Below are 60,948 nucleotides of genomic sequence, written 5' to 3'. Positions count from 1 at the left end.
AGAAGCTTCACAGACAAAAAAAGGCTAAGAGAGTATATCACCACCAAGCCAGCAATGGAAGAAATGCTAAAGGGACTGGTGTAAAAAGAAGAAATAAAAAGCTCAGAAAGAAAACAGCCACAAAAAAATAGAAACAGCTACAAACAAGCACCTTTCAATAATAACTTTAAACGTAAATGGACTAAATGGTCCAATCAAAAGACATCGAGTGGCTGAATGGATAAAAAAACATGACCCATACATTTGCTGTCTAAAAGAGACCCACCTCAGAAGAAGGGACGCACACAGACTCAAAGTGAAGGGATGGAAAAATATCTTTCAGGCAAATGGAAATGAAAAAAAAGCTGGGGTAGCAATACTTATATCAGACAAAATAGACCTCAAAGTGAAGGCCATAACAAGAGATAAGGGAGGCCACTTCATAATACTAAAGGGATCAATACAACAAGAAGATATAACCCTGATAAACATATATGCACCCAATGCAGGAGCACCCAAATACATTAAAAAAAACTCCGGGAAGATATCAAGGGAGAGATCGATAACAATACAATCATAGTAGGGGACTTTAATGCACCACTGACATCACTGGATAAGTCCTCTAGACAAAAAATCAGCAAAGAAACAGCAATCCTGAATGACTCACTAGATCAGATGGACTTAATTGACATCTTCAGAACACTTCACCCGAAAGCCACGAAATATACGTTCTTCTCAAGTGCTCATGGAGCATATTCAAAAATAGACCACATATTGGGTCAAAATCGAAGTCTCCCCCAAATTCAAGAAGATTGAAATCATATCAAGCATCTTCTCAGATCACGATGACATAAAGCTGGAAATCAACTACAATAAAAAACAATCCAAAAAAATCAAACACATGGAGACTAAATAGCATGCTATTAAACAATGATTGGGTTACCAATGAGATCAAAGAAGAAATTAAAAACATCCTGGAAACTAATGACAATGAAAACACAATAATCCAAAACCTATGGGACACAATGAAAGCAGACCTGAGAGGGAAGTTTATAGCTCTACGGGCCTATCTCAAAAAAACAAGAAAAAATGGTAGTAAATCATCTAAATCTACATCTCAAAGAATTAGAAAGAGAGAAACAAGAAAACCCCAGAGTGAGCAAAAGGGAGGAGATAATAAAGATTAGAGCAGAAATAAATGACATAGAGACCAAAAAAACAATACATAAAATCAATGAAACCAAGAGCTGGTTCTTTGAAAGGATAAACAAGATTGACAAACCAGTCTGTGGCTTATCTTCTAACTAGAGGCCTATGCATGAAATTCGTGCAAGGGGCTCGGCCCTCGCAGCCTCAGCCGGTCCTCACAGTCCTGGCTTCGTCCGGAATGTCGTTTGGCTGTTCAGTCTAATTAGCATATTAGCTTTTTTTATATATATAGGATTCGATTGATATTGTTTTTTTGTAGAGCAAAAGTTTTTAATTTTATTTTTTTTGTTTTGTTTTTTGTGTGTTTTTTTAATTTTTTTTTAAATATATTTTATTGATTTTTTACAGAGAGGAAGGGAGAGAGATAGTTAGAAACATCGATGAGAGAGAAACATCAATCAGCCGCCTCCTGCACATCTCCTACTAGGGATGTGCCCGCAACCCAGGTACATGCCCTTGACCAGAATCGAACCTAGGACCCTTCAGTCCGCAGGCCGACGCTCTATCCACTGAGCCAAACCGGTTTCGGCAAGTTTTTAATTTTAATGAAATTCAGCTAATCAGTTATTTCTTTCATGAATCGAGTCTTTAGTGTTGTATCTATAAAGACATCACCATCAGCCTGGCCAGTGTGGCTCAGTTGGTTGAGCATTGTCCCATGCACCAGGAGGTCACTGGTTTGATTCCTGGTCAGGGCACATGCCCAGGGTTGCAGGCTTGATCTCAAATCAATAAACATATACTCAGGTGAAGATTCTTAAAAAAATTAAAAGGTGTCACCATACCCAAGGTCATCTAGGTTTCTCCTAGGAGTTTTGCATTGTGCATTTAGGTCTATGATCCATTTTGAGTTAATTAGACTAAGCTTTTGACAGTATTTATATATGGACAATTCAAAATTGATAAGGTTAATCAGGATCTCAGGCAGCTAACTGCACTCCTAAATTCACTGCAGCATTTGCACAACAGCCAAGATATGGAAACAACCTAAATGCCCACCAACAGATGAACAAAGAAAAAATGAGGTGAATACGTACAATCGAATACTATTCAGCCTTAAAAAGTAATGTTTGTCATATTTTGTCATACGCTGCAGCACAGATGGAACCTGAGGACACTGTGCTCAGGGGAGTAAGCCAGTCCCCAAGGACAGACACTTGGGGCCCCACTATCTGAGGACAGACACTTGGGGTCCCACTATCTGAGGAACCTAAAATAACCAAACTCTAAGGCGCAGAGAGCAGAGGGTGGCTGGCGGGAGGGGAGGAGCGAGGCGTTGCTGTTCAATCGTGTAAAGTTTCAGTTATGCAAGACAGACAGTCCCTGGAGCCCGCACCGCACCGGCAGTGCCTGTGGCGAGCAGCACGATGCCGTGTGCTGCAGCCTCAGTGCGCGCAGAGCTCCTGCGGAGTGTTCTGACCAGAGAGAAGGGGCACAGGCCCCTTTGGAGGAGCTGGCTGAGGTCCGACCTTGCCTGTGCTGACGGTCCCACAGTGTATGTGTATGTCCGGACTCACCAGGTTGTGTACATGCAATATGTGCATTTTTATGTGTCAATTGTACTTCAATAAAGCTGTTTAAAAATTTTTAATAAAGTGACTATAATACATTTATTCCAAGTCATTTTTAAATTTTTTGTTGTTAATCCTCACCCAAGGATATTTTTTCCATTGATTTTTAGAGAGAGGGAAAGACAGAGAGAAACATTGATGTGAGAGAAACACATCGACTGGTTGCCTCCTGCATGAGCCCCGACCAGGGCCCAGGCGGTAGAGGAGCCTGCAACCAGGGTACGTGCCCTTGACCGGACTCGAACCCGGGACCCTTTGGTCCGCAGGCTGACGCTCTATCCATGAGCCAAACCGGCTAGGGCTATTTTTTTTAACTTTTTATTTATTGATGAGAGAGAGAGAGAGAGAGAGAGAGAGAGAGAGAGAGAGAGAGAGGAAGGAAGAGAAAGAGAGGGGAAAAACCCACACCAGTTTGTTGTTCACTTACTTATGCATTTATTAGTTGATTCTTATATGTGCCCTGACGAGGGATCAAACTTCCAACCTTGGCGTATTGGGATGATGCTCCAACCACCTGAGCTCCCCAGCAGGGCCTCCAAGTAATTTTTGAAAAAGTGATCCTTATGCTTTGGATGTCAGCGTCCCTGCCTTGGCATTTAGGTAGCAAGGGCGAAGTTGTATCTTAAGTGCTTAGAGCCCTGATTTATATTCCTGTTCTCGCGGAGCACAGCTACATCTTCCCACGGAATAGGGCCGCACAGTCACCAAAGGCCACTGGAAGCTTATTAAGTCCCCAGCAAGTCCAAGGTATAGAGCCATCACTCTGCTCCCCTGGGGAGAGAACAGCTGGCATTTACTGGCGACGGGACCCAGCCCAGCACTGACCCCTCTCAGGCTTGAGAAGTGGTATCTCATGGAAAGAACTGAGTGAGGCTGCTGGACATGTGCATGGACGGGCCCCCCAAATAATCAAGTGAGTCAGTCCACCAAGTGAGTGTGCTTGGTGTTGTCCAGGCAGAGGCCAGCGTTCCTCTGACAGCTCTCTTAACGCTGGCCTGGCCCACAGCGTCCTGCTGTCCTCGGCATCCGCCGACCAGTGGATTTAGTTGTTTCTTAAGGCCTCCAGGAGCATCGCAATGGCTCTGCCTCTCAGGATGCAGAGGAACCTCCCACTTGCTTTTAGAGGCCTGGCCACCAGATGGGCTCCGAGCTGCTCCAAGGCCTTCGGATGGAGGGGCTGTGTACAACGGAGCCGTCTGCCCATGATTCCACAAGGAACTGGGGGTCAGAAGGCCCTCCCTGCCCACTCTGGGCTTCTCCATGACATTATGATAAAGGCAAAAGGTGCATTAAAAGCTTTGGATCTATATTGAGGTCATAAAATCTCGCCCAGGACAATTCCTGTCTAGGGTCCGTGTGCCAGAAATCGATCGATCAAGGCCATGAGAAGGTCTGCAGTATCCCCAGCCCCCGGCTCCATTAAGTACAAGTGAACGCTCGCTGGCCGGACCCTCAAGCATTCCTGTCACTCCAGCATTAAATACACAATTTACCCAAATAAAGTAATTTGATTTCTATTTATTTTCTTGGGAAAATTAATGGAGAAATATTAGACTTGTTTTGCAGGGTAAAGTCCTAACCATAACTACTGGTCTACAGATGCCTTCCCCACGCACCACAGGTGCTGGCGGCTTCCTGAGTCGCTGGGTGAAACTGGGTGGAGCCTGAGTGATGGCGCAGAGTTTGCAATCAGAGAAACGCCTTTTCATGGCAGAAGCCGGCTATTGCCAACCGGCCAGAGAGAAGACGAAATAGGCAACTGTGTCTCGGCATCGACGTTCACTCGACAAACTGCACCAAGTCGCTCTGAGTGACCCCCGTGCACAGGTTTCCCGGGTGCTCACCTGGGTGGCAGGAGGTGGACCAAACGGTGCCCACAGCGTCCCAGCGAGGGGCTTCCAGGGTCACGCCTCACCCCTGCCCCGGGAAGGACCACTTTTTCGGCAACAGGAAGATTCATCCTACATTTCACAAAGGAGGCATGACGTTCAGCAATAGGAGACCTGGATTTACAATGGCCTCCCGACTTATTGTTGTGTATTTTTCCTAGTAAACCACATTATTTAACACAGTTCATCTAAAGCTAGTGTTTGGGCACCGTTTGATTCTTGCTAAAGATTTGTCTATTGTCTACATCAGTGATGGGGAACCTTTAGAGCTCGGCGTGTCAGCATTTTGAAAAACCCTAACTTAACTCTGATGCCGTGTCGCATATTGAAATTTTTTGATATTTGCAACCGTAGTAAAACAAAGACTTATATTTTTGATATTTATTTTATATATTTAAATGCCATTTAACAAAGAAAAATCAACCAAAAAAATGAGTTCGCGTGTCACCTCTGACACACATGTCATAGGTTCGCTATCACTGGTCTACATTATCTCAGACCATGAATCAACTTCCAATAGATTGTTAAGATAGAGATATTGGTTTTCTTCTGAGTAGTTACTATTTGTCTTCCCCCCCCCCAGGGGAAAAATTAACATATATTTAATGTTTAACACATATTAAACGTTAGGAAAGCAACATGAGAAAGATAGTTTGTAGCTGGGTGCACACGAATGACAAGTATCTTAAATGAGCCCTTTCTGGGACTAAGCAAAATAACACCAAAAAAACCCTCACAGACACAGACAACAGTATAGTAAGGGAAAGCCGGGCGGGGGGTGGGGGGTGGGGGGGTGGTAGAGGGTCAAGGGAGGTAAACTGGATGCAAGGAGACTTGACGGGGGTGGTGAACACACAATAAATACACAGACGATTGTACACCTGAAATCTATATAATCTTATTAGCCAACTAGAGGCCCAGTGCACGAAATGCGGGCATGGTGCGGCCCTGGGCCTGGCCGAACATCGAAGCACAAGTGTCTGGCATGGGGGGGCAGGTCCCAGCTGACCTCTGGGCCCTGGGTAGCACCTGGGGCCCCAGGCCCCCTGGCGCCCGCCTCCGCCTGAGTCCTGGCGCTTGAGTCCCCATGCAGAGATGCGGTGAGTGCGGCCAGACACCACAGGCTAGGGCACAGCATGAGCCTCTGGGCCACCCAGCAGCACTGCAAGGAAGCCAGGCAGGCAGCGTGCTCTCTCCCGGCGGGCCTCACAGACCGGCTCCTGAGCGAACCCATGGGGAGCCCAACCGGCCCCTGCAGTCCTGGCAGCGGCGGCCCAGCTCGCCCGGGAAGAGGCCCCGTGGGTGTGGGGCGGACTCCTGGCACCTGAGCGTAGGGGCTTCCCTGGCACTGAGCCCTGGCATCCTGGGGGAGGGCAGCAAGGGGAGTGAGAGCGAGCTCGGTGGACACCCTGCGTTCTCACCACACCCCAGTTTCTGTCCCCCACCCCAAGGTGGCCGGCAAGAGGTTGCAGCGTGTTGCCAATGCCCGCCATGTTCCACGCCACCCCCTGGTGGTCAGCGCACGTCGCAGTGAGCAGTCAAACTCCCGCTCTCCTGGTCAAACTCTTGGTCGAATGACCACCCAAGAGGACAGTTTGCATATTAGGCTTTTATTATATAGGAGGTCACTCCAATAAACTCAATACATTTTTTAAAATTTAAATTAAATTTAAAAAAATAAAGGAGCCCTTTCCACCTGCAATGGCCCAATTAGGTTGTCGGGGGGCCAGCAAGGTAGATATGGCCACACCCTCCTTTGGTAAGTGATGAACAGACTGGCAGAGAGGCAAAGCGGGGGCCTCTCTGAAGCTCTGACCTCCCCCTCCCCCGCTGCCCTTCTCCCCTCCCCCCGCTGCCCTCCCCCCTCCCCCGCTGCCCTCCCCCCCTGCCCTTCTCCCCTCCCCCCGCTGCCCTACCCCCCTCCCCCGCTGCCCTACCCCCCTCCCCCGCTGCCCTCCCCCCTGCCCTTCTCCCCTCCCCCCGCTGCCCTTCTCCCCTCCCCCCGCTGCCCTACCCCCCTCCCCCGCTGCCCTTCTCCCCTCCCCCGCTGCCCTACTCCCTCCCCCGCTGCCCTTCTCCCCTCCCCCCGCTGCCCTACTCCCTCCCCCGCTGCCCTTCTCCCCTCCCCCCGCTGCCCTACCCCCCTCCCCCGCTGCCCTACCCCCTGCCCTTCTCCCCTCCCCCCGCTGCCCTACTCCCTCCCCCGCTGCCCTTCTCCCCTCCCCCCGCTGCCCTACTCCCTCCCCCGCTGCCCTTCTCCCCTCCCCCCGCTGCCCTACTCCCTCCCCCACTGCCCTTCTCCCCTCCCCCGCTGCCCTCCCCCTCCCCCTCTGCCCTACTCCCCTCCCCCGCTGCCCTACTCCCTCCCCCGCTGCCCTCCCCCTCTGCCCTACTCCCTCCCCCGCTGCCCTTCTCCCCTCCCCCCGCTGCCCTACTCCCTCCCCCACTGCCCTTCTCCCCTCCCCCGCTGCCCTCCCCCTCCCCCTCTGCCCTACTCCCCTCCCCCGCTGCCCTACTCCCTCCCCCGCTGCCCTCCCCCTCTGCCCTACCCCCCTCCACCGTTGCCCTACCCCCTCAAGCCACTGCCTAGGGCTTCAGGGGACATCAAATGAATCAATATTTTACAAAAAACTTAGAATAGGGCCTAGCTCACAGCAAGCACATAGTAAATGTTACCCATGCCTCTTGTGATTTACACAGAAAAACCAACTTCTGTCCAAGGCCATGGTGTTAAGTGTTGTTAGGACAGGACTTTAGTATAAGTCCAGCAACTACTTTTTAAAGGACCCTTAAACTCTCCGCTGTCCTGAAAAGGTTGCAGTGTGAGTCACTGAAATGATCAGAATGGTTTCCCAGAGCAGACTCCAGACCCAAGTGACAGAGCAGGGACGCCCAGCCCTGCGGAGAGGTCTCACACGTGTGCCCTGCAAGTGACCCAGGAGCAGTGCGTTTCATGGGCCTTCCTGCCAGGCCCTGCCTGAACACCCCCACCTGACAGCAAAGCCTTCCGCGGGGAGAGCAAAGACAAAGTCAGTGACAGCAAGTCACGAGAAAGCCTACAGAACTAATGAAATCGGCTTCACTTTTATCAGGAAGGTAAGGTGTACCTGTGTCAAAAATGTAACGACAGCCCGACCCGACCGGTGTGGCTCAGTGGTTGAGCTTCGACCTATGAACCAGGAGGTTATGGTTTGATTCCCCGTCAGGGCACATGTCCGAATTGTAGGCTCAATCCCGAGTTGGGGGCGAGCAGGAGGCAGCCAGTCAATGATTCTCATCATTGACGTTTCTATCTTTCTCTCTCTCCCTTCCTCTCTGAAATCAATAAGAATATATTTTTAAAAGAAATGGAACGAGCACGCCTCCTCGCTGCCGCTCCGCTGTCCGGCCACCCCGGCAGCACCTGGCAGGGCAGTCTTAGAGACAGTCTTCGATGAAGTCCTCCCGGCAGATGTTTGGACAGCGGCGATCCTGCTCCTCCGACCGTAATGAAGAGGCCTGAGTTGGGTGTTACCGTAACTAGCTCCACTGCTGGTCACTCACACAGTTTTCAAACTGTGCTCATGGCCGCAGGTCCCGGTCCTCGCAGATGCTGATGATCTTTTTGAGAGAGAGGAATTGTCGGCGGCTCCAGCCCCGGCTGGCCTGACTGTTTCCATCCCAGTCTTTGTGTGTCCGCCTTCAGTGTCAGCGTGCGGCCAGCTGCCCGGCTGCTTCCGAGCAGGGAGCTTTGATGGCGGGGACCAGGGTTTCCTGGACATGAGTTTTAGCAGCTGGGCAACAACAGCTACCGGACAGCACCTGCCATGTGTTTACAACCTAAGCAGCATTTCTGTGTGCTCCTACCGCCCAGCACTTAAAGCATTTGGTGCAAATGCCAAAGTTGTGCATTTCCTGGGACGAATCAAACCGTGGAATTATACCTATGATCCTAAAACAAAAAGTGTCAAAAGTGAGTCCCATGATCCCACCATGACTCACCCTGAGTCCCTCAGCCTGGGGGGGGGGGGCACCTTCACCACCAGCGCTCACCTCTGCCGCAGCCCCCGGTCTCGTCTCAGACCCCCACCCGCACCTCCGGGTGGAAGATGTCTCCGAGCCGTGTCACATTGTCCCCCGGGGAGACCCCGGCTACGGCACAGCCTTTTGTATCCCCAGAAAAACGGAAGGAGAGCTGGGAACAGGGCCAGGCTGATGACATGGGAGCAGATGCCTTTGCCAACATCAAGAGGAAACTTGCCGCTTACCTCCAAGAGAAACACTGCACTTTTCCATGGACACATCCCCTTCACAGGCACTTTTTCCTCATACTTATTATCTAGAGCTGGGTCTGTTACAGTTGCTAGAGCAGGAGTGGGCAAACTTTTTGACTGGAGGGCCACAGTGGGTTCTTAAACTGGACCGGAGGGCTGGAACAAAAGCATGGATGGAGTGTTTGTGTGAACTAATATAAATTCAAAGTAAACATCATTACATAAAAGGGTGAGGTCTTTTTTTGTTGTTGTTTTATTCATTTCAAACGGGCCGGATCTGGCCCGGGCCGTAGTTTGCCCACAGCTGTGCTAGAGGCTTTCACTACAATTCATCAGATAAGGGTTTTTTGTAGGACAAGCGATAACTGAGCAGAAGTGATGAGGTAGCAGTTGTTATAGGACAATGGCCTGTTTTTTTTGAACCTGGGCTTACTCAGCTGATGCTTCAGAAATTCTGTTATGCTGTTGCCAATGTCCGTGGTGAGGGAAACTCAAACTGTTCAGGTGGCTGTATTGGCTCTTAAAGTGGGCGGAGCCAGGGCCAGACCAGTCCCCTGCAGAGTGGGCCTGGTCTCTCTCTGGCTTGCGTTGCGCCTTCGCCTTCGTAGGCACGCATTTCAGAATTGTCCAGGGCTGCCCGCGTGGTCACAGTTCTGCTTGGAGGGGAAGACAGCCTGTGGCACTGCCGAGGGATTCGTCAACCCACCAACACACAGCATTAACCACCTTCTTCCCTCGCTTTAGTGTCTGAAGAAGCCCCAGTTTTCCGTGTACGGGAGGCAGCATGCTAAATGCTTCTGTTCAGTTCTGTATTTCTGAAAACAGCAGTAGCACCTTATATGAAAAATAGACTTTTTGCCATGAAAAAAGAAAAGGAAAGAAATGGAACGACATAACAAAGAGAGAGAGAGAGAGAGAGAGAGAGAGAGCGCCCTGGCCTGTGCTGCTAAGTGGTTAGAGCATCGACCTACACACTGAAGGGTCTTGGGTTCAATTCCCGGTCAAGGGCATGTACCTGGGTTGCAGGTTCGAACCCTGGTCCCCGTGGGGGCGTATGCAGGAGGCAACCAATCCATGTGTCTCTCACATTGATGCTCTCTCTCCCCCCTTTTCTCCCTCTTTTACTCTCTCTAAAAATCAGTGGAAAAAATATCCTTGGGTGAGGATTAACAAACAAACAAATGTAACAACTCACCCTTAGTTCATGGGTCTATAGGTGACACACACTGAAAATGGAGCTGGCATCTATATACTAGTATATAAAAGGCTAACATGCAAAGTGTCCCCTCAGGAGTTCGACCGGAAGACCAGGAGTTCAATCACTCGCTATGACGTGCATTGACCACCAGGGGGCGGCACAGAACATGGTGGGCAACCAGCAGCGGTGGCAGGGCGCTGAGGGAGCGAGGGAAAGAGGAGGCGGGGAGGTGGGGAGACAGGGAACCTGATTAGTCCTGATCACTGGCCAGACCTAGGGACCCTACCCATGTACGAATTTTGTGCACCAGGCATCTAGTCTCTACATAACAGACAAGTACTGAAAACAGGGAGAAAGAATGGAAAGGCTCATGAAAATCAATGCTGCCCTGAGCTGAGCCAGGAGGCGTGCCTTTACCTCACTCAGAAGCGGGAGCTGACCTGGGGCCACGCTGGAACAAAGGTTTGCAGGGGCTTTGGTAATCGAAAAAGAGATGGATAGCCATAACGAAAGCCACGCCATTAATTAAAAAAGGGATCAGTGACACAGACAAATATGCTTAGAGATCATTGCCTCAACTTGAGGCCCTAAGAGGCCAGACGCATCACTGCTTTCGCATTTATTTATAGGTCAGAGTCTTCATGTGATAAACAGTTGGTTTGTAAACTAAAAACACTGAAAAATCACAACATGTAACTATGACTTTCTGTCATGTGGCAGACAAGGTCAGGCGCTGAGCTGGCCCGACAGCTCCTGCCTAACAAACAACAGGCCTGGGCCCTGGGGCCCAGCTCAGCCAAGGGCGAGGGGCCCTGGAAGCCGCTCCCACGGAAACGTCCTTCCCGGGTCCCACCGGGCGGACGGACGGGCTGCAGCAGGTGAGCGCTGTCCCAGCTCCGCCGGGACCTTGCAGCTCTTGGCTCAGCTGCTCCGCAGATGATCACGTTCCGGAAGGAACAGACTGGGCGGTGGCTCTGAAGTTCATTGCTGCCCAACGTGATCTCAGTCATTTGCTCCCTTGTTCATCCACCCTTGGAATGCCCACAGTGAGCTGGGCCCTGGGTCCTGGGCCCTGGGCCCTGGGGCAGGAATGTGCTGCAGGACGCAGCAGGGACAGACCCGGGCTCCTCCCTTGGTGAGGCAGATGCAGGGTCTGGCTGGGAGCCGGCGATCCCAGACTGCCCAGCAGAGAAGCGTAACTGGGAGTAGGCTGACTGCCCGGACGCAGGGGACTGTCTCAGCAAAGGAGGGCTGGTCAAGCAGAAGAGGGGAGAGTGCTCCAGCCAGCGGGTGGGCAGAGGACAGCCCGGAGCATGAGGCTCGTCTCTCCTGCCCACCGGTCCTGCAGGGGGGACAGGCTGAAACTGTAGGAAACAGGCCTCTGTGGTCCATCCTCAGCATAGTTAACTTTTCATGGAGAAAACTAGCAGCATGCTGCCAGCCGGTTACCGATTTCCCCTGGGCAAACAGGATGTAGGAAGGAGGTGGGAGGGTATAAGAACAAAGAACTGTGTACATGACCAGCAGCACATCTTCCAGAAAGATCTGCCACAACTAGACAAAGGGAGGTGGAAGCAACTAGAAAAGGCCTCAGCCTATTTTTTAAAATAACCCAATAGGAGACAATAAGACCTAGGGGATGTCCTGGGGGGAGAGAGGGACTGTTAACCCTATAGTACTCAGCCAATGAGGACCCGGAGAGGGATTCTTGCACATTAGGAATAAATAGCCTGTGATAGCTGCTCCCTGTGCTGTGCAACTAGACACCGGATCTTGCAAGACCACACTCAAAGTCTCGTTTTCGCCACTTCGTGTCTCTCACAGAAATGAAGGCGAAGGGGTCTTGTGTCCCAGACAAGGCTGCATACTTGCCTCTGCAGGTACAGGGAGCCACAGAAGAGTCTCAAGCCGGGGAGTGGTGAGGAGAGGCCTGGGTTAGAGTGAGACCTCTGCTGGCGATGGGCTGGAGAGGACCCATGGGAGGGGCTGCCCAGGACTACGGTCAGAAGGGTGGGCCAAGAGACTGGGTAGCACCCAGGGTCTACCCAAATGTTCTCCATGAGGGTTGATGGGATGGATGTGTGGGAAGACACCTGGGTTGTGGCTCGGTGGCTGGCTGGTTGTGGGAACCACGCCAGAGTCGTCGGACAGTCAAGGGAACTCAGAGGGTAAAAGGCCTTGTTGATAGTACGCCAACAGCCAAGGCCACTCTGAACATGGGAATCTTAATCAGAATGTTCAAAGCTAAGATACCGTATGCAACTGCAAGGCCACAGCGACCTCACGGTGCACTGTGCTCTTCTATAATCCAAGTGATTGATGTCATTATTGAGTAGAGGCCTCCTTTGTCTCATGATATAATACATGGTACTGACCAGCTAGAGGAGTGTGCTGGAGAAGCTGAGGCAGGCTCAGAGGGGGTAGCTCCTATGTGTGCAGGAGAAGCTGGAGAGGCTGCAGAAGCTGCTGAGGCAGAGAGCTCAGGCGCCGCTACGATGGGAGGCGGTGCATCTAGGGCCTGCGTGGGCTGCTCAGATAATAACTGTGGGCGCAGAGACTCTGCTGCTGGGTGGTAAGGATATGTATTTAGGTGTGCGGCTGCCTAAATGGGACCGCTGTGAAGGACTGTGGTGTCTGATGGCTACATGTCCACTGGCTTCTGAACTAAAGACTCTCTTATACACCCACAACCTCTCATGGCTTCTCCATCTAAGACCCAGGATACAAGAAGGTTCAGTCCCTGGCAGAGGGGCTTGGACCCAACAGTTAGTGCAATGGGCAGGGTTTGAGAAGGAACCTGTTCACAATTGGCGTGGTCGAGCAGAATTCAGAAGAATCTATGGGCTCAGAGCAGCTGTAGCTGTTTTGACACTGCTGAAGGGGGCTGAGGAAGGGGGTTTAGGTGGCCTTGCAGCCTAGGGCCCCCCAACTCCATCCCCTATCACAGGGCATCTCCATGCTGACCTTTCACCTAGCAAATGGGCAGAGGTGAAAGCCCAGAGCCAAGTCTATGAAGAAGGGGGCGTGGGGAACAGGCTGTCACTCCCAATTTGAGTATGAGCTGGCACAGAAGTGGATTGGAAATTTGGAATTACCTGTTCATTAAAAATATAGATTTATATACTTTCCCTAAGCAATTTCTAGGATGATAGCCTTGTGAAACACTGGCACAGACCTGCAAACACACACACACACACACACACACACACACACAGAGGGATGCTGGCTATAGCATGTTTTAATAGTGCAAAAATACATGTATTTATTTTTATTTTTTTTTTGTTTTGTTAATTCTCACCTGAGGATATTTTTTTCATTGATTTTTAGACAGAATGGAAGGGAAGGAGGGAAAGAGAGAGAGACAGAAACATCAATGATGAGAGAGAATCACCGATTGGCTGCCTCCTGCATGCCTCCCACCAGGGATCAAGCCCACAACCTGATCATGGGCCCTGACCAGGAATCGAACCATGACCTCCTGGTTCAGAGGTTGATGCTCAACCACTGGCCACGATGGCCGGGCCATATGTTGAATCCTAATCCCCAAGGTGATGGTGTCAGGAGGTGGGGACTTTGGAAGGTGACTAGGTCATGGGGCGGCGCCATGGTGAAGGTGGTTAGTGCCCAGGTAAAGGAGCCCAGGAGGCTCGCCCCCCCTTCCACCGTGTGAGGACACAGTGAGGAAACACTGCCTATGAACTAGGATGGGGGTGCTCACCAGACGGGAATCTGCCCAGGCCTTGATCTCAGATTTCAGCCTCCAGAAAGTGAGAAGTGAATTCCGCTGTGTAAGCCACACAATTTGTGGTGCCTGTTACAGCAGCCAGAATGGACTAAGACACTGAGTAAAGGGGACACTTTGCACTGTATATTATATTACTCTTAACAGAGCATTCATGCTGTTATTTTTAAAGAGCCAGTAGGCAGAGAACCAAGATGGCGGCATAAGGTACAGACCTGTGCGTGCTGCCTCCCACAACATCGAAACTACCAACTATCAGACAAACAGATATCATTCAGAACCATGGGAAAGCTGGCCCAGTGGAAGTTCTACAACTGGAAGGAAAGAAAGAAGAGCACTGAGACTGAGTAGGAGATGCAGAGGCTCCAAGAAGAGAGGTACGGAGTCGCACGCCAGGCGGGCTGCAACTGGATGCGTGGTTTTTTTCAATCAGAAGGGGTTACAAACTCCCAAATCCACTGAGCTTGTTTGGGGCAGGATTCTGAGGTCCCAGACCCCTACAGTGAGAGGCGGGATGACCTTGCAGCAGGTTGGGGAGTGAGGGTGGCTTTCTCCTGGAGCGGCTAGCCTGCACTCGGGGGACGCGGAGATGCAGAGTCGTGGGGAGACACAGAGTCGTGGAGACGCCATTGCCCTTTGCTCCACCCTGGTGATTCCCAGAGACCCTGCCCAAGCTGTGCCAGTGGCACAAAAGGAACCACCTGCGCTATTGCAGCCCAACCCAACAAACTGCAGATTTCAACTCCTCGCATCCATAAGGGACACACTCAAGAAGCAGAATCAGGTTCGGAGGAAGCTGGAGCCGGACCCGGCTGGGCCGGCGACATGGAACCGCTGTACCAGCAAACGCACAAGCAGGCCCACCAGGTCCAGTCTCACATGGGACACTGGGAGACGGCAGACAAGCAGTCTGTGCACTTGGTAGAAAACGAAATCCAAGCAAGCATACCAGATATTCAGCCACCAGGAACGCCTGGAGATTTTGTCCAGGAAGGAGCCACCCAACAAAAGACAGAATGCCAAACTTTGTGTTGACCAGTTAAAGTATGATGTCCAGCACCTGCAGACGACTCTCAGAAACTTCCAGCACCGGTGATATGCAAGGGAGCAGCAGGAGAGACAGTGAGAAAAGCTTCTGACTCGCACCTTCACCCCCAATGTGGGATGCGGCGCCCCCTGCAAGGCTGTGATGGCCCCTGCGAAGCTGTGACGGCCCCTGCAAAGCTGCGACGGCCCCTGCGAGGCTGAGATGGCCGCTGTGACACTGAGACGGTCCCTGTGAGGCTGAGACGGTGCCTGCGAGGCTGAGACGGTCCCTGGGAGTCTGAGACGGTCCCTGTGAGGCTGAGACGGTCCCTGTGAGGCTGAGACGGCCACTGTGAGGCTGAGACGGCCCCTGCGAGGCTAAGACGGCCCCTGCGAGGCTGAGACGGTCCCTGCGAGGCTGAGACGGTCCCTGTGAGGCTGAGACGGTCCCTGTGAGGCTGAGACGGCCCCTGTGAGGCTGAGACGGTCCCTGTGAGGCTGAGACGGTCCCTGTGAGGCTGAGACGGCCCCTGCGAGCCTGAGACGGCCACTGTGAGGCTGAGACGGTCCCTGTGAGGCTGAGACGGCGCCTGTGAGGCTGAGACGGCGCCTGCGAGGCTGAGATGGTCCCTGTGAGGCTGAGACGGCCCCTGTGAGGCTGAGACGGCACCTGCGAGGCTGAGACGGTCCCTGTGAGGCTGAGACGGCCCCTGTGAGGCTGAGACGGTCCCTGTGAGGCTGAGACGGCCCCTGCGAGGCTGAGACGGCGCCTGCGAGGCTGAGACTGTCTCTGTGAGGCTGAGACGGCGCCTGCGAGGCTGAGACGGTCCCTGTGAGGCTGAGACGGTCCCTGTGAGGCTGAGACGGCGCCTGCGAGGCTGAGACGGTCCCTGTGAGGCTGAGACGGTCCCTGTGAGGCTGAGACGGTCCCTGTGAGGCTGAGACGGCACCTGCGAGGCTGAGACGGTCCCTGCGAGGCTGAGACGGCCCCTGTGAGGCTGAGACGGTCCCTGTGAGGCTGAGACGGCCCCTGTGAGGCTGAGACGGCGCCTGCGAGGCTGAGACAGTCTCTGTGAGGCTGAGACGGCGCCTGCGAGGCTGAGACGGTCCCTGTGAGGCTGAGACGGTCCCTGTGAGGCTGAGACGGTCCCTGTGAGGCTGAGACGGCGCCTGCGAGGCTGAGACGGCCCCTGTGAGGCTGAGACAGTCCCTGTGAGGCTGAGACGGTCCCTGTGAGGCTGAGACGGTCCCTGTGAGGCTGAGACGGTCCCTGTGAGGCTGAGACGGCGCCTGCGAGGCTGAGACGGCCCCTGTGAGGCTGAGACAGTCCCTGTGAGGCTGAGACGGTCCCTGTGAGGCTGAGACGGTCCCTGTGAGGCTGAGACGGCGCCTGCGAGGCTGAGACGGCCCCTGTGAGGCTGAGACAGTCCCTGTGAGGCTGAGACGGTCCCTGTGAGGCTGAGACAGTCCCTGTGAGGCTGAGACGGTCCCTGTGAGGCTGAGACGGCGCCTGCGAGGCTGAGACGGTCCCTGTGAGGCTGAGATGGCGCCTGCGAGGCTGAGACGGTCCCTGTGAGGCTGAGACGGTCCCTGTGAGGCTGAGACGGTCCCTGTGAGGCTGAGACGGTCCCTGTGAGGCTGAGACGGCGCCTGCGAGGCTGAGATGGCGCCTGCGAGGCTGAGACAGTCCCTGTGAGGCTGAGACGGCCCCTGTGAGGCTGAGACGGCCACTGTGAGGCTGAGACGGTCCCTGTGAGGCTGAGACGGTCCCTGTGAGGCTGAGACGGTCCCTGTGAGGCTGAGACGGCGCCTGCGAGGCTGAGACGGCGCCTGCGAGGCTGAGACAGTCCCTGTGACACTGAGACGGTCCCTGTGAGGCTGAGACGGTCCCTGTGAGGCTGAGACGGTCCCTGTGAGGCTGAGACGGCGCCTGCGAGGCTGAGACGGCGCCTGCGAGGCTGAGACAGTCCCTGTGACACTGAGACGGTCCCTGTGAGGCTGAGACGGTCCCTGTGAGGCTGAGACGGTCCCTGTGAGGCTGAGATGGCGCCTGCGAGGCTGAGACAGTCCCTGTGAGGCTGAGACGGCCCCTGTGAGGCTGAGACGGCCACTGTGAGGCTGAGACGGTCCCTGTGAGGCTGAGACGGTCCCTGTGAGGCTGAGACGGTCCCTGTGAGGCTGCAAAGGCCCCTGGGAAGCTGAGAAAAATACCACATGATCCCACTCATTTATGGGTAATAAAGACCATTATAAACTGATGAATAAAAATAGATACAGAGGCAGAGCAGCATTGAACAGACTGTCAAACTACAGTGGGAAGCCGGGAGAGGGTTGGGGGGTTGGTAAGAGATCAACCAAAGGACTTGTATGCATGCATATAAGAATAACCAATGGACACAAAACACTAGGGGGTAGAGAAGGCCGGGGGAATTTTGGGGGGTGGGGGTAGGGGGAGGAGACATATGTAATACTCTTTGTAATACTTTAAGAAATAAAACAAAATTAAATTTAAAAAATAAAATAAAATAAAGAGCCAGTAGTCAAAGCCCCAACCAACAGTTTTTTCCAGGCTGGGGAACAAGTGTCTGTCCATCATTCTGACCCACCTGGGTCAGTCCTGCACGCAGCAGGGCGATCTTTTCCAAATGCAGATCCATTTAGGCTGCTGCCCTCCACACTCTTACCCACTTGTCCACTTAAAACACTGAGGTTCCCAGTGCTCCCAGAATAAACACAAAATCTAGTGAGAGTCAGCAGACCTTTCACCCCTGGCCCTGCCCACCTCTCCAGCCATCTCTTGCATGCACAGACACAGGTAGGAACACACACACACACACACACACACACACACACACACACACACAGACTCATGCACACATGCATGTACACCAGCACTCTGGCCCTGCCACCTGCCTTGTTGCACACCTGTCAGCCCCTGTGTCATGAATGGACTGTTTCATGTTTGCAACCAGCCCTTTCACCAGGACCAGAGAAGCAGAACTTCCTGTCCACCAACTGCCCCGAATGCCTGGAGAGGGGGCCTGGGGAGGGCGCTGACATTCATTTACTGAGCAGCTACTGTGTACCAGACCCCTTCTAAGCACTCTGTGGGAAAAAATGGGCTTAATTCATTTGGTTTCTGTCAAATGGTGTGGCAGAAAGGGTGACTGACTCCCTCTTCCCGATTAGCACCAGAGAAATCATTGAATGAGAGAGAGGCATGGGCTCCAGGGTGTAACGACAGGAGGCAGACCCTGCAGAGACAGGGTGGGGGCGGCGAGGGTGCTGAGTGTATGCAGCACTAGAGGAGTGGGCACAGATGGAGATGAGCTTTTGTTGTTGTTGTTCATCCTCACCTAAGGATATTTTTTGCATTGATTTTTAGAAAGAATCAATGGATTCTTTGGGGAGGGGGAGAGACAGAGAAACATAGATGTGCAAGAGACACATTGTTTGGTTGCCTCTGGCACGCGCCCCAATGGGGCTAGGGATCGAGCTTGCAACAGAGGTACGTACCCTTGACCAGAATTGAACCCGAGATCTTCCAGTCCCCAGGCCAATGCTCTAACCACTGAGCACCAGCTAGGGCGGAAGATGAGCTTTGTCAAGGTTTTTCTTGCCTCTCCCTTGCACAGCCCTGCATACTGGTCCCCAGGCCCTCTGGGCAGAAATCAGCCCTGGCCCCACCAGTCGGCATGAGATGGGAGGTGCCAAGGATGCAGGGGCAGGCCAGTGCCCCAGGCACCCCCACCCCCCTCCTGCTCCAAGCCCACAGACTGCGGGCTGGGAGTTCCTTCCCCCGTGGCGCTTCTCTCCAGGAGCTTAGGAGACTGTGGTCCAGGCAGGTGGGCAGCGACCAGAGCTCTCCACACTGAAGCTCGTCCAGCCTACAGGGCTCCAAATACTCATCCCCAGAAATCACGGTGCGGGCAGGGTGGGCTCCTCCTGGGGCTGCAAGAGAAAATCAGCCCCGGTCTCTCCCAGCTGCTGGTGTGGCCAGCTATCCTCGGTTCCTTGGCTTGGAAACTGACACACACACACACACACACACACCCCACGCTCTCCCCATCGCATGGCCTTCTGCCTGGGAGTGAGTCGTTTTCCCTCTTATAGGAACACTCTACTGCAGTTAGGGCCCCTAATCCAAGCCCTCCTTTGAGCTTGATTACATCTGCACAGGCCCTTTCCCGAATAAGGTCACGGTCACTGCTCCCACAGGCACGGCCTGGGGACGCTGGTTCACCGGTGCATGTCTCGTGCATGTCTCTCCGCAGAGGAGTGAATGGTGGAGCACCCCCAGGAGAAGCACCACACGGCACTCAGAGACAGGGAGGCCGGGCGTGAGTGGAAACGTCTCAGAACACAAGCTGAGCACGAAGATCCCCATCAGTACAAGGAGGAGCAACAGGCCAGTTCCCTAGGGCATGCTCTCACCCGGTAAAGCGCCCGGGGAAGACTCCCGCCCTGCGACCAGCACGGCCCCTCCGAGCCAGGGCGTGCGGAGCCTCCACCACGATCTGCGGGGCTTTCGCGTGGGAAGTGAGGCCGCGTCCTGCACCCCGCTCCTCGGTTTACAATCCGTTCTGAGACTGGGACGCGTTGGCTGCGCGGTTCCCTGCGCTGCCGCCCTCCCGCCGCCAGGGGACGCCGCCCGCCCGCCCCGCCCCGCGCCGCGCGCCGCTTTCCGCCCGGAAGTCCCTTCCCTCCCGGAAGTCAGCACCCGTGCGTCCGGAAGATGGCGGCGTCCACCGACGCGGGAGCGTCTGGCCGGGGCGGCCGCCGGCGGCGCGTGGGCCGCGGGAAGCGCGTTGAAGGGCGCGGGCCCGGCGGCGGGGCGGGGCCCCTGAAGCGGCTGAAGCTCGCGGTGGAGGAGTTCGTGCAGGCGAGCGGCGAGGGCCGGCCCTCCGGCGGCCGCGAGGGGCCCCGGGCGGAGCGGCGCGCGCGTCCCGGCGGGAGGAAGAGCCGCCGGGAGCTGAGGAAGGAGAAGCGACAGCTGAGGAAGGCGCGCCGGCTCCAGAGGACCGCAGCCCCGGGCGGCGGGGCCGGGGAGGGGAGCGCGCCCCGGGCGAAGGGCACCGAGGGGCGGGCCCCACGGCCACCGCCTCCGGCCCCGCCGCCTCCGGCCCCGCCGCCTCCCCCGGCCCCGACCAGGGCCGCCGTCGGCAGCACCCGGCCCTCCGCCGCTGCCGCCGCCGCCCGGAGACGGGCGCTTCTGGCGGCCAACGAGGAGGAGGACCGAGAGATCCGCAAGCTGGAGCGCTGCCTGGGCCTGCACCGGCGCCGGAGGAAGGGGGACGCCGGCTCGGTGCCGCCCAGCTTCGCCCGCGACGGGCTCGACTACATCCTGGGAGCCCTGGGGGCGGCGGAGGGGCGCGGCCTGTGCGACAGCGGCAGCGAGGACGACGGACCGACGGCGCGCCACGGCGACGCGGGGAGTGACTCGGAGGATGGCGGCGACGCGGGGAGTGAGGCCGAGGATGGCGGCGACGCGGGGAGTGACTCGGAGGATGGCGGCGACGCGGGGAGTGAGGCCGAGGATGGCGGCGACGCGGGGAGTGACTCGGAGGATGGCGGCGACGCGGGGAGTGACTCGGAGGATGGAGGCGACGCGGGGACTGAGGCCGGGGCCGGGGGCGGGGAGCGGGAGGAGGAGGAGGACGCGCCGGCGGAAGAGCCGCAGAAAGCAGCGGCAGGGAGGAGAGCGAAGGAGAAAGCGGGCGGAAGGAGAGTCCGGTTTGCGGAAGACGAAGAAACGAGTGAGAACTCCCGGGAGGATGTGGACGCAGCCGTTCAGGTATCGAGTGACCAGTCCCTGCTCGGCGACGAGGGCGGAGCGCGGGGCTCGGGCACAGGCGGCGTGTTTGGCCCGGGAGGGTGGGCCGGCTCTGCCTGCTTTTCGTGTGAGTTCCCACAGTGACGCGCTGGGGAGAGGGGCGCCCGGAGGCCTCCCCGCCTGGCTGGGCCCCGGCCCTCGCTCCGCTCCTGACCCCCGCCCTCGCCTGCCTTTCCCTCCGGCGGCTCGGGGGCGTCTGAGGCGCCAGCACTCCCGTCAGCAGCCTGACCCCGGAGGTGCGGTTCACCACCCGCAGGCACCGTGCAGGCAGCCGGTGGCAGTCTCGCCGCCTTCTCACCGCGTGGCCCTTATCCACAGTTTGACTTTGTGTGGATCGTCACCTGCTGTGAACCAGGGTCCAAAGATAATTAAATGAAAAGTTACACAAAGAAACATTTCATAAGTGGACTTTTAAAATATATTTGTAATGACTTCAGAGAGGAATGGAGAGGGAGAGAGGTAGAAACATCAGTGATGAGGGAGAATCATTGATCGGCTGCCTCCTGCATGCAAACCGGACACGTGCCTGACCAGGAATGGAACCGTGACCTACTGGTTCACAGGTCGATGGTCAACCACTGAAGCGTGCCCACCGGGCCGTTCGTAAGTTTTAGGTTTAGATGTTCGGAGAAGGGTGATGGGATCTCATGCTGTGCTCCATCCAGGAATCACCCACACTCTGTGCTACCCGCCTTTGAGTCGCTGAGTAGCCGCAGGATCCGAGTTTTCAGATCAGGTGTCATAGCATTGCATCGCTTGTGTTCAAAAGCCCTTACTTAATGGCCCCAAAGTGTGTGCATGGGGACGCTGGCGGTTTGGATGTGCCAGAAAGAAGCACCAAGTGCTTCCTTGGAGGGTAAAGGTTAGTACTGCCTGCAGCTTCAGGCATCCGCGGGGTGCGGAACGGATCCCCTGCCAAAAGGGGCCGCTGTATTGTATCGTCTCCCTCCACATAGATTACTTCTGCTGGCAAGGCTGCTCCTCACTTTCTCACTGGTGTTTATCTGACTCCGTCTTCGGCAACGCGCTGCCTTCCCTTCTCTCCCTGGTACCTGGCACCCAGTGCTTTTTGAGCAGGCCCGAGTGCTGTAGTTCCTCTTAGAACGTTATTTCTCACTAGTCTTGGTTTTCTTCCCCAGGCCGTTGAGGTCATTGGCGCACAGTGTGAACTAAGGGTTTCTCAAGTGTAACCGTTTCCATGTACATCAGTGCTTTCGCCAATAGGCTTAAGTCACTAACGCCGAGGGCCGTGATTATAGATGTTTCCTAAAGGTTTGTCCCTCCGGTGCCCAGGGAGTATTGGCCAGTGGTCACAATTTGTAATCCTTGCAGTTGATACGCTAGGAGCTAGTGAGCAGTGGGTTGGTTTTGATTTTAGCATGTAAATTTAGGTACTAGTTTTCAACAAGTTGGAAATTACCATTTTTTTACTGATTTTTAGAGAAGGGAAGGGAGAGAGAGAGAAAGAAACATTGATGTGATAGGGAAACATCAATGCATGCACCCTGGCTGGGGATCAAACCTGCAACCTTTTGACGTATGGGACAACACTACCCAACTGAGCCACCTGGCCAGGGCAGTTTGGAATTATTTGAGAACACTTTCCCTACAAAACTGGTGGTACATTTGGTGTTTGTGTGTTCTGTCCCCAGAAGGTAAACCTGGGCCAAGTGTAGAATGCAGGGCCTGTCCGCAGATCAGAGGGACACGGCCAGTTCGCACTGCAGATGGAAAAGAATGAATGGGGGATGCATGACATCAGCGCCCACGGTGAGCCCACAGGTGCTGAGGGGCGCGCCGCGGGTGCTGATGGTTAGTAAGCAGCTGTCAGTGGTCACAGCTCTGCCAGTTCTATGAGCACAGCGAAGGGGGTTTGCTCTGTACATTTTTGTAACTTACTTCTGTCCTTTCTAGCAGAGTCTTTGTGAAAATGCGGGAAAGTATCTCCCCCCTCATGTGCTGCGAGTGGAGGAGACAGTGGCTGCCGGGAAAAGGGAAGAGAGAGAACGGCTGAAGAAGCATGTCCAAGGCCTAATTAACAGGTAACCCTGAAACACTGTTACGTTGTCACTGAAAGAGATTGTCTGTTTTCTAAAAATACAGCTAGCCTGGCCAGCATGGCTCAGTGGTTGAGCTTCGACCTATGAACCAGGAGGTCACAATTCGATTCCCAGCCAGGGCACGTGCCTGGGTTGTGGGCTCATTCCCCAGGGTTGGGTGTGCAGGAGGCAGCTAACAGTGATTCTCTCCCATCATTGATGTTTCTATCTGTCTCTCCCTCTCCCTTCCTCTCTGAAATCAGTAAAAAATGTATTTTAAAAATAAATAAATAAATAAATATACAGAAACTATCCCAGGAATTAAAACACAGTGAGGGGGCAGGACTGTGGCCACTGATTGGCTTATTTCTTTTTCTTTTTTTTAATCCTCACCTTTTCTCTTTGGTACATTGAACCTGTCAGAGTTTAAAAGCAATGCAGGTGCCCACTTGGTTATTCTGAGACGTCCTGGAGCGGGGGCAGCAGGATTGGCCCTCTTCCCTGCAGAGCCAGTACATGGTCCAAGGTGGCCCTCCAGTCAGGAGCGTGGTCCTCCACCCCAGGCTCACTCCGTGTGTGTGTGTGTGTGTGTGTGTGTGTGTGTGTGTGTGCGCGCGCGCGCGCGCGCACAGCTCTGCAGTGCCACCCAGAGCTAGTGCCCATGGCTCTCCTGCTACCGCTATCGCCCCCCCCCGCCCCCTATTGCTTTTTAAAATCTTTCTTTTTGATGAAAACAAAACACTTTCCATGGTGCATCCTGAAATTTTGCTTTTTGTTGTTAATCCTCACCCAAGGATATTTTTTCCATTTATTTTTAGAGAGAGTGAAGGGGGGGGGGCATCGATGTGAGAGAGACACATTGATTGGTTGCCTTCTGTACGTGCCCCAACCAGGGCTGGGATTGAACCTGCAACTCAGTTACATGCCCTTGACTGGGAATTGAACTCACAACTCTTCAGTGCATGGGCCAGCGAACGCTATAACTACTTAGACACACCAGCCAGGGCAGAACATGGTGAGCACAGGTGCAGTGCGTAGCTTCCGTGTGCACATGATTCCTTCCTTCTCCACCCAGGAAACAGGGCAGCCTTTCCTCATGTTTAGGAGCCCGAGATTTTCATATCGGCAGGAAAATGGCATGTGGGAATTTTTCCCAACAGCACATACTGCTGTGCAAGGATGGCTCCCTGGGGACCTTGGGCAGGGTTCCCGTGCAGCATCCTCAGCACCGTCTGGTCTTACAGGGGCCCAGTGTGTCCTCCACTGGGGACGTAAGGTTAGCGTGCAAGTGGGGCATCGGTCTTAGGGGCAGTCCTGTGTGTCCTTCACTGTGGCTGCATTTCAGCCGGAAAGGAAAAACCACAGTCACGGTTTTGCAGGGTTCCAGAGGACTGTGTCCTCCTCGTATATGCGGGGCTATTGGGGCAGGGTAAGCATTGTTCGTGAGGCAACGTGTCCATGAACTAGGACGTGGGCATTGGTGGTATTGATAGCTTTTTCTGTTGGTTTTTTTAACTGCCCTAAAAAGTAATTTAATTTGAAACGTCACTGCAGCTCTGTCTTTATAACTGTCTGCAGGTTGAGTGAGCCGAACATGGCCTCCATCAGTGGGCAGCTGGAGGAGCTGTACATGGCCCACAGCAGGAAGGACATGAACGACACCCTGACGGGCATCCTCATGAGTGCCTGTGCTCCGGGCACGGCCATGCCGGGCAGGCTGGTGATGGAGCACGTCCTCCTGGTCAGCATCCTGCACCGCACAGTGGGCATCGAGGTAGGCTGCAGTGGGTCTCAGCGGTGCTTGCTTTAGCGGCCAGCACAGTCTGGTGTGTGTCATATTCTAAACCACATCCAGTAAATACTGGATCTTGGTCAGCGGTTGCCTTTGTGCGGGGTTCATCCTAACAAGTGTTTGTTATTTATTAGTTTATCTTCCTCTACGTCTCAGACTTGCCTTCATTTTCCTCGTGTTTCCCCTGGAACACTGACTCATTTCAGGAGTTCAGAAGGCAGTGGGGGTGTGATCTTACCTCTGAGGTGTTTGTACTGGTTGGAAGATCTTTTTTTCTTTTTTTTTCATAAGTAAGAAGGCCACCAGATGTCAGGTAAAGCTGGACCCCGTGAGGAGACAGTGACAAGCCTAGGCTTGGAGCCAGCAGGCAGGCCCAGACCTCGGTGCCCATGCTCATCTGAGGCGGGGCTGCGGCAGCTTTTTCTTGGGGGTGCTGCACCACTCTGGTGCCTCATCGGTGCTGCTGAGTGTCCTTGTCCCCACCCCTTCATCACCCTCCAAGTCAGCACCCCATTCCCTCCATGTGGCCAATCCCAGGGTTGTTGAAGGAAGGGGTCTACTTCCAGAGTGCAGACAAGGGGAGGCGAATGGGTGGCGAGTCGGCCATGATGCTTGCTTAGCGGGTGGAAGAACTTGGGGATGCCTTTGGGTCTTTGTGTGGGACAGTCTTAACGGTGGGTTTGGTTTCTTTACCTTCTGATAGCCCCATCCCAAGAACAGGCCTGGCCGCAAAGCACCGCTGCAGGAGGCCCAGCGTGATCCAGGCTCCATGTCCTCGCTGCAGGGTCCCTGTGGTCTCCCAGCGGGATACTTAGGGCAGATGTTGATTGGACCCCACTTTGCAAGTTCAGCAAAGCCAGAGGAGCTGTGTGATGTCCCAGCCCATGAGCTGGGGCAGGGCAGGGACATGCTTTGGCTCCAGGGCCAGCTGTCGCTCACAGCCCTGGTCCTACAGCCATTTCATGTGCTGGTCTTTGCTCTCTCAGTCCCAGTCTGGGGAATCACTGGGGTTTACAGAGGGGGGCTCTTACGGTACCACACACAGACTCGCCGCAGTGAGTCTCCTTTGTGGTGTTAGGGTCCCACAGTGACAGCAGTGTGGGGCAGGCGCTACCCGCGGCCAGAACTCGGTTCCTGCCCCTGTTTCTGCCTCTACAGTTGGTCTAGCGAGTTTTACCAGTAGCGAGGGTCCTCGGTAAACTTCTACCGGCAAGGTGGCACGTGCAGGGTGTGTGGGCACCAGGGATGCGGGCAGAGGACAAGCTCAGGCTTCATGTGCACCAGTTGCTTAGGGAGTCGGCCTTCTGAAGTCAGGGTTTTGTTTCTGAGAGCGACTCATCCTCACCACGGCGAGTCCCCCTCCTCCCTGCAGAGTGTGACGGGCCCGGGCACCTACCTCCTGCCCTGTGTTGCCACGACTTGGCCCTGTTCCAGGACTTTCTTCGCCACCTCACCCCCCAACCCCCACCCCTCCTGTGTCTGACCAGGATCCTCCACAAACCAAATGGTTTTTCCTGAGACAGAACTTCACTGAGTCATAAAAGCCATAGACCCTGACCACTGGACATGAAAACATGAGGTTATTGGTCCACTTCTCAACCTTCACTCATAGCATGAGGGACACCAGAGAGACTTGTTCCAGGGAAGCCATTATGGTGCTTCAGCCAATGGTGTCCCCTGAAACCTGTGCCAGAGCGATGAGCTCTCCAGATGCCACGCCCATTAAACTGCAGTTCTATGGGACCAGGAAGGTCCGCATGGAGTCCAGAGTGGGTCACGAAGCCCGTGGCATGAGTCACCACTGAATTGCTCTTGAGCCACTTAAAAATAAAACATCAGATTTGTGTTAAAATCCTATTGGAATTCATGTATGTGCTTAAATAACTTCAGTAACATGAACAGTATTGCTATTTTTAAATGCTACACTAAGTTATATTTTATTTTGAAGACATCAAATAAGTTGAAAATTTGATATAATTAAATCCATTCCTGTGTTGAAAACATTCAATTTGAATGTATGTAATGCATAACATAAATTAGACCCAGCACCCAGTGGAGGTCAGTGCCAGATCTAATTTATGTAAAATACTGCAGAGGCTGCAGTAGAGATGGTCTGCCTGAGACCATTTCCAGTGATGACCATGTGCAAAGTTGTTTTTTTCTTGATGTCTTCAGAATTCTAATTTCTCACTTTTAAGTTATATTTGAACATAATGTAGTAGTCATAGTATGCTCCTCAAATTGATCTTTAGTGATGGAGCTTGAGTGGGGAGTTGACAGGTTAAAATTATTTATTAAAAATATTTTCATTGATTTCAGAGAGGAAGGAAGAGGGGGAGAGAGAGATAGAAACATCAATGATGAGAGAAGATCATTGATTGGCTGCCTCCTGCACACCCCCTAGTGGGGATTAAGCCTGTAACCGAGGCATGTGCCCTTAACTGGAATTAAATCTGGGACCCTTCAGTCCGCAGGCCAGCGCTCTATCCACTGAGCCAAACCGGCTAGGGCTAAAGTTATTTATAAACTGAAGAATATCCCCAGCCCATTGGCGCTCATCTCTGTGCAGTCATCCTTCCCTCCTGCCCATCAGTGCTTTTCTCTGGAGTCTTCTAACGTTTAGTTTTTGCACCTTGGCAATGACATGTGTATATTGACTCTAACCTGTCTAGTTGAATTCACTTGCACCCACAATTTAACCAGCCCCACTAACCTGCACCCCTCCCCCAGGGTTTCCTGCTTCCACCTCCTCCTCCAGGCTCAGCCTGCGCTTCAGAATGAGTGCTGTTATATGTGCAGCATTGCGGACAGGGACGTGTTGTGCTACTTTTCCAAGGAACCAGATGGCTGCTGGCTGAAGCAGTCCACCTGGATTTAGAAGCGAGGGGGTGTACCTACAGGGGCGGTTCGAGTGCTGTGACGGATTGTCTGTGCTTCGCTCACCCATCCGTGTGGCGTATCAATACTGCGCACTCAGACTGGGTTTTAACCCTTTGCGGGCGTATTAAATTTGGACATGGGTGTCGTCCTGGTCGGAATTAATTTCCATTGAAAGAGCAGTGATACATAACATGCAAGATTATGAAGGATAAACAAGATTTATTAATTCTTTTTTGGAACTACGTCACTACTAGTAGAATCACTACAAACGTTATCACTTTCTACGTCAGAGTCAGTATTCAAGGTGCCAAAATAAAACTCTTCGTCGTTACTTTCAGATTCGCAGTACACTTCTTTCGGTAACTTTCTTTTTGCCATTTTGGAGGATTATTTTGAAATATCTTAACAAGCGAGAATGCCTAATTACAGTTAAACATAATTTGTAAAGCTTTATTTGAAATTCTGCGAAGTATCTCCAAAGGTTGTCGATTTCTTCACTCTCAAAAGGCAACTGACTCGCCACGGTGTTTTGCATGGCGAGTGTGGAACGACCGCGTTTGTTTATATTGAGTTTCGATATCTCCGATTTGTCGGGGCAATGTTTTGGTTCGTGACAAGGTCGCTTAGACACTTAAGAGCTTTCAGAGAAATTATGAACTGATACATGAATGAATAGAGTTAAGATTCGTACGGTTCCTTGCTGTGGTGGCTGAGAGCAGACAAACAACTGCAAAGGGTTAAAGCATATGGCCTGTGGGAGTGTGTATCCTACCATGTGTATACTTATGCATTAATTTTACAAGTACTGACTCTTTCAGCATAAACATTTAAGCTTTTTCAAAAGAAGGATCCCCGAGAGTAACTTGCCGCCACGATTGTCAGGTGTTGGCGATGACATCTGGTCTGTTTTCTTTGTGCAGGTTGGAGCTCACTTTCTGGAGGCCGTGGTGAGGAAGTTTGATGACATCTATAAAAAGGGAACCGAGGGCAAAGAGTGTGACAACCTATTCACCATCATTGCACATTTGTATAACTTCCACGTGGTACAATCTCTCCTCATCTTCGACATTTTGAAAAAACTTATTGGAACTTTCACAGAGAAAGATATCGAACTGATCCTGTTAATGCTGAGAAATGTGGGCTTTTCCTTGAGAAAAGATGATGCTTTGTCACTTAAGGAACTAATCACAGAGACCCAGGCCAAAGCCAGCGGGGCAGGCAGCAAGTTCCAGGACCAGACCAGGGTACGAGGGGTCACTCACCTGCTTCCTAAGTGCCTATGCTCAGAAACTGACCAGCACTTAAAAAATAAGTGTTTGGGGTAAATATCCGTTTCATTTCCTAGCAATCCGTTATCTTCTCCTGTGATTCGATGGTTTTATCAATGTGTGAACGAACCTTGTTTCTTTGCTAAGAACTGAGGTATTTTGTGAGTTTAATAATCAATTTATTTAACACTCATCCATTCAAAAAATGCTTACTGAGAAAGGCCCCGGGGCTCGGGGCTCAGGTGTCAGCTCACCTGGAGTTTAGGCTCAGCCACTTAACAGCAGTGTGACCTGAGTCTTCCAAGCCTCAGTTTCCCCTTGTCGAAAAAGGGGCTGAGCATAGTTCCTACCTCATTTTCTATTCTGCAGATTCAAAGATAGGGGAGGGCACAGAAGCCCCGGTTCGTGTGGGGCCCATGGGGGAGCAGGGCAGAGGCATTGCAAGGACTTTGGCTTTTATTCTGGAGGCACCTGAAGGGTTCTGAGTGGGAAAAGAACATGGGAAGTGTTCGCGCTGATGTCACTTTGGCTACAACGTACAAGAGGAAGGTGGTCAGGCAGGGACACGCCCTGCAGGGGTCAGAGACCGCAGTGGCAAGGATCAGCTCAGCTGTATGGACGTGGGGGTGGGAGTCAAGATTGACCAGGCTGGTGTGGGTGGGAGGGAAGCGAGGAGTGGAGGGGGTCAGTCAGCCCAGGTTCTCAGCTTGGGCCTTCAGTGGACAGCAGCACACACAGGAGGGGACACAGGCTCAAAAGGGAAGACTAGCTGGTTTCTGAAATCCCAAAGTGACGGTCCCTGGGTTCGCTGGGAGGCGGTGTGGTCTGAGCCCTCTGAGGAGGTCCTGAGGCCGTGGTGGCAAAGCTGACAGTCAGACGTTGGGGCTGCATGGTCGAGAGAAGGCAGCAGGAAGAACGTCACAGGAGCCAAGCAGGAGTGTTCTGGAAAAGAAGTTGCCCCCACGTTGAGTGCCCAGAGGTCAAACTTAAAACACAGAAGTCAGCAGAGATAGCAAGTACACTCGTGGTTGCCTAGGGCTGAGGGTTGGGGGAATTGGGGTGTGCCTGTTAATGTGTTTTGAGATTCTTTTCGGGGGGAGGAGTGATGAAAATTCTAAAATTGTGGAGATAGTTGCACAATCCTGAATATACTAAGCATACACTTTCAATAAATGAATTTATGGTATATGAATTATACCCAAGAAAGCCAACATTTGCCCGACTGGCATGGCTCAGTGGTTGAGTGGTGACCCATGAGCCAGGAGGTCATGGTTCTATTCCTGGTCAAGGCACATGCCCAGGTTGCAGGCTTCATCCCCAGTAGGGGGTGTGCAGGAGGCAGCATATCAATGATTTTCTCTCATCATTGATGCTTCTATCTCTCCCTCTCCCTTTGAAATCGATAAAAATGTTATTTTTTAAAAAGTCAACATTGGAGAAATCTCAGAAAAGGGTTTCTGGGAAGTGTCTGTAGTATTCTAGCAACTTTTCTCTAAGTATAACATTTTCAGTTTAAAAGTTGAAAAAATAAAAAGGCCATGAGTAGGGAAGGAATGGCAACAGGAGGAGTGACTCAGAGCACAGGGCCAGGGAGGAGGAGCACAGGGCCAGGGGGGAGGAGCACAGGAGGAGGCAGCGGAGCAGGAGAGGGAGCGAGATCTGTGGGTAGTGGTCAGCCCAGCGGAGGTCCGTGCTGGATCTAATTTCTGTTAAAATACTGCAGAGGCTGCAGTAGAGATGGTCTGCCGGAGACCATCTCCAGTGATGGCCACGTGCAGAGTTGGTTTATTTATTCCCAAGTTGAAAGGTCAGTTGTTTAGACAATTTGAAATGATGTTTTCTCTTTTTCTTAAGATTCGGTTTATGCTGGAGACGATGTTGGCACTGAAGAACAATGACATGCGGAAAATTCCGGGTTATGACCCTGAGCCTGTAGAGAAACTGAGGAAATTGCAAAGGGCTTTGGTAAGTCACTTTGATTGTGACTGGTTTGAGCCTCCATGTGGACGTGAGCCCAGCATGGAAGTCTGGGAGGTAGTAGGAGCTGTGAGTCAGGTGCCTGGCCTGGTCAGCAGGAGTTTGTGTGGTGAGACCCAGTGAGTGGCCATGTGCAGGGAGTCCCTGGGAGTTAAGCATCCCCGAGACTTAGCCTGTAGTGCTGGACTCGCCTGCACATCGAAATCACAGTAGAACCTTCTGATGACTTTAGAAGAGGGCGCCATCAGGACCAGAGGCGTTTCAGCACGGAGGAGGGGGCTTGTCTATTTAATTTAAGCTCCCTGGGTATTGTTTACATGAGACCCTGTCAGGGCGAATCTGCCCTTTCTTTAGTCAGATCCAGAACCACTGACTCAGCAGACCCCAGGCCCTCTAGGTCGTGTTCCCACCACCAGCCAGACGGAGCTTCCCTGTGGCCTGAGCCTCTTGCTCTGCTGTGACAGCGGGCGGCGGGGATGGGCCCGTAGACCTCAGACACGGATCCTGGGAGAGTGCCTCTCACTTGGCATTATTCCACATGGTGACGTCCCAGTTGTCAGTGACTCATCACAGTGTGCACGCGGCAGAAATGCCATTGTCAGAAACAGGAGGCTGGGGGAGGGGGTCGGCAGACAGACTGGTCCATCTGAAGCGTTTCACCAGCTCCTTTTCCTCCCGTCAGGTGCGTGGCGCCGGCTCGGGCACAGAATCTCAGCTGCGCGTGTCCTGGGACAGCGTCCTGAATGCCGAGCAGACGGGGCGCTGGTGGATCGTGGGGTCAGCCTGGAGCGGGGCCCCCATGATCAGCAGTCAGCAGAAGGCCCCGCAGAAGCCACTGGCAGGCACGGTACGCACCGAGCTCACCGCGACCAGCGTGTCGCTGTCCCCACGGCGCCTCACTGGCTCTCCCTCGAGTGGCCACCTTCCTCTTTGTTGGATGGTATTGAGATGGGCAGACATGGGCTTATTTGCAGACCTTGTAGAAATTGGTACTATTTTGTGATATGATTTAATTCAATTTCTGTTGTTACTTTATAAGGGATTTGTTTCAAGTTCCAAAACACGTTACATGAAAGAGTTAGAAGCTGGATGAGGGCACAGAACATCAGAATACTTGCAAACAGACCGGCTCTTGAGACAGACACATTGCCTCCCAGGAAATGTGGCCGCTGGGCACTAACCCGGAGCTCAGATTGGCAAAGTTCTGTGCACGTCTTTGTACTTTGTACTCACTGAAGTCCACATGTTCTTTAGTTTCTTTTTTCCCCCTGAAGCCCTTTTTCTGTCCCAGGATCCCACATCACCGCGGCTCTTCTGGCTGTGGCCACTCACCTCTGTCTTATCTCCTTGTTGCTCAGGCTGACAGGCCTCTGCCACGGCAATCTCCCACGTCCAGTGTGTTCTCGCCTGGGGAGTTACCCAAGAATAAAGATGTTGCATTTACATATGTGTGCCTACAGTTCACAGTTACGCTTAGGGCAAGCCACAGAATCGGACACGTTATTTTTTAAAAACCTAACTCTACTGACTGCAGCTTAACCAGAGTCACAGATCTCATTAAAACTTGAGTGACCCACATCTCAATCGTCCCCCTTTTCAGGTTAGCGCCAAGATGCTGGAACTCGCCCGGAAGCAGAGAATGAACACCGACGTCAGGAGAAACATATTTTGTACAATTATGACTAGTGAGGATTTCTTGGACGCATTTGAGAAGCTTCTGAAGTAAGCATTGTGTGAACGCATGGCCCAGTGGCTGCTGATTGTCATGAATTGCTTAAAATCTCCAGATTAAATTTAAAATGGTCTGGTATCGTTTCTGTAGTTAGTTGCAATAAGATTTAAAAAGTGCCTGTGCAAGGTACTCCTAAAGAGAGTGATAGGAATTTTCCTTATTTGCTTCAAATTCAGAATGAAATAGAGGGAAATAGTACAGGGCTGGACAGTGGTCTGAACTCGGCCCTACACTGGAAGGAAGCGTGCTTTTGTGGGAAGTCAGGACGATGGCAGGAACCTGACGATGAGGCTCACAGTCCAGTGCTCATCCTGTTTCTTGTCCCTCAGAACCAGTGACAGGCCTTTGTAGCTGGCACAAGACTCACCAATCGGTGTCGACTCCATGGTCACCACGGCCAGAAACACTAAGGCCAGGGGACAGGACCCAGCCTGTCGCTCCTGCCTTGTTACCCCCACCCCTGCTCCACTCCCTTTTAACCAAACTGCCAGAGAGGTGTGGCCCTGGAAAGGTCTCTGCCTTAAACCTGTTCAGATTTGGCAAATTGAAATTTCCCCGTTGCTGTCTGTGTTTTGTAGGCTTGGGCTTAAGGACCAGCAGGAAAGGGAAATAGTCCACGTTCTCATGGATTGCTGTCTGCAGGAGAAAACGTACAACCCCTTCTACGCCTTCCTGGCCGCCAAGTTCTGCGACTATGAGAGGAGGTTCCAGGTAACTTGTTAGAAGGCCAGCGCTCCGCTGTCCTCTGAGCATTCTGTCAGACTGGCCCACCTCAGGTGGGACCTTAGTCAGGTCCCGGGGAGAGTAGCTGACCACAACCGAAGCCGTGTCTGCCATGTCACCTTTCTGGGCACAGGTGAGGGACTGTCACAGCCCAGTAACCGGCGGAGTGCCTCTGGTGCCACACCAAACTGTCCTTTTCCAACATTCCTGCTGCCTTGAGGGGCGTGTGGCTGTCTCCTGTCACCTGTGTATCAGAAAGGACAGTGGAGTTGTCCTCAGAGTCTTGATTTTTAAGATACTACAAATGAGTGAATAAGCAGAGTATCTTTAGATTGTATTTTTAAATATATTTTTATTGATTTCAGAGAGGAAGAGAAAGGAAGAGAGAGATAGAAACATCAATGATGAGAGAGAATCATTGATCGGCTGCCTCCTGCATGCCCCCCACTAGGGATAGAGCCTGCAACCTGGGCATGTGCCCTGACCGGAATCGAACCAAGGACCCTTCAGTCCACAGGCCCATGCTCTATCCACTGAGCCAAACCGGCAAGGGCTAGATCGTATTTTTAGTCATTTGTTCTAATAACTTGTTGCGTTTAAACTTTTCTTCTTTTCCGTTCTTACGTTAGATGACGTTCCAGTTCAGCATATGGGACAAATTTCGAGAGTTAGAGAACTTACCAGCCACCAACTTCTCCAATTTGGTTTATCTGGTGGCCCACTTGTTGAAGACAAAATCACTCCCACTTTCCATTTTAAAGGTTTGTAAGATAGATGAAACTACTGAAAGCAATGAAAATGATGACAGTTGTTTATATTTGGTGCCTTAAAATTGTGCTTGTGCTTTTGCTCACTCAAGTCTAGAAATTAAGTGCCTGCTGGACCCCCCCACCAGCAGTGCGTAGGCTTTCCATCATTTTATAAAGCTGGACATAGCCTTATTTAAGGGGGGGTTGTTTTTTATTCTATTTAGAAATTATTGGAAAAGTTGACTAAATCAATGTAACTTTATTTTTCTTCCTATCCTGACTGGTAGGTGATTGAGTTCAGTGAATTGGATAAACCCAGAGTCCACTTTTTACGAGAAGTGTTACATGTGCTGTTGATGGGAACAGAAGCTGAAGACCTTTGTTTCATTTTCGCAAGGTATGGTCCCAGCCTTGCTGACACATTGTGGGAAAGAGAGGGCGCTGTTCCCACTTACAGGTCACTCCTCACTGGTAAAAGCAAGGTGGTTGTACTCTGTGTCTACTTAACCTCTAGTGTGCCAGGGAGCGCGATCGTGCTCCTCCTGTCTTTCGCCAGAAGTGCCGGGAGCGCTATCACACTCCTGCTGCAGTTCAGTTCCTGCTGCAGTGAACTATTAGATGCTAGTAGTTCGCTCTTTATTGACAGATGGCACCCAAGTGCAGATTTACAAATGTAGTAAAGGTTTCCTTTAGTTTTTGAATATGTAACTTCATTTACTTGCGATTCATAATTTTTTTTCCTAAACTGCTGTAAAATCAGCAAAAATGCCTTGGCAATTTTAGCATAGTTCCTAGAATATTGGTTGGCACTCAAAGGGTTAAGTCAGTTTTAGTTTTAAGCTAGTACAGTATGTTATACATTAGATTTCGGGAAAAGGAAACCTGCCTGATAGCAAACTAGTAATGATTTCTTGCAAATAGGGTATGTTAAATTCTCCCTTGCAAATTTTTTATTTTATTTTTTAGAGAGGAAAGGAGGCAGGGAGGGAGAGAGAAACATCAATCAGTTGCCTCCCACATGTGCCCCAACTGGGGATCGAACCCATAACCTAGGTATGTGCCCTGACCAGGAATCAAACCTGCCACCTTTTGGTGTACGGGACCGACGTTCCAACCAACTGAGCCACACAGGCCTGGGCGAGAGTTCTCTTTTTAAAAGAAATAGTTTCTGTCTCCCCATCCAAGACTTCTAGAATGGAGAGCTAGGTAGACAACTCGTGCCTGACAGTTTGTACGGTTTCTTTCCAGGGTGTCCGACAACCCAAAGCTGGGTGTGCTGCGCGAAGGTTTGAAGCTCTTCATCAGCCACTTCTTGCTAAAGAGCGTGCAGGCGCACCGCAGTGCCGAGGAGGCCAGTGCGCTGCGGGAGCGAGCTGAGCTCGCCACCAAGGCCTTGCAAGGAAGGCCTTCGCTGAGAATGTAGGGACCTGTCTGCCAGGCGCCCTTTTAACCCAAAGGCCTGTTACTCTGCTGGCTATAAAAGCTGGGGAGAGCCATATCATATGGTCTGTTGTATTTACAGTATTATATTTTGAGATAATTTTTGATCCAAGGTTATATTGTGTGTGTTGTAAACCAGTTTTTTCAGGGCTTGTGCACCCGTGTGTGTGTGTGTGTGTGTGTGTGTGTGTGTGTGTGTGTGTAGGAGGCATGGGCAGACACACTGGACAGTGTTCTCTGAGTAACAGGACTAGGGTGAGTAAAAGTGGGACTTGTGTGGTTCTTATTTTTTCATAGATAAGATGGGCCACTAGAGGGTGCAGTTATAAAGAAATTGGCATGTTTTTTTTATCTTTCTAAACATATTAGTTAAAAGTTCAGAAGCCATCAGTTAAATATGGTACCTAATATTTAATTAATTAAGCATTTGGAATGCAGGTGTTCCAGAAAAGTGAGGGATTACCGTGAGCCGAGGAAATGTCGGTGCCATGTAGTGTGAGTGGGTTGTTCGTGTGACACCTCAGAAGCCATGACTCGGTGCAGCACGTACTCCCTGTCTGTGTTGGCCACTTACACCCATCAATTTCCAGGTCGTGATGCACTTTTCTAAACAGCATTGAACTTCCTGGGGCTCCTGCTGAGCTGGGGGCTGGGAAGAGTGAGACATGGGGCCGCTTGCTGATATGCAGACTGACTGTGAAGAGTCACCCTTAGAATGTGCTTTCCTCTTAAATAGGGAGGCTCGCTTTAAATGTCACCATCACTTACAAAAAGTCACCAAGACTTGTGTTGAGAATATGACTTTGTATAGGATACATACCCACAAACCCTACAGTGTGCTGTCCTTCCACAGGGCTACCTTGGGAAGCTGCCGGACCTGAGGGAGCCCCTCCTGGTCAGACTCCCCTTTGCCACACACTATCAAGTAGTGTCAGCAGCTCATGGCTAGAAATACAATGTGCAGTCCCAAGTGTCTCTGCGTGTCTCTAAACTAATGGGCTAAGTTTCTTTCTTTTTTTGTTGTTTTTTAATTTTATTTTATTGTGGTAACATCTCTTTTTAAAATACATTTTTATTGATTTCAGAGAGGAAGGGAGAGGGGGAGAGAGAAGCATCAATGATAAGAGAAAATCATTGACCGGCTGTCTCTTGCACGCCCCACATTGGGGATTGAACCCGCAACCCAGGCATGTGCACTTGACAAGAATCAAACCCGGGACCATTCAGTCTGCAGGCCCACGCTCTATCCACTGAGCCAAACCAGCCAGGGCACGGGCTAAGTATTGAAACGTGGAGAATTCAGTTCAGGTTAGCTGTAACGCATCTCGGACATGGCTGCTCCTCCTGCTCAGAGTCCCCCAGCGGGCTCCGAACGTGGACAACAAAGAAGCTGAGGTGTCAAGCGTGCTGGAGCCTGCACTTCATTCAGGGGCTTTTCAACAAGAAACGTGTGCCAGGTGGTGGTCAGGGTGCAAGCAGCGCCACTCCCAGGGCAGGGGCTGGGATGTCTGTTTCCTCAAGAAGAACCTCCACTTAGCAACAGACCTTTCGCTCTGACGCAGGCTCCTGACGACCCCTCATAGTCTCTGCCCTATTCTTGCTCCAGGGGGCTGGCTCTTGATCCCTTTTACCAGGCAGTTCAGAGGCTGATAGTTCCTGGGACTTGCCAGGTCAGCAGGGCCGCCCGTGGGCTCAGCAGCGGTGAGAGTGAAGATTTCTAGAGACATCCTGATAGGTACGCATCAGGAGTTGGTACCTTTAAATGAAGAGGTTGAGGGGGACAGACAGGAGTTTGGGAAGCTTGGTGGTGCTTTCATCAACATCCAGATCTGGGTCAGTGGAGCCTGCAGAGGTCGGGATTGGGGTGCAGCCCTCCCAGCTCTAGGTGCAGTCTTAAGTGCCTGGAGGAGAGTTGGGGGGTGGGGGGAAGGGGGGCTGTTCCGACCATGAGACAGCGGAGCCATGAAAGGGGCTGGGAAACCAAGATGGCGACATAGGTAAACACCGGAGATTGCTGCCTCACACAACCACTTCAAAAATATAACTAAAAGACGGAACGGACATCATCCAAAACCACAGGAAGGCTGGCTGACTGAAAATTCTACAACTAGAAGGAAAGAGAAAAGCATACCGAGACTCAGAGGAGGTGCAATGCGGAAGTAAAATACAGATGTACAGAGGCGCATGCAGAGAGGGTTGGTGGCTGAGGATACAGTTGTCTTTTTCAATCGGGAGGGAGTCTCAAGCTCTGAGCTCCAGTTCCGGGCAAATCTCTGGGGACCCAGACTCATACGGGAGAAACTGGACTGTCTGGCATCAGTCGGAACTCAAGTGCAGCTTTCTCTTGGGAGTGCTTGCAGCGATTGCCGGGACACTAAGAAGCAGGGCCTCTGAGGGCAAGGACTGAGAGCAGCCATACTGCTCCCTCCGCCTGCCCTGTTGATCCCCTGAGGCCCTGCCCCGCCCAAGCCTGAGTGGAGGCTTTTGCATATGAAAGGCCTGGCCCTTTGTAATCTGATAATTACCTAACAAACTGCAGCTGGCCCAAGGCCCCAGGGCAACTTGCATTGCATCACAGCTGGCTCCTGCTGGATAGCCTCAGGCAGAGGCTAGATTAGCACCTCCTTAGAGATCCAGGAGCCAGTGTGCCCGGTGGTCAGAGTGGGACCATCCAGATTGCAGCTCCTCGGGTTCATAAAGGACACACTAAGGGGGCAGACTCAGTGAGCACCAAAGCCCCATTGAAGCAAGTCTTGCCCCAGAGGGGTGTCTCCAGCACAGAAGTTCTCCCACTGCAGACACAGCTGATTCTCACAGCCAATTGGCCTGGAGGTCAATCCCTCCCAGTGTTACCTACAACAATCAAGGCTTAACTACAACAAGACTGTGCACAAAGCCCACAAGGGGGTGCACCAAGAGTGTCTACCTCAGGTAATTGGGGAGGCTGAGCCACTGGGCCCTTTAGGACACCTAGTACAGAAAGCCACTCTATCGACACAGCGAAGCATAAAAAAATGCGGAGACACAGAAAAAGGACACAAATGACAGAAATGGAGGAAAGCAAACTACTGGATATAGAGTTCAAAACCACACTTTTAAGGTTTTTCAAGAATTTTCTAGAAACTGCCGATAAACTTAATGAGACCCTCGATGTTGTGATAAAGGACCAGCTAGAAATTAAGCATACACTGACTGAAATAAAGGATATTATACAGACTCCCAACAGCAGACTAGAGGATCACAAGAATCAAGTCAAAGATTTGAAATACGAAGAAGCAAAAAACACCCAACCGGAAAAGCAAAATGAAAAAAGAATCCAAAAATATGAAGATAATGTAAGGAGCCACCGGGACAGCTTCAAGCGTACCAACATCCGAATTATAGGGGTACCAGAAGAAGAGAGAGAGCAAGATATGAAAACCTATTTGAAGAAATAATGACAGAAAACTTCCCCTACCTGGTGAAAGAATTAGACTTACAAGTCCAGGAAGCACAGAGAACCCCAAACAAAAGGAACCCAAAGAGGACCACACCAAGACACATCATAATTAAAATGCCAAGAGCAAAAGACAAAGAGAGAATCTTAAAAGCAGCAAGAGAAAGACAGTCAGTTACCTACAAGGGAATACCCATACGACTGTCAGCTGATTTCTCAACAGAAACTTTGCAGGCCAGAAGGGAGTGGCAAGAAATATTCAAAGTGATGAATACCAAGAACCTACAACCAAGATTACTTTATCCAGCAAAGCTATCATTCAGAATTGAAGGTCAGATAAAGAGTTTCACAGATAAGAAAAGGCTAAAGGAGTTCATCACCACCAAACCAGTATTATATGAAATGCTGAAAGGTATCCTTTAAGAAGAGGAAGAAGAAGAAAAAGGTAAAGATACAAATTATGAACAACAAATACGCATCTATCAACAAGTGAATCTAAGAATCAAGTGAATAATCTGATGAACAGAATGAACTGGTGATTATAATAGAATCAGGGGCAGAGAAAGGGAATGGACTGACTATTCTCAGTGGGGAAAGGGGTGTGGGGGGTGCGGGAAGAGACTGAACAAAAATCGTGCACCTATGGATGAGGACAGTGGGTGGGGCGTGAGGGCAGAGGAGGGGTGGGAACCGGGTGGGGGGGAGCTATGGAGGGGAAGAGGAACAACTAATAATATGAACAATAAAGATTTAATTTAAAAAAAGAGCCGAAACCGGTTTGGCTCAGTGGATAGAGCGTCAGCCTGCGGACTGAAAGGTCCCAGGTTCGATTCCGGTCAAAGGCATGTACCTGGGCTGCGGGCACATCCCCAGTAGGAGATGTGCAGGAGGCGGCTGACGATGTTTCTCTCTCATTGATGTTTCTAACTCTCTATCTCTCTCTCCCTTCCTCTCTGTAAAAAATCAATAAAATATATTTTTTTAAAAAAAGGGGGGGCTGGAAATGGACATTAACTTGGCTTTGGGGGTCGTGTAGAATCTGCTCCATAACACACCCTGGCTCTGCAGCTATAACCGTCGAGGCAGCTTCATGCTGGGAGCCCCTGAAGAGCCTCATCCCTGCACACACAGGGTTCAGGCTGTGTGCATAGTGTGTCCAGGGGAGTCACGTAGGCGGGTGCCGCGGGTCCAGGGGAGTCACGTAGGTTGGTCCAGGGGAGTCACGTAGGCGGGTGCCGCAGGTCCAGGGGAGTCACGTAGGTTGGTGCAGCGGGTTGTCTTGGGGAGGTGAGTCTGGCCTGGGAACGGGAGCTTCGCCTGTTCTCAGCCTGACGCTTTGTATTGGGTGCTGCACGGATGGGCAGCGGGGGGGGGGGGGGGGGGGTTCACAGGTGACATTTATCTTGAGAGCTGGGTAATGATGAAAAATGGTGTTTGCAGGATAAGATGATGAAAGGGGATATGGGGCCCGCTTTGAAAGTCCTAAGTTACCTTCGGGAACACCGAGGCCTGTGCATGGGGAAACAATGTGTCCTGTGTCCCGGGGCCCCTGGAGCCCAGCGGTTTGACCTTGAGCGTGTCCGAGCCAGGATATATGAGCTGGCCTCCTGCAGGTTATCGGGCCCACGCTTTCCCACTCCCCCAGCTGGTAGCGAGGTGTCTGATGACTGACGACCCCTCGTGGTCTCTGCCTTATTCTTGCTCCAGGGGCCGGCTCTTGGCCCCTCTCACCTCCCATGCCCGTCTACCCGGGCTGCCTCCTGGCCTCCTGCCCCTCACCAGGCGGAGTGAAATACAGATTCTGGCCCAAGTAAAATGGTTGAAGGCACTTTAAAATTATCCTCTGTGGAGACTCAGTGGAATATTCCTTTCATTCTACTTGTCAGAATTGTTTCCAGAGAAAGGGCAAATTCTAACTCTTATTTCCTCACCAATTGCTCACAGTTGCCACATTTGCTTTTTCTTTGTATATGCAGACATGTGCAACTGCACACACGTTCTGGCTGTAATCACCAGAAAATAGAGATTGTGACACCGAACTCCTGAACCATTGGCCTGTGTCTCCTGAGGCAGGACACTCTCCCATGCCCTCGGTGCCATCATCCCCCCCGAGGTCACCAGCACTCGCCACCCTGTTGGCAGGCAGGCCAGGTTCACGCTGCTCCTTGTTCCAAAGTCAATTTTCTACAGCTGTTTTTCCCTGGATAGAACACCAAGCTTCAAACATGCCATTTCCTTGTTGATTGTCTTTAATACAGAACCCCCCACCCGCTCCCTGGTTCTTAGCGTTCCTCACACAGGTTTCTGAGCAGCGCTGGCCGCTGGCCTGTGAGCCCCGGGTGTGGGCGAGCCTTGCGCGTGTGGTGAGCTGTGGAGTAAGCGCGCTCGGGAGAGCTCAGGGTGGAGGGTCAAGCACTTAGTCCAGTGAGGCTGCCAGACTCCACGGTAAAGGCACCTTTTTAACCTTTGTCATTCTTGATTTTGTATTGTTAGGAATCGTTTGTTTTTCAGAGAGGAAGGGAGAGGGAGAGAGAAGCATTGATGAGAGAGAAACATGGATAGGCTGCCTCCTGCACTGGGGATGGAGCCTGAAACCTGGGCGTGTGTCCTGACCCGGAATTGGACCAGCAACCTCTTGGTGAATGGGATGATGCCCAACCACTGAGCGACACTGGCCAGGTTGCCTTTGTCATTTTTAAGGGAAATTAATCACCAAAAGTTCAGGACATTTTACAAGGGGAAGAAATGTGGATTTCCTAGTCACCGGTATCTTCCCTGTGGTTCAGGCGGCCCCGAGGCCAGTGGTTGCCCAATGCTCATTTTCTCATTCTGCCGCTTCTGCTCCATTGTTAGCTGCATTCTTTAAAAAACGCTCCTTCCTGCCCTCACAGGTTTGGCTCAGTGGACAGAGCATCAGCCTGCGACTCAAGGGTCCCAGGTTCGATTCCTGCCAGGGGCATGTACCTTGGTTGCGGGCACATACCCAGTAGGGAGTGTGCAGGAGGCAGCCGATTGATGTTTCTCTCTCATCAATGTTTCTTACTCTCTATCCCTCTCCCTTCCTCTCTGTGAAAAAAAATCAATAAAATATATTAAATAAATAAATAAAAACGCTCCTTCCGGTGCCCCTCTCCGCTTTTCCCGGGAAAGACCAAACCAGCCATGTTTAGACGGCCAGGGTGGGGCCAAGGCAGCCAGAATCATGATGTTGGCCAAGGCCGTGCAAGGACATGTTCTCAGCAAGAGGCACCAGACTGGGCGGGTGTCGGTGGCCTGGTCCACCTGCCCACGAGTGTGCCTCCCCACAGGTTGCCTACCGAGCTTCCCTAACTCCCGCTGCATCGACCTGAACTCCAGCTGTTTCCCCTCAGGGCCCAATGTCCGCCTCGGGGTAGTTCCTTACATCAGCAGCAGGTTGTGTTGCATCGCCCATGGCATCACCTGTGCAGTCACGTTTCTACTGGGGAGGAGGACCCTTGTCGGCTGCCTGCTGCCAGTCATGAGGTGCAGGGGACCAGAATATCAGACCTCCCAGCGCTGACCAGCAGCTCAGGGCCAGCCTCCACGGACTGTCACCTCCGTGGTCACCCATCGGAAATACCTGTGAAGCAGGTCGGCACTTGTTTTCTGTGGTTCAGGTTTGTCCTAGAACAATAGAGTAGCTCCAGGCCACATTCCCTACAGACAGGTAGGTCATGTGTTCTCACTTCACACTGCGGGTGATTCTGGCCATTGAGAGAACCAGGCGTGGTGACCAGCTGACCTGGTTGGCCAGGGTTTCTCGGGAGGGAGGACTCAGTGCTCACACTGGATGTCCTATAACGGGTTGGTTGGACACCCCGGGAGACTGCACACTTCAAACATGGTGTCTGGTGAGGTCTTCAGGGCGCGACGGCCTACGGTAAGCTAGCTGGTCACAGTCCCACAGCCACACGGCCTGGGGTGCCTGTGCCGGGGGCGGGCCCAGCAGCGACTCCCTGCGGTCTCTGGCCCCAGTGTTTCCGCTTATCTCATAGTTTGATCAGTAACTTGGCCAAGGAGACAGAGGGTTTGCTTCTCAGTTTTGCTGACAACCCGACGTTGGCAGGAAAGGGCACTTCCGAGTCAGTGTACGACTGCTAATGCGTTTTGTGCCTTTCAAAAGCAGGTTCCCGTCCTGACCCAGGAAAGCAGAGCCTGGCTCCCGTGCAGACGGGCCTCCAGTGCCGCCTCCTCCCTGGGCCCGGCCGTGAGTGCCGCCGAGGGCCTGTGTGACTCCTGGAAGCTGATGGCGAATCCAGTGTTTTTACTGTCTGGGAAAATGATCCTTCGTGAAACTAAAGCAAGGATTGCAGAATAGTTCAAAATGGACCAGGGCACTGAAGGCCAGGTGGTTCCAGCATCTCCCAGTCAGCACGGCAGGTGCCGGGGAGAACAGGGCTCAGGTGGGGTCAGTAATATTCCTTCACTTTGCCCAGCCTCGGCCAAAGCTCTTCCGGGAGTCAAATCCGAGCTGCTGTGCCCCGGGTGTGATTATCGGACAAGATGCAGAAATAACGTGCTGCAGCCACGGGTTTGGGAGTAAGTGCTTACCCAGGGCTCGCCGAGCGGAGAAGCCCGCTCCTGTGTCTCGGGCGCAAAACACCTGTTTCCTCAGCAAAAGTACAGTGTGATTATCTGAGATTGATGTCCTAGCCCTCCGACTTCTGGTGAGTGAGGAAGTACATTTCAGTGTGGCCCCAACTGGCTAGCGAGGCCATGCCGTCGTCATTAGCACCCTTGCACTTTTTGACTCAAATGGACGATCAGGTTTTGAAAGCCCTCTGTTTCCTAAGTCAGATTTAACAGGGCAGACAGCGTCTGCTTTTCCACTTCAGCAGCTGTGGGACTAAAAAGCCATGGGCGAGGGGCGGAGCTTGGGGAAACTGGGGACACTGCCGCCTGGGCCTGGGAACCCGCGCGCCTTCCACACAGAACCCTCCCAGAGTAGGCCACAGGGTCCTCAAGGGCAGGCGGACAGGGAGTGGGCTGTGGGGATGAACCGGAGCCTTGTCCCCTGGGCGCAGTGCTCCAGGCCAGGAGCCTGGTCTCCGGAGAGTGTCCAGCCTGCCCAGCACTGAGCGTTGGCTGTCCTGTCAGGAGGGCGAGGGATGGGGAGTCCCATTTGCCATCGTAGCTTTGGGGCTGCCTCTCCCTGGCCTTGCTCTGCCTGGGCTGGTTTACTGTGGGGCTGGGAGACTGCACTTTCTCAGGGACCAGCGGTGTGGGGGCCTCCCGCTGCTGGCTGCTGGGCTGAGCTCCTGAGAAACATGTGGAGAAAGGAGCCCCCAAGGCGTGGGGATGCGTGTGGTGGGCAGTGGCTCCCATGGGACAGTCAGTAGAGAATGATCTCACTGCCCCCTTCCCCCTCCCTCCCCCCCCAGAGAGCCAGGCCTCTGACTGGTCCCACTGTGCAGCCTCTTCAGGATCATGGGGGGGGGGGGGGGGAGGCGGGTATCGGGTCACTCCCAGGCATCTTCCCCACCAACCCATTCTCCAGGCTCTGGCCTCTCAGGGGACCAACAGGCGACTGGCAGGGAGCCTGTTTCCCACACCTGCCCTCCGAGATCTGCCCTCTGTGGGAGGGCGCCAGCCTGCGGCTGCTATCTGCCTGGTGGAAGAATATGCGCTTTGTTACCTGTGCGCGCCGCCCGATAAAGCAGAACAGTATCACAGCGTCGCGATTAGGAGGCAGCTGGCGCGGAGGCTGGGTGCCATGTATGAGTAAATATAATTTGTTTCTGTTCTCTGATTGGGAAGGTCGCGGCGGTTTAACCCTGTGGGAAGGCCTCCGACACATTATCTGCTCAGGCAGAACTGGGAACGAAAACACCGGGCTCGTTAAAAGCGAATTACAGTGTTTTATGAAGATAGGACATAGGAGGCTCGGCGGCCTGGCGGGCAGGGACGCAGGGACGCCAGGCCCACCTGCCGAGAGCGGGCCACCAGCGAGGGGGCAGCTGGTGACTTCCCTGGCGGCTTCTGGGGAAATTCGGGGGTTTTCAAGCAGTTTTGAAAGCAGCCAAAAGTACATGTGTGAGAGGCCGGTGTCGTCTTCACCTGGGAAAGGAAAGCGGAGGATCCGAGGGCTGCGAAGTGGCCTGTGTTTCTGGGTTTAAATTTAGCAGAGAACGGCTGTGGTTGCTGCACTGGCTTTGTGTTCAAAGTGAAAGTTGGGGGCAGGAAAGAATTCTCCAGTCCCCGCCCCCGGGCTCAGGGCTGTCCTGTCAGAGTCACTGGTTGGAGCTACACTGAGAAACCAAGAGCCTGCGGCAGGGCCAACAACATGTCCTTGTTGGTGTGTTGCGCTCTTGAGCGTGACGTACCTGAGGGCAGGTACTGGCAGGTCACCCGGCTGTGCAGTGGCCAGTTAGGAGAGTGCTGGACGGTCAGGGAAGGGACAGTGGTGGCCAGAGCCCGGGGACAAGCGTGGGTGTGTCTTTACCCGAAGTGCGGTGAGGAGGACACAGGCGCCGCGGTTGTCAGCCAGAATCCCTGGGTGGAAGGTGGTGCCTTCGCTGAAGTGGGGAAGAAATGAACTTCATGCATGGGGTCCTTTTTATGTGCTCATCTCTCTGCTGGGCACTCTGGGGAGTCAGACCTGGACAGTCAGGTAGAGACAGTGGAGGTGCCCAGGGCTGGGGAGTGAGGGCGGTGTCGACGGGAGAGTTTGGGCTGGGGACGGAGTGCAGTGGGGGATGGGCACACATTGTGGATGCAGTTAGTGCACTGAATTGTGCACGTGTACATGGTTCACATGGTCAATATTGTGTAGATTTCACCATAATAAAAAGGGACCGCAGTAGCCCTCCCCAGTTCGGCTCTGTGGACAGAGCATCGGCCTGCAGACCTAACGGTCCCAGGTTCGAGTCTGGTCAAGGGCATGGACCTCGATTGCAGGCTCCTCCCCGGCCTGAGCTCTGGTCAGGGTTCGTGCAGGAGGCAATCAGTCGATTTGTTTCTCTCACATCGATGTTTCTCTCTGTCTTTCCCTCTCTCTCCCACTCTCTCTAAAAATCAATGGAAAAATATCCTCAGGTGAGGATTAACAAAAATGATTTTTTTTAAAGGAAACAAAGTAGACACTGTAGCAATTTGTTAGTTGTTTCTCAATATCCATTCACCTTTGCTCCCTCAGAACAGAACCCCAGCCTTCAGGTCGGCGCTGGCCCCCTGGGAGCACCCTTCCCACCCCCAGGATGCTCACAGCTCTGCGTGGAGAACTCCGCTCACTGAGTGATGTCGGAAGGTGTGCGCTGTGCTCCTGGTCCCGTTGGTGGATGTGGGGCCGGGCCCCTCCCCACCCTGGGACTGAGGAGGGGAGGCATGTTTAAGATGAGCCAGAGATAAAGGGCCTGGGTCACAGGAGAGGAGCGAACGCTGTGGAAGCCACTATGGCTGTGGCTCTCCTGGGCTTTGAGCCCACTCTGCTCCCGGCCAGTAGACTAGCTCGGCGCGGAGGCAGCACCCTGACCGCGGCGTGAGGACTGCATGGTTAGTGCGGGGGCTGGAGCTGCGGGGACCTCGCCAGGGGCTACCCAGGCCCCTCGGGCACTCAGCCTGCAGCCTGCTCCCTGGGGCCTCGGGGCCTGGCACAGAGCACACTACAGTCCAGCGCCCAGCCCCTCCCCCCTGGCACCCGGAGTTCCTCAGTAAACAGTCCTCGCTGGGGAGGGCAGGGTGTAGAGAGGTGCTCCAGGGGTGGCCTACAGGATGGGCTGGGCCAAGGGGTGTGCATGGGACCAGATAGCTTTCTCTGCCACCAGCGCCCTGCGCGCAGCGACCCCAAGCAGCATGCGTTAGCACCTCGCGCTGGGGGCTGCAGGTCAGCTGGCGCGCGGGTCTCCGCCTTGAGCCGCCGGCCCATGATTCTCCATATGACGACCCTTGTGCACGTTTTACAAGGTCCAGTCAGGTCCCACTTTTGAAGGTCCCATTGGTCACCCAGGAGACGTGGCCACGTGTGAGGCGCTCAGGGAGGGGACGGCAGCAGAGCTCAGAGGAGGGGGTTCTCGGAGGAATGTCACAGGTGTGGGCACGGGAGCCGCCTGCCCAGGAGGGCAGTGAGCGGAGGAGACAACTCACACGCGGGGCGAGGGGGCCCCGGACTCCCGAGGGGCCGGCAGGAGGCGCTGCCGTGTGGGGTACCTCCTGTCACAGGCGTGCACAGGACAGGTGCCGGTCCTCGCCCGACAGAGGCCAGTCCTGGGCCACATGGAGGTCAAGTCCTTGCCCAGAGCCACCCAGCCAGGATTTTGGCCTCCCAGCTCCTGTCCTTGGATCCCTGTGCTTCCCAAGGAATCTTTACAAAAAGTACCCGCCCACCACATCTTCCCAGGCCAGCCTGAGCCCCGCCTGCAAGGACCCCCCGAGCGAGGGGTGTCCTGAGTGCCACGGTCTGCGTGCCATGGGCTGCAGAGGTGCATAGGGAGGGGCAGGTGTTCGCCTGTTGGATTATCCCAGGAGCCTGTACATGGCACCTGGCACGTCACAAGTGTCCTGTGTCTAACCCTCACAAAGGCCTGTGAGCCAGGAACTCGCAGATGGGGGCGCTCAGGTCAAGAAGCTTGTCCCAGACACACACCAGGCGAGGCGGGCACAGTCCCGGGTGGCCAGGCTCAGGGTCCCACCCTCCACAGCCTTCTGCCCTGGGCACAGGAACTTCCCGGGGGGACGGGCTTGCCCCTGTCTGTCCGGAAGGATGGCTAGAACCAGGGAGGGGAGAACGATCAATGTGTGGACATAGACACACTGCGTGCAGGGGACAGTGAAGGTGCCCGGCGGAGGCCAGAACGTCTGATGTCACTGAAAGGCCAGGGAAGCAAAGAAGTGAGCGCGTGTCCTGTGCCTGGTGGGCCCAAGGCCCCTCTCCCAGCGGTCTCCCCCAGTCTCTAAAGTTTGCAGCACACCGTTTTATGTGAGAATTTTGTTTTTCTTTTATTTCTCATAATGGTCTTAGGTATGTATGTTAATTATTAAAATTAAGGAATCATATACCTTAATACTAATACAATGTTATATGTGAATTATATCTAATAAAAAGGGGAAATAAATCATACATGTAATCTAGTTCTGTCTCAAAATTCCCACTTCCACCATCCAAACATGCCTGTCTCTTCTCTCTTCTGGAATATTTATCCCACCATAGTGGTTAGGGACATTTGAATCAGTGAGTGAATGTTCCATCATTTGCACTCAGGATAAATGCCCCACAACTCTTAAAGTTCCCCAATTCCTGCCCTGGCCGGGTGGTTCAGTTGGTTGGAGCACTGTCCCATGCACCAAAAGGTTTCGGGTCTGATTCCTGGTCAGGGCGCATACCTAGGTTGTGAGTTTGATCCCCACTTGGGGCACGTACGGGGAGGCAACCAAGGAATGTTTCTCTCTTTTCACTTCCTCTTTCTAAAATCAATAAAACATACCCTCAGGTGAGATTTTTTTTTTAATGTTTGAAAAAAAAATCCCCAATTCCTCTCAGCCAGTTTCTCATGTTCCTGTCACCAGCACAGCCAGAGTCCTGCCTGGTGGGGACAGGATGGCGGCTATGTGGTTGCAACCATCTAAATGCCTCAGAACCCCAACCCCCTTAGTTTTTTTTGTGTGTGGTTTTTTTTACAATTTTAGCCATTTTTTGATATCTTTTTTTAACAGGTTTTTGTTGATTTTAGAGAGAGAAGAAGGGAGAGGCAGAGAGAAATATCAATATGAGGGAGAAATACCCATCGGCTGCGTCCCATATCCCCCGGAAGTCCCCTTAGTGCCCGGAAGGACGCTCAGCCAACTGAGCCACTGGCCAGGGCTCCCCGTGGTCTTTTCACAGTGAGGTACAGTCCCGCACATAACCTCACGTGCTGGAGCACCCCTCACACTCTGACGGGGTTTACCGTTCGTTATTCACCCTTCTCTTCGCGCCGCATGGAGCCCAGACGGTGGAGACTTCTGTCTGTTTTATTCACTGTGTGCTGTGCTGAGAGCAGCGGCAGGGCTCCTAGCAGACTGGCTACAGCGCCAGGGCTGGGGCACTTCCCAGGTGGCTGCTGTGGTCTTGTTGGGGGTGAAAAGGCTGCAGGGTCACATGGGTCCCAGGGCATATGGGACCCTGGCGGGGCACCCCTGTGGAACACTCATCATGGGTGTAAATCCGCCAGATGGTGAAAAGTAGGAAGGTGTTGCAGACTCAGGAAAACACCCCATTTGCATGTCCGTTAGGGATTTATCCATTAAAAAATAGCCTGCAGGCTCCTGGCACCGCGCTGGCCTCTGTGGCCTGGCTGGGCCTCGGGCCCACAGTTGCAGGAGGCAGGGAGCCCTCACCTGCCGCCAGCCCGTCCCAGCACAGAGACGGCGGTTACGCTTGAAGACAGAATATCATTCCTGAGGTGAACTGCAATATTAAAGAACGCCAAACACGGCCCCAGCCGGCCGCTCATTGGGTAGGGCTTCGGCCTGCGGACTGCAGGGTCCCGGGTTCCATTCCAGTCCAGGGCACGTTCCTTGGTTGCAAGCTCCACCTGGGAGCAGGGGCAACAGAGCATGTCTCTCTGTGTCTCACCGCTCCCTTCCACGCTCTAAACACCAGTGGGAAAATATGGTCGGTGACGATTAGCCACGACCACAACCCCGCAAGCAGCCGCCTCAGAGGGCCAGCGCGGGAGCTCTGACCATAACCCACAGCCGCAGGCGCCCTCTGCGCGCGGGCTGAGACCCTCCCGGACGGTGGGATGCGCCTGAGCCGCAGGCGCGGACAGGTCGCCGCATCAGGGGGCGCGGGAGGGGCCGCAGTGCCCCCAGCCTGACCCCGCCCCGCCCGCGCCAGGAGAAGGCGGTGGCCTTTGTTCCTCCCCAGCTGGGTAAACCGCGCCCGCGCCCCTCGCGGCGGCACCTTTGTCCTGCCCAGGCCACAGACAATGGCCAGCGAGTCTCTCGGAGTCGGACACCTCGTTTGTGTGCACGTGGGGGCGGGGCGGCCAGGTGCGCAGGCCGCGGAATGCAGGGTCGCGGCGGGCCGGCTGAGGGGGGCCCGGCCTCTGGGGTACGGGGACAGGAGGGGCTGGGGGCTCGAGTCCGCCCTCCCCGGACCCCAGCCCCGCTGGTGGGCGGCTGGCGCCGCGCGGCTGGGTGGGGGGCTGTGGCTCTTCAGCCCCCCGTGTGGGACACACCTGGCTGTTGTAAAGTGATTTACGAAGTGAAAGTGCTAAACGAGGCCACCAGCTGGAGCCGACCCGGCGTTCTGGGTTTATTAGGTGCCCTGTTATGGGAGATAAACTTTAATCCGACCATAAAACCAAATCTGAAAAACATGTTTGCCCTTGTGGTCTGGCCCGCGCAGCATTCCTGGTGAAAGTCACGCCTCCGAAGGGGTTAGTTTTATTGCGGGAGACACCGTGCACACAGGACTTTGATTTGGGGTGGGGACCCCTCCCCTCAGCCCTTTGCTGCGAGGAGGGCTTCCTTCCTGGTGGGGCCTGCTCTCCCCCAGGGCCCCTCCCAGCGGCGCCCCCTCCGCCCTGGGCCTGGGGCCACTCCACTCCAGAGCGCAGTCCGCGCCCAATCCTGCGTGGGGCAGCGGCTCAGGTCCTGTGAGTTGGGCGGCGCCAGGTTCCCCTTCCTGTGCCCTCTCGGTGATCTGGGTTCTCCCACCTAGTCTGCCCTTCCTTTAGGAAGGAGGGAGGGAAGGAAGGAGAGATGGGGAAGGAGGAGGGAGGGGAGTAGGAGGAAGGGGTGCAGAGGAGGAAGGCTTGCTTTCGTTTCAACCGCCTGAACCATCTTCAGTGTCTGGTACAATCAGTACATTTAACTAATGCAGTACATTTAACTGGGCAACATCTCTGCAATTGTCTCTTCTGCAAACAAAACCTGTACTCAGCCAGCCCCCCAGCCCTGACACCCCTCTACCTTCTGCCTCTAGGAGATGAACGATTTCAGGTTCCACGTGTAAGTAGCATCATGCAGTGTTTTTGTGCAGGGCTTGTTTTGCTCGCAGAAGGTCCTGGATGCTATCCGCCCGGCAGCCTTCTCATTTGAGGCTGAATAACATTCCATGTTATGTCTGTGCCCGTTTTCTTGGTCCATTCACCTGTTGACAGGCCCTGGGGTTGCCACCACCACCGCAGTGGCATAGGTGGGCCGGAGCTCTCCCAGAGCCCGCACTCAATTGTTTGGGGCGCACCCAGCACCGCTGTTGCTGGCTCCTAGGTGCTTGTGGTTTGTGTTTGACGTGTTTGAGGACCCTCCTTGCTGTTTCCATCCACCAGCAGTGCACAGGGTCCCCACTGTTCCGGGTCCTCACGGAGCGTGTTTTCCGTCCTGGTGAGCGGTGACGTTGCAGCCTTCACGCGGCTGGGTCTCTGAGTGTCTTCTTTAGAAAATTGTCTAGTCCAGTCCTTCGCCTGTTTTAAAACTGGATTTTGTCGCTGTTGCTGAGGTGCATTTTTTATGGACATGAGCCCATCAGACAGGAGACCCGTGGGCTGTGTGTGTGTGGGGGGAGGGGTGCGTGTAGATTGGTTTCTTTGTCTCCAACTTTCTTTTTTCTATCCTTTCGCTGTTGCTGGGGACACGGGCACAGGCAGGACACCCTGCTCTGGAAAGGGTGCTCAGGACACCCTTTACAGAGAAGAGCGCTCGACCGAGGGGCTTGGCCGGGTTCAGAGAGGTCGGGTGTCTCAGGCTTCAGGTGGGACCCTCGAGGGGCTGCACTCCAAAGGCCCCTGGCTGCCACACCCCGGGAAGGTTGGGCTTGTCTGAACACCACGTTTCCTCTGTCTCCCTCCGGCGGCGCCTGGGGCTGCGTAGATGCAGACATGGCGGGGGTCCGGGGGTCCTGGGGTCCGTCCACGGGGCTGGCTGCGCTCATTCCGCGGAATGAATTGTTCGCTGTGCCCGGAGTGGGTGAGGACCAGCCAGTGATTATATTTAAATTTGCTATAATTGATTTGGGGAAGAGCAACTGTGACAAGAACGAATTGATCATTAAATTTATTAGCGAGATAAATCCGCCGCGATTAAGCAGCTGGCTGGAGCCAGGGCGCGGCGGCCAGGCCTTCCCGCCGCCAAGTCCCCGCGCCAAGCAGGGCTGGTTCGGATGTCCCTCGGCGCCCCCTTCCCCTGCCGCAGAGGGAGCGGGTCTGCCCGCTGGGTGAAGAGACAGCACCTTGCTGGGGCCTGAGGTCCGACTCCAGGACCAGTGCCCCCCCCCCCCCCCCAGCCGCGCGGCGGAGTACTGGCCGCCCAGCGCCGGGTCGGGTGGGGGCGAGGGCGGGCCGGCGCGCGGGAATACACAGCTGTGCAGCCGGCCCGGGGAGCGATCGCTTCAGGCTGAACTCGCCGCTGCGTTAGAAATTAAAACGAGACACACAGGTTGCAGATCGCTTTTAACCCGAAGGCGCGCCCTCTTCCTCTCCCCTCCCCCCTTCCGCGGGGCTTTCCCACCAGTTGCAAACCCAGCCCTGTCCCCCGAAGCACCTTTGGACCCCGAGGCGGCCAGGACCGCGCCCGACAGCTGCTCCCGCGGTCGCGCCCCCGGCTCGGCGGGGTTGGATTTTATGGAAGGAGCCGGGGTGATAATGAGCTGCCAGAGAGGATATTAATCTCGCCCGGCCTGGAGGTGGAGGCGTGGCCCCGCTGGCCTGCGCGTAATCGCGGGAATGAGCCGCCCGGCCCCTGCGAACTCATCCATCAGCTGGGAGGCGGGGGAGGGGCGCTCACCCCGCGCCCGGGGCCCAGAGAGTGGAAACAGGAGGAGGGAGAGAGCAGTGTCCCCGTCGCGATTTCCTCCAGGCCCCGGCGCGGCGGAGGGGGCAGGAAGCGGCGGGGGCCGGAGGCGGCGGGGCAGGAGCCGGGGGCGCGAGGCCGGCATGTGTGCAGCACCTGGCGCGGGTGATGGATGGCGCGCGCTGCGGAGGTGGGTTAACCCGGAGCCAGTGCAGCTCTGGGCTGTCCTTCGGCCTGTGCTGTCCTCGCAGATCCCAGGAAGCCGCTCCAGGCCGGGCTCCGAGGCTGGGAGCTGGGGAGGGACTGCGCCGCGCTCTGGGAGGCCACGGGGACCCGGGAACGTGCGCAGGTGGCGCCCTGGCCGCGCGGACCTCAAGTGCCCGTCCAGTGTAGGCGGCTGGAGCGTCTTTTCCGAAACACGCAGAGGTTCACTTCTGGACCCCAGTGAAGCAAGAAGCCCCGCAAGGAAACGGGACAACAAGCCAGGGCCCAGGGTCACCCTCCCGGGTGGGGCATAGGGACGGGCGAGAGCCAGGCACCCGGACGCGAGCGCACACCTGGCCTCGGGGACTTTCTTTTATACCAACACTTCGCACCCGCGGCTCCCCAGCAGCGGAACCCAGCGTCCCTCTCGCGGGCGCTCAGAGGCGGAGGCGGGCCTCACACGAAGCTGCAATTCTGGGATTCGGATTCTTACCTCCTGCTGCGAGTCGCTGGGGGCGGGGAGACCCCCATCCTTTCGACAAGAGCTGTAAGGCTCTTCCACGCTCCCCCCAAGAGATTGTCCCGCTCCTCCAGTAAAAAACCAATTTATTTTACATTCCACCGCGGACGATGGGAGAAGCGGAATAATAACTTAGCATGCATAGACGTTTCTTTTATATATAAATACAGTGTACAAAAATAAAGACGGCACAGCGCTAGAGCTCCAGCAGCGGGAACGCTGACAGAAGTGCCCCCTAAGATACATAAGCACATTCTCTTCTCTCAAGACTCAGCGAGTGGCGTTTCCAGGGAGGTTTCCAGTTTCCAGGGGTGGAACTAGGGTCCCGCCTTCCCCACTCGGGAAGGGCAGCTGGGCGCCGCCCCGGGTGGCGTCGGTTCTCCTTACAATACCGGCCCTCCCCCAATTCCATGGATAAGAACCAGAGTTCAAGTCTGCGCGCGCTGGGCCGCCTCTCTCGGTCCGTTGCGGAGCAGACGGGTGCTGCGGCCCGGACCTGCAGCCCCGACCGGTGCGGGACCTGGGGCCGGCGGTGGCTGCGGCGACAGCCCGGGTCCTACTGCAGGGGCGGCTGGTGCCCCGGCCTCGGAGGCGGGGAGTCGGCCCCGGAAGAGCCGTCGGAGGAGGCGACGTGCGCGCCGCCATTGCTGTAGGGGAAGGGGTCCTCGTCCTCCCCGTCCTCCTCGGGGTCAGAGTCCCTCAGGTCCCGCGGGCGCCGGCCGCCCTTGTCCCCGGGCGCGGGCGGCCCCAGCAGCTCGTCGTCGCCCTTGTCCTCGGCGGCGCCGCCCCTGCCCGCGCCCCCGCCGCCCCTCTGCTTCTCGGCCTCCTGCGCGGCCTGCTCTTTGGCCTTTTTGCTGCGTTTCCACTTCATCCGCCGGTTCTGGAACCAGATCTTCACCTGTGGGCACAAGGGGGTCAGACACGCTCACCGCCCTCCGCTCCCTTCCCTCCCAGGCCCGGCTCCGGCACCTGCCAGCCGGCCCCCGAGTGGGGCTCGGCCCCGCGAGGAGCTGGGCAGGGCTGGTGGCGGGGGCTCAGGGGAGCTGAGCTGGAGCCCTACCGCGCCTTCTCTCCCCCACCCCCCCACCTCCGCTCCCTGGGCCTGCGGCGGGGGGCGGGGGCGGGGGTCAGGGCAGCTGGGGGCGTCTGTGAAGCTCAGGGTGTTCCCGCCTCTCTTTCTGGAACAAAATTTCTCGAATGTGACCTGGGGCCACCCGCTTCGGAACGGGGGGCAGAGGGTCGTTAGAATGCAGGTTCCTTCCCCCCCCCCCCATCTCCTGAATCAGACCTCTGGGCCCGGGTGAGGAACCCCCGCGGGGGGCGCCTGACCTCGCCCCACAGTAATCCGCACTCAGCGCCCAGGCTCAGCGCCCCCCAGGCCGGTGCGGGAGCGGCGGGCGCTCACCTGGGTCTCCGTGAGCATCAGCGAGGTGGCCACCTCGAAGCGCTTGGGCCGCGACAGGTACTTGTTGAGCTTGAACTGGTGCTCCAGCTCCAGCAGCTGCTGGCTGGTGAAGGCGGTGCGCGGCCGGCGGCACTTCCCCAGCAGGTTCGACTGCGCCTGGGCTGCGGGCGGAGCGGCGTGAGGCGCGGCCTGGCTCGGGCCTCCGCCCACCCGGGGTCCTCCTGAGGCGGGACCTTAGTGCCAGCGACCCTCCCCAACCTCGAGGCCCAGGCGGAACCGGACGGTGTGTGTGTGGGGGGGGGGGGGGGGGACCACAGCTCTATCCCAGACAGACCCTGAGAGCCCGTCCTGGGGCGCCCTCCCCACCCGGGGGCGCTGGCAGAGGCAGGAGAGCACCCACCGCGGCCTCAGGCCTGCCCACTCCCGCGCAGGTTCCCACGGGCTCTACCCGCTTCCTTCCACACTGTGCGGGCGCCTCAGGTACGAAGGGAGGAGGAGGAAGGGCGGGCGGGAGGCAGGAACTGAATCCTGGGCCTAAACAGTTTTCATCAGAGACCTCCCCCCATTTAAAATGTTTTTTCCACCAACCGCCCAGCACAGAGGGGCCGGGCCTGGGACCGGGAACTGGTAGCCTTCCAGGACATTCTCTTTATGCAAATGAAAGGCCTGGGCAGAAGGGACTTTGCTTTCTATGCATTCAAGGAGGTCTCTCTCTTTATTTACATAATTTCACACGGTTACATCACAGAGAATTTTATGACCTCAAAACAAGACTTCCCTTGATTTCCCAGGAGCCTGACGAGTGTTAGACAATAAAAGAAAGAAAGAGAAGAAAGGAGGCCGGCCAGGCCGGAGGAGCAGCTCCCCCGGGACCGCAATTTGCTTTATGGGAGGCCCACGCCCCCCGCTTTAGTTAAACAAGGCGCCGGATTCCCAACTTGACACAACATTAGAACTTTAATTAAAACACTGGCTCCCAAAGGACCATTTGGAAAATGCCATCCGACAGCAGAGATGACCAATTAAAGGAACCGAACAGGTTTTCCTTCTGGCGACCAGCGGGGACTAGGACGCTAGGCACCCTGGCCAGTTTGCTGCGGCCCTGGCCCTTTGGGGCTCAGTGTTCACCTTCTTTCTGGATTCACACTGCCTGGATTCTAAGTCGGCTGCCTCTGGGTCAAAATTTGGAACCAGAGATGGACAAAGTGTGTTGGCAAAGAAATGGAGCTTTCATCGATTTCCTGCATGACGCTGTGCTCCATCGAGGCCCCCAAAGCACCTCGGTGGCTGCAGAAGCCAGCCCCCCCCCAATTCCCCACCCCCCCACACACACAGTGGGGGACAGTCTGGGGGGGGGATGCAGATCATAATGAGAAGAGGCGTGCTGGGGGGAGGGCCAGGCCCTGGGTTTCACTGGCCCTGGATCAGCTGCGTCTGTAGCATGGCAGCCCCCCAATGAGAGGTGAGGGCCAGCCTACCCTCTTCTTTGTGGGGGCTCAGGCGGGAGTGACTCCAATGGGACGGGGTGGGCGGTCATACGGCCTCGGGGAGCTGAGCTGAGGCAAGGCCGGCCCAGGCAAGCAGTGCCCTGCTGGGATTTTCCTCACTGGGCTGTGACTTCTGTGGCCCTAGCTTTTCTCTGTTTAGTCACAGCCGTGGCTTCTAACAGAGGAATCTGAATTCTGCCAAGTGTTTATTTCTGTTTTCTTTTTGGCTTTTCCCTCTACCATGCCTGCATCTCCTCAGTCTAAACAAATCCACTCAGACAGAAACAATGGGGTCTCTTTGTTTGGGTGTTGGGTGCTGGGAAGCATAAAGCCTATGGTCTTCCTCTGAGCCTATGGGGCGGGTCCCAGGATGGAGACCGACTCTTCCCTGCAGCCAGGGGCTCTCGCCAGCAAAGCCAGAGCTGGCCCAGGCCTTGGGGAAGGTCCGGCCTGGGAGGTGGTGAGCCGGCGGCCTGCAGTCCACCGCCCACCTCTCTCCTAGAGGAAGGGTTCGCTTCTGTGTAGGGCATCCCCACTTCAAAGTGGGTGCTGCTGCTTAGAGTCCCTGTGATGGGGTTCCTGACAAAGGGTGCATCCCCCTGCCACAGGGGCCCACTGACCACCACTCCGTTCAAGTCAGGCCATCACCTCTGGGCTTTGCACCCTGGACGAGTGCCCTTCCAGAGGCAGCAGAGCCAGGGAAGGGCCCGGGTGGCCTGGGCTCTGGCCTTCGGGCCCCGGGAGCCCATTTCTCTCCTGCTGCTCCCGATCTCTCCCTCTCCTGGGAGGGGCCAGGAGAGTGGGGGTCTCTCCAGAACCCAGAATGTGGGACAAATTTAAGTCAGTTTCCCTGGATAGGAGCGCCTTGTTCCTGACCCCCAGGCCGCCTGACTCAGGGCGCTCTGGGGCGCTCCTTCCTTCCCCCGCCACTTCCTTCTCCCCTAGCCTGCCAGTTAATCATTAGATTTTAGTCTCACACCTCCAGCTGCACCGAACCGTTGAGAGAAAGAAGGCAAGGCCCGCAAGTGGCCATTTTACTGATTCGCGCCCATCCCAACCGCGCAGCCCGCCGGAGTCCTCGCAGGCCCCGGTGGAGCAGGGCGGCTTCGCGGCGCTTCCACCGCTCCATCGGAGCAGAAAGCGAAGGGAGGGGGGTGTCCCGTGGAGGCGGACGGGTGCGCAAGAGAACTATCTGCCAGGAATCTCCTACCCCGAGGGCGGCTCGGTACTCACAGTTGAAGTCCGGCATCTTGGGCAGGATCATGCCTGCGGTGGACGCGCGCAACCACTGGTCCAGCTGGAAGGTGCCTGCGCCCAGCTTGATGGGGTCGACGGGGTGCGCGGGGTGCGCGCCTTGCACCTGTGGGTACGAGTAGGAGAGCGCCGGGTGCTGGCCTGCCAGGGCCGCCGCCGCCGCCGCCGCCGAGTAGCCGTAGACCGGGTGGCCGTAGAGAGCCGCCTGCGCGGGGATCCCCGCGCCGCCCTGCGCGCCCCCCGGGTGCAGCCCCAACGCCAGGCTTCCCGCGGCGGCGGCGGCGGCAGCAGCGGCAGCGGCGGCGGCGCCCGGGTGCGCGTGGTGGTGGGGACCCCCGGGCCCACCGCCCGCGCCGCCACCCGCGCCGCCCGTGCCCAGGAAGCCCGGCTTGGGCAGCAGCGCGCAGTGCGCGGCAAGCAGACGAGGAGGCGATGGGCTCTCGGCGCGCAGGCGGTCGGAGGGCGCTGCGGGCGGCTCCGAGGACGCGGGGCTGCAGCTGCCGCTCGCCCCGCTGCTCGCCCCGCCGCCGCCAGGGCCGGATGCTGCGGCCGCGAGCGACGTGACCAGGGCCAGAGGCGCGGTCTGCGCGGAGGCCGCTCGCGGGGGGTCCACTGCCAGCAGCGCGTCGATGCGGAAATTTTTGGATTTTTCCATCTGCTCGTTAGGGGCTGGCGATCAGGGCTGGGTGGTGAGTGGCGCGGCCGTGTGCAGGCTCTCGGAGCGTCGCGTGGCGTGGCAAGCCCCAGGGCTCGGTATTGTTATGGTGATTATCTGCCAATAATCAAAGTCGCCGCCGCAAACTCAGCCCAGAGTGACCATGTCCGCAGCCTCCTCCACGAGGGCCCCGCCCGGGCCGCGCTCACACGCGTTCGCACAAACTCCACGCGAGTATGGGGCGCCGGGCGGAGGCCGCTGGCGCGGTGGCGGGGACCCGCGCCCCTGCGCGCACTTGAAGCGCAGCGCGGTCGCGGATTGGCGCGCGCAGCGGGGGCCCGGGGAGGGGCGCGGGCCTGGCCATTGGCCGCTGGGCGCACCTGTCACCGTCGCAGCCGCCGGCCGCCCCGCCCCTGCGCTGCAAGGTCCTAAACAGCCCGGGGTGCCCGGCAGCGGTGGCAGGGAGGGAGCAGCGACCAGGGGTGGGAAGCTCTGCGGCCCAATCTAGGGTTCCTGCTCTCCTTCCTGGGGGTGCTGAGCAGGATGGCGGGCGCTGGTGGTCCTGGGTCCCCGCGGGGCCCCCGCGACTGCCCAACCCCAGCCCCTGAGTCGCGCTGTTCCCCTCTGCGCTCGGGTCACCCAGAGCCGGCAGAGCGCCTCCTCCCCCGCCTCCTCGTCAGCACTTGAGTTTGTCCACTTCTCCGTGGGGGAGCCCACGCTGCTTCTAGAACTAGCAGCTCTGCTCAGTGACTGCAGAGCAAAGAGGACCTTGGGGTCCCCAAGCCTCGCTCCTGGGTCTCCGCGGCGCACAGGAGCGGTCTGTGCCCCTGTCGCAACCCTCTGCAGGTGTGAGTCACCTCCTTACCTCCTCTGGAAGGTGCCGTGCGTTCCAGGTGTTGTGCGTGTGTGCGTGAGTGTGCCTTCCGGCCGCTGCAGAGCCCAGGACCGCGGGCGCGGAGACCTGTCCACCTGCCTGGGGCGGTCCTTGGTGGGCGTGCAGGAGGCAGTACCCGCCCGGAGCAGAGCTTGTCCTGAGGCTGGTCGCTGGGACCCTGGCAGGAAAATGCTGCCGGTGTTCGTTCGCTTCCTACCCGCAGCCCTGGAAAACCAGCCGAGGCCGGCGGTGTTGGAGTGAGAGTCCAGACCCCCCCCCCCCATACGCCTCAAATATTTACAGTAAACGCACTTTCAAGGGGCTTTTTTAAGCGGAAAGAATCAACAGGCAGGTGGCCCCCAACACTAGGCTTTGTCAATAGCTCGGTGAGACCCAGTTATCTCCCCAGACAGGTGTGGGAATGGGGAGGAGTTTCAGGTTCTTGAAGTCGGGCTTCCCGGGCGGTGGAAGGTGAGTAAAGGCCAGGAGGGGCGGGGCGCAGGACAATCGGGGCAGGAAATTTGTCAATGAGCAGGTCAGGTTGCTACAGGAGGGTTTTTAAAAAGGTAAATACTGTGTGGGGCCCTGTTGTTTTTCTGGAAAGGCGTTTACCTCGGGGAGAGCTGACGGCAGGGATTCCATTGTCAAGAGCCCAGTTTCTTTCCTCTCACGGGGGCGTCCTGGGACCAGCAGAGCCCGGTGGGCGTTAGGAGGCGGGCAGTGGCTGGCAGCAACCCCCCACCCCCACCCCAGCAAGTGCCACAGCGCTTTGCACAAACCAGTGTCCACTTGCAGATGGGAGTGACAGCATCGGCAGGGACACGGTGTTTGTCGTAGATGAGATCTTTCTGAACAAATAGGAATGCAGCCCAGCCTCTCATGGAACGAGGGGAGCACTCACATTTCTGGAACACCTGCTACAGGCAGTGAGCGGTCTACAGTGATCTTCTTTCATCTTCACTAGGACACTAGAAGGGTTTGCCACCTCCGTTTCACAGAGTCCAGCTTCAAGAGGCTGAGACTGTCCCCCACAGGTAACCGTCCCCCACAGGTAACAGCCTCAGAGTTGGGATTGGGCCCAGGTCTGACAGCAGGGGCCACACATTTCTGCCTCTGCCCTTCAGTGTCCCCATCCCTGCCCCCTTTCCTCCTACCTGTTGCCTTTGGGGTTCCAAGCTCCCCTTTCTGGGCAGGACACCCTTCACTCTCAAGGGAGAGTGTCTCCCTGCCCCCCCAGGTTGGAGAGGGCAGTGGCGGCCCTCAGACAGGCCTTAGCTCCAAGGCAGGGCCTTTCTCCTCCCCCCTCCTCCACCTGCTGAGACGGGTCATCCGTCCCAAGGGCACAGATTCCGGGGCTGGGGTGGGGTGACTGCCAACTAAGTACCCCCCCCCATTGATCCTGGAGCTCTCCACCCTCTCTCCTACCCAAACACCCACTCTTGGGCCGATTCAGTTGAGAATGGGTGTGCAGTCTACACTCCCCAAACACCCCTTTCCTCAACAAAGCCAGTGTTTCAGTGACTCCCAGAGGAATACCTTCACCCTTCTTGTTCCTAGTAACCTCCCTCTCAGCCCCCCAAATTCCCTCTCCCCCGTTACCCTCCCCCCCCACCCCTGGGTCCAGCTGAGAGCACGTCAGGAGGCCACAGCTCAGGCTCATCTGGTTCAACCCAGGCCTCAGTGATGGTGCCCAGCCCGCTCCCGGCCCGACCGCCCTCCAGCTGCAGCCCAACCGCAGGCGGCTCTTCCTTTAGGTGAACGTGTGTTTCCTTGTCTGGAGAAGTTGGTGGTGCTGGGACCAATGGACTCCGGTGCTACAGGGCTTTAACGTGACCACATCTGCTCCGGTGGACACACTGTGGGAGGCTCTGTGAGCAGCTGTGGGAGGGGCAGCTCTGGGGAGCGGGGTTTGTCTGGTGGCCAGCGCCTGCACTGGGCAGCCCTTTGCTCTGAGGAAGGCTCCGGCCTCGGAGCAGGGCTGCAGCGGGAGAGCCGAGGTCTCCTCTCTCAGGGCAGCCTCTGGGCGGGCGGCTCCCATCCCGGCCCTGGGCCCTCCCCTGTGAGTCCCGGCCGCCTGCTCCC

At 55.1% G+C, this 60,948-nt stretch overlaps 2 protein-coding genes and 1 pseudogene across 5 annotated transcripts; 2 read left to right on the top strand and 1 right to left on the bottom strand.

Annotated features, from left to right (window-relative positions):
• The first annotated feature begins 6,388 nt into the window (after positions 1-6,388).
• On the top strand, positions 6,389-8,970 carry LOC132211299 (glycogenin-1-like; annotated as a pseudogene).
• Positions 8,971-19,580: 10,610 nt separating this feature from the next.
• NOM1 (nucleolar protein with MIF4G domain 1) lies at positions 19,581-35,438 on the top strand. 4 transcript variants are annotated; one of them, XM_059711346.1, is made up of 11 exons: positions 19,581-20,661; positions 22,618-22,742; positions 24,318-24,513; positions 28,332-28,655; positions 30,534-30,644; positions 31,339-31,503; positions 32,257-32,378; positions 32,967-33,099; positions 33,741-33,872; positions 34,148-34,257; positions 35,109-35,438. In XM_059711346.1, exons 1-11 carry the CDS (start codon positions 19,603-19,605, stop codon positions 35,281-35,283), a joined length of 2,652 nt encoding a protein of 883 aa, XP_059567329.1. In that variant the 5' UTR covers positions 19,581-19,602; the 3' UTR covers positions 35,284-35,438. The 4 variants fall into 4 exon arrangements, with proteins under 4 accessions (XP_059567329.1, XP_059567330.1, XP_059567328.1 ...); XM_059711347.1 differs by having other exon boundaries at positions 22,615-22,742; positions 28,332-28,454; XM_059711345.1 differs by having other exon boundaries at positions 22,615-22,742.
• Positions 35,439-53,737: 18,299 nt separating this feature from the next.
• On the bottom strand, positions 53,738-58,276 carry MNX1 (motor neuron and pancreas homeobox 1). The gene is made up of 3 exons (XM_059711344.1): positions 57,317-58,276; positions 54,597-54,757; positions 53,738-54,089 (listed from the first exon to the last, which is right to left on the bottom strand). The coding sequence occupies exons 1-3, from the start codon at positions 57,990-57,992 to the stop codon at positions 53,748-53,750; spliced, it is 1,179 nt and encodes a 392-aa protein (XP_059567327.1). The 5' UTR covers positions 57,993-58,276; the 3' UTR covers positions 53,738-53,747.
• Between the last annotated feature and the right edge of the window lie 2,672 nt (positions 58,277-60,948).

This window comes from Myotis daubentonii, chromosome 10 (genome assembly GCF_963259705.1).
Source record: "Myotis daubentonii chromosome 10, mMyoDau2.1, whole genome shotgun sequence".
NCBI lineage: Eukaryota > Metazoa > Chordata > Mammalia > Chiroptera > Vespertilionidae > Myotis > Myotis daubentonii.
The sequence above is the reverse complement of the archived record's forward strand: the minus strand, read 5'-3'. Positions and strand labels throughout refer to the sequence as shown.

What these genes read in the sequence shown, in the direction of transcription:
- NOM1 (XM_059711345.1), top strand. Translation starts at nt 19,603, where the DNA reads ATGGCGGCGTCCACCGACGCGGGAGCGTCTGGCCGGGGCGGCCGCCGG. An exon ending in AGTTCCAGGACCAGACCAGG is followed by an intron (nt 28,656 to 30,533) that starts GTACGAGGGGTC and finishes CTTTTTCTTAAG; the next exon opens with ATTCGGTTTATGCTGGAGAC. An exon ending in AGAAGCCACTGGCAGGCACG is followed by an intron (nt 31,504 to 32,256) that starts GTACGCACCGAG and finishes CCCCCTTTTCAG; the next exon opens with GTTAGCGCCAAGATGCTGGA.
- MNX1 (XM_059711344.1), bottom strand. Translation starts at nt 57,992, where the DNA reads ATGGAAAAATCCAAAAATTTCCGCATCGACGCGCTGCTGGCAGTGGAC. An exon ending in CAAGATGCCGGACTTCAACT is followed by an intron (nt 54,758 to 57,316) that starts GTGAGTACCGAG and finishes CTCCGCCCGCAG; the next exon opens with CCCAGGCGCAGTCGAACCTG. An exon ending in TGATGCTCACGGAGACCCAG is followed by an intron (nt 54,090 to 54,596) that starts GTGAGCGCCCGC and finishes TTGTGCCCACAG; the next exon opens with GTGAAGATCTGGTTCCAGAA.